Source organism: Micromys minutus (genome assembly GCF_963924665.1).
Source record: "Micromys minutus genome assembly, chromosome: 13".
Taxonomy (NCBI): Eukaryota; Metazoa; Chordata; class Mammalia; order Rodentia; family Muridae; genus Micromys; species Micromys minutus.
Window position 1 is genome coordinate 57,243,958 of NC_137982.1, and position 62,625 is coordinate 57,306,582.

General features: G+C 34.4%; 3 protein-coding genes and 2 pseudogenes across 5 annotated transcripts; all 5 read right to left on the bottom strand.

The window, feature by feature from the left end:
- Positions 1–1,227: 1,227 nt before the first annotated feature.
- Positions 1,228–2,169, bottom strand: LOC308428997 (olfactory receptor 8K3-like; the record flags this gene model as incomplete). Its single annotated transcript, XM_080927638.1, has 1 exon — positions 1,228–2,169. The coding sequence occupies one exon, from the start codon at positions 2,167–2,169 to the stop codon at positions 1,228–1,230; it is 942 nt and encodes a 313-aa protein (XP_080783764.1).
- A 7,580-nt stretch (positions 2,170–9,749) lies between these two features.
- LOC308429221 (arfaptin-1-like) lies at positions 9,750–12,233 on the bottom strand (annotated as a pseudogene). The gene is made up of 2 exons: positions 12,189–12,233; positions 9,750–10,776 (listed from the first exon to the last, which is right to left on the bottom strand). The product of its transcript is annotated as an arfaptin-1-like (transcript).
- A 640-nt stretch (positions 12,234–12,873) lies between these two features.
- LOC308428992 (olfactory receptor 8K3-like) lies at positions 12,874–13,815 on the bottom strand (the record flags this gene model as incomplete). Its single annotated transcript, XM_080927633.1, has 1 exon — positions 12,874–13,815. One exon carries the CDS (start codon positions 13,813–13,815, stop codon positions 12,874–12,876), a length of 942 nt encoding a protein of 313 aa, XP_080783759.1.
- Positions 13,816–21,682: 7,867 nt separating this feature from the next.
- LOC308429059 (olfactory receptor 8K3-like) lies at positions 21,683–22,597 on the bottom strand (annotated as a pseudogene). The gene has a single exon. The product of its transcript is annotated as an olfactory receptor 8K3-like (transcript).
- A 13,595-nt stretch (positions 22,598–36,192) lies between these two features.
- LOC308428998 (olfactory receptor 8K3-like) lies at positions 36,193–37,134 on the bottom strand (the record flags this gene model as incomplete). Its single annotated transcript, XM_080927639.1, has 1 exon — positions 36,193–37,134. The coding sequence occupies one exon, from the start codon at positions 37,132–37,134 to the stop codon at positions 36,193–36,195; it is 942 nt and encodes a 313-aa protein (XP_080783765.1).
- Positions 37,135–62,625: the final 25,491 nt, after the last annotated feature.

Below are 62,625 nucleotides of genomic sequence, written 5' to 3' on the forward strand. Positions count from 1 at the left end.
GCAATAAATAGGTTTCTCAGTAAAGGTTGCTAAAATGATTTTACTGAAAGAATGATATCATACTTAGGAAAGACACAAATAGAGCCACAATGAAAATATATTGCCAAATTGTAAATATTATATATTATATAATAGGTTTGTAGTAGAGTTCTGTAATGGATGTTGGGTATGCGAATGGTACACTAAAAGACATGGCAAGTTTATAGATGAATATTTAACCTACTACTCCCTTTAGATATAATATGTATCACAAAATATCATCACATGTGCTAGCTACAGTGAGGCTAAATTACCAAATAAAAAATGTAAAACCAAAAAAAGGAGAGAATGCAGTCTATGTATGAAACACTCAAAATCAACCTTAATGCAGACTAAAAACATACTTACCAAGAGGTTTATTAAAAAAAACTGAAAAACAAATAAACTATGAGTTTTGAATAAGCATCATTTTTGAATTTATATAAGTCAAAGCAATGTAGTACTCAGAAGTCAGTATGGATTCTAGTTCAAACTGGTGAAAAAGCATGATCAATGCTAAGAAAGAACTGGATTGCATTAGATAAATGCAGTAACTAGTAGATTCTCTTAAGTACAAACACACCATAGATTACACAAGATTAGATGGTGCATGAGTTTTTTGCTTATTGAAAATCCAATTATGTAGTGTGAGCATTTCATATATATATATATATAAAGTACACTGTTAAAAAGGAATGCAATAAGTGCCTGAACATATTTTCAGGAATGACCTCTCATAAGCAGTCTGTTGTCATAATCAAATTTGATCTGAAGACAACCCATATAATTGAATTGTAGCCTAAAATAGAAAGTCTACATTTATACAACATAAAAACAGATATAAACACACTATCAACCCAACATTTTTTCACTGAAATATTGATAAATGACACAAACAATTCAAAATTTCTTTGACTTCCCAGGTATCACACTGGAACACCAAACACACACTTGTGATCACTTGATCCTCAACCTGATACTACTCTCTGAAGAGTGTACTCAAGTCCTAATATTTAAATTATTCTTTTCCCCAGAAGGAAAACAAGAATATTGTTTTCTTCTCTAATATATTTGTAATAAAATGTTAAGATTAATATCCAGAATTAAAGCAGAAGAAATATACACTGAGCTGTATTCTTGTTTGCTAGAAGAAACCAAAGTAGGTTTACATTAGGAACCAGTTTTTATGACTACATTTGTAAAGAACCTTTAAGAAAAGTTGTTGACTATCTTTTTCCAGGATCTTCCTATGGCATCTTTTACATCTTTATTCCTCAAGCTATATATCAAGGGATTCAACATTGGGATAACAAGTGTGTAAAATATGGAAGACAATTTATCAGTCTCAAATGATTGATTGGACTTGGGCTGTACATACATAAATATTAAAGTCCCATAGAAGACAATGACTACAGTTAGGTGAGACCCACAGGTGGAGAAAGCCTTGCGTCTGCCGGCAGCAGAGTTCATCTTCAAAATGGCTATAAGAATCAACAGATAAGACACAATGACTACCAGAAGGGAGGAAATTAAATCAAATGTTGCAAAGAACCTAATTATCAGTTCAACCTCATGTGTCTTTGAACAGAGCAATGATATCAATGGGATACAATCACAGAAAAAATGATTGATGACATTGTAGCCACAAAAGGATAAAGTGAATAACCTTACTGTAACAATTAGAGATACAAATACACTGTAGATATATGGGAAGGCCACAAGCACCCAGCATATTCTTTGTGACATGATGACAGTGTAGAGTAGAGGCTTACAGATGGCCACATAGCGGTCATAGGACATTGCAGACAGAATGAAAAGTTCACAAGTAATAAAAAGAAGAAAGCAGGCTAACTGTGTAGCACAAAGATAATAAGAGACTGAATTATGCTCTGCAACAAAATTCACTAACATTTTTGGTCCTACGGCTGTAGAATATCCAAGGTCAGTAAAAGCCAGGTGTCTGAGAAAAAAGTACATGGGTGTTTGGAGCCTGGAGTCCACGTTGGTGAGAATGATTATGCCCAGATTACCCACTGCTGAGATCAGATAGATAATGAAGAGCAACCCAAAGAGTGGGACCTGCAGCTCAGGACGGTCAGTGATGCCTTTTAAAATGAATTCAGTCAGCACAGTGAGATTCTGTTTCGCCATACAGGTATGTTTTAAATTCTGTTCTGGATAGAAAGAATTCTGAAGTCAAAAACTAGAAACTGTCACCTATCTTTTTAAGTTTCACATATTGAAGTTTTGATATAGAACATTTGAAAATAAATACACATCTGATTCATGCACAGTGAATTATAAATGATGCAAAGGCAGTAATAGGGCTTTCTTTTTCACATAAGACATTTTAAAATTAAAGCTCAGTCAGTATCTCAGGATAACTCATTTGGAGGTGAAATGATTTTGGCACTGAATGATTTAAAAACTACTTACACTTAAAAACATTTCACTGCATCCAAATCCCAGTCAGAAGTGATATTTACTCTACTTTAATTAAGAATTCAGTGAAGCAACTACAGACAGAAAAAAAAAAAAAAACATAATGGTTCAACAAATGTTGGGGAATAGCAGAGATGGAATATCTCCAGAATAAGCCTGGTGCCTTTTTGCCTACGCAGAGAAGAGGGTTCTGTGTGGGTCTTGTTCTGCCCTAGGGAGTCGGCTTTTTCAGCCAACCATGTTTTTAAAAAACATTTGAATTGGGTCTCAGAGATTTTTACCCAGTCAGCACCCTATAATGAAATCAAAGATCTACTTCTATCTTAGTAAAAGCCTGTCTCCAAACAATGGCTTCTCTATACCTGGTTTGTCTTGAACCTGAACCTGGTTGATAAATATTTCAGGATTTTCTCCCACCCAAAGCCCAAATTCCACCTAATAAAGATCTGAGGGGGAAAATAATTTAATTAAGGAAGGAGAAAGGAAGGAAGGAAAGAAGAAAGGGAGTAACTTAGGACAGAAGGAAGGAAGGAAATGAAAAAGAGAGAAGAAAAAGGAATGAGATATATGATATGATAGGTAGGTAGAATAGATGGCATGATATAAATACAGACATAGAGAGTACAGATAAAATATTTTAAAAGTAAATATTATTAAACATTTTATGTTAGGTAAATAGATTATGAATAATTACTGTAATAATCATTTTTTATATTTTACCTGAAACAGTCAATAATTAAATGTCACAAAGTACACTAAACTTTTATGCAATGATTTTATACCAAATTCTAAAAATGCATCTCTAAACCATCATTTTGATGCATGATAACAAATTGCAAAACATTTTTAAATTTTGTATCTATATTAAAACTGTTACAACAGGGGACAGTTTAAACTCTCTGTATGAATAAACCGGAAGCAGTTCCATTCATGTATAGACAGTGTGCATGATATGTGATACCCAACATATCTGAGGATGCACTGCACAGGCAACATCCTATCATAACCCGGGCTGTGTTGAAAGCCATGAAGACTTCACCATGTTGAAAAGATGATGATGAAAGAATTCTGCTTTTCCATGGTACCCATATCTTTTTAATCAGGCTAAGGAAGAGCTCTACTACCAAATACCCTGATCAGCTTTTTCTGATAATCACCCACTAATGTATACCTGTTTTATCTTCTATTTCTCTTTAGAATTGTACTGTTTTTACTCCTTAATCCCCAATAAACTTGTAGGAAGGAGCTATATTTACATGACTATTTTTCTGTAGAAGGACTTTAATGTTATCACTGTGATACAGTGATGAATAAATGATTAAAAGGTAATTAGGACATAAATATTAAAAATTTCCAGTGCATTTCCTAATGAGTCTCATTGGCTGACCAAAGTGAGACAAACAAAATTTTGTATTTTGATTTGTTATTTTTGTAATATTTATAATTTTATTTCTATTTTAATGTTACATATAATTGTACAAATTTAATACAACTATTACAGTTCTATTATGGGCATTTTAATTGATGTATGCATTCAAACATAACAGATTTTATTTAATATGTTGTTGAGGATCCTAATAGAATGTGTGGATATTTAAGAAGTCTAAATGAAATTAGCCATTTAAGTTGGGTTTAGGCAATTAAGACATAAATGTCTTTGGAGAAAATAATAAAATATACTACAAATATATTAAGAATGTTTTATAAGACATTTCATGATGTCTTGTGGTGTTCAGGACTAGTATTGAAGAATATAATATTATAGAGAGTGAATAAAATACATCAGTTTTACATATATGTATATATGTGTATATATATATAGATAGATAGATAGATATAGATATAGATATATAAAGTGTGTGTGTACATCTGTGCACTTTGACACAAGAATTCCTTTCAAATACATTAAGGATGTAATACACACAAACAAAAAAGTATAAAAGCAAATAGAAATAGCTCAATAATTTTAGTAATGTAGAAATTAGACAATACATCACAGCTGTACACAAATGTTGTTAGAATAATATAATGAATCAGAAAACTTTGAACAAAAATAGTCAATAAAGTTTGTAGTCACCAACATATAATTTTGTGCTCCATTCAAATAAATAAGATGATAAAAGCTATATATATATATATATTCCAGAGATCAGGTAAAGTTACCTTCTATGAAATATTGTCTGTTTTATTGTGGTGACCTAATACCTATTCTCTTGTTCCCCATCTCCTCTAAATAACGTTCTAATAATATATAATTTCTGCTTATGTTGAAATACATCATATTATAGCACTAGATATCATTAGTACATGTGATTCCTAAACAGTTCAAATCTTAAGGAGAGGGTATAGTTATGAAATACTACAAATTAAAGTTTATATGGTGAGTCATATAAATATTTATATATTGTAAATAAGGAAAATGTGTTTCTTCTCATCATTTTTTAAATCTAATAAACAGGTTGCTTTAAAAACTTTCTTAACATTATAGAGTCACATTAATTATTTATTAATATACTTTGCAGATGTTACTCAGACTGTCCACAGCACAGTCATTTTGTCCATAAACATAGACGTGGTACTTAAAAGCCCCTTGAGATGCAAAATTTTAAAATATCTCATTGTGAAGAGAAAAGACTCTTTGTCTTTCAAGAAAATAATGTGAATATCTTTCATCTGTTCCTTTACACAAGTAAATGGTCTGAGCTATTTAAATATCTAATCATTTAGAAGTAAGTCAAATGAAAAATGTTATAGTTTTTCTCTCTAAAGTATTAACTTTTATTTACTCAACTTTAATTTTCACTTACTTCAGAAATCTGTAGATAAAATTATAGTTTGAAAATATAGAATTTTTTGGCACTGAAAACTGCTTTAGTATATCAGACATAAATTTGAATATTCAACCTCTAAATGTTAAATTCAATATTCAATTCCAGACAATATTCAAAAGTAAACATGAAAAAAGAAAGATTCTATGTTCTTGAAAACTTATGGTGCAGTAGGAATCACAAAAATGAACCAAAATGAGTTCTTACATTAGATGTCAGAGCCGGTGCACATGCGACCACTCCTGTAGATAATCGCAACACAAGGTATCTCATCAATCATTCCACATTTCCGTATGTGAATGAAACATTTCTCTTTATTTTCCCATGTATTTTCTAACACTATATTTTTTAGGAAAATTTATGGATTTCTATTTGATTATAGATATTTTCCCTATGGGGTTGCAAGGAACTTGTTGACTATCCCAAAAGTATTTGAATACTTAATGAATTGCCTGGAGGTTGAACAATAATTGGCATAAAGAACCTGTGTTTGACATTACATTTTTTTTTTGTTATAGGAACCACCAAAATTATACCTAGGTTTTTCTTTGAAAGTTTTAAAATGTATAGACAATGTGGATCACTGGGTAAATCCACTTGCCAGACAAGTGGAGTGTCTGGCAACCATGAAGACAACTCATGAAGACATGAGTTTAATACCAAGAACCCATGACAGAGACAATGTGCTTAAAAACATTCTTTAATCTCTCTTTTTCTTTCTCTTCTACACACACACACACACACACACACACACACACACACACACACACACACACAGTATTTGAAAAAGAGTTTGTGCATCAAATATATTTAGTCAGGCACACAGAGCTCCGATCTCTTTCTGCAAAGACTAGTTCAGTGAATCTTCAGAAACATTGTCAGCCAAGATTTTTCTTCAATTCACAGACTATGTCTCAGTTCATTATTCCAGTTTCCTTGCCTCATCTATCAAACATCACTTGCTTACTTCCTGACCTTTAACAAGAATTCTGTGCAGTCTTGTTGAAAAAAAAACAAATGCCACATGTACATTCCTTGTGATTCCTAACTTCTCTTTCCATTGAGATTTCCCACATTCTTTTTTTCAATTATTTTTATTGGACATTCTCTGTAATTACAGTTAAGGTGTTATGGCCTTTCCACCAATCCCATCTCCCTTCCCAACCCATAGCCTTCCTGAAGGTGCTCTCTCTCCCAACCTCCCTCTGCTACCTCAGCATTGCCTTACACTGGAAAAAAACAACCCTTTGCTGGACCAAAGTGAGACAGCAGACTCTGGAAAGGATGTAGAGAAAGAGGAACACTTCTCCACTGTTGATGATGTTGTAAACGGGTACAACCACCCTGGAAATTAGTCTCACAGTTCCTCAGAAAATTGGACATAGTACTACCTGAAGATTCAGCTATTCCACTCCTGGGCACATAGCTAAAATAAGCTCCAACATCTAACAAGGTCACATGTTAAACCATGTTCATAGCAGCTTTGTTTATAATATCCAGAAGCTGGAAAGAACCCAGATGTCCTTCAGCAGAGGAATGGATACAGAAATTGTGGTACATTTACACAATGGACTACTATGCAGGTATTAAAAACAATGAGTTCTTGAAATTCCTAGGCAAATGGATGGACTTGAACCTATCATCCTGAGTGAGATCTCCCACATTCTTTTCTAGGGTTTATCTATCCAAGGACTCTCCCTTACTTTCTCTATATAGCCAACTTCTGCAAATGAGCAGGTACAGTTCATGTCTCACATGCAAAAATAAGTTGAAGAAAAGAAGACATTTAAACAACTGGTTTTTGGAAAATTGAATGTTCACATTATGAATTATGAATGGTGAAATGAAATTATACCATTACTTATTACATTATAAGAAATTTATACACAAGTGGCATAATATCTGTAACGAGAAACACAGAAACAACCAGAAAAAAAATGGGCAGAACCTTACAAAATAGAGGTATATGACAGACTTCCTGCTTAGGAATCCATTTGGCCAGCAATTAAGATTTTAAAATTACAAATAAAAATTCATAATTAAGAAAATCTGAATAGCATATAAACATGAACTAATACTTGAAAAGGGATCCCATATAATGGAATAGCCATTTTTACCAGTTATGTATTTGACAAACACTTAATATTCAAAGTATATAAATGACTTCAAAATAACTTTCAAGCTAACCCAATTAAAAATACTTCTGGTTTCTTTAGCAATAGAGAGTTATCTTCAGTCTCTTAATGGATTCTAAGCTGCAAATCAACTGAATGTTCCATTTTTAAGTAGCTTTCATGGTGCTTTAAGTCACCAAAAAACTCCCAAAGGAGGAATGTAACAAAAAATCTTACACAAACGTCTGAACTGCAACAAAGATAATCATGACATTAAAACCTAAAGGGTACACGGATGGCATCAACAGTTCTGTAATCAGACTTAAATCCTGCTCATCAAGAATAAAATCATGTCTAGTTCTAGAAACCTAGCCAATTATCTAGATCTAGTAAAATCATACATAAAAGGAGGACCTACAACTAACATTTTCCTGAGCAAACATTGTCCATAATTATACTCTATGTATGTGGCTTTATACACACTAATATTTGTAATCCATACATTTTATTTAGAAAAAAATGTTATTTGCGATGAATGATGATCATTAGGAAAACCTGCAACAAATCTAGTTGCAGGATTCTAGACCTTAGTTCTAGTGGATAAACCTTCAAAACCATTTTTGCACTTAAGACTCAATCATAGAATATTGCATAAGAAAGGGCTGAAAGCTTTTATGAGCCACAGAATCCAGAGTTTTCTGTGAGATTGTGTGTCTTCTAATAATGTTCCACATTTTATCCTTAATTTTCATCAACATTACTGCACATACATGAGCGAAGCAAGAGCAGTGCCAGATATCTCTAAATGAACAGATCTTAATAATCTGAGGCCTCAACACCCTGTCTTTCTCTCATACACACATACACACACATTAAAACTAAACAAACAAAAATTCAAAGACAGCCAAGAAATGCTGAGAGCGGTAGAAAATATACATCCCCAAGGAGAAGCACACTAATTTGTATGTATGATCTTTGGTTAGTAGTTCAGTCTCTGATAGCCCCCAAGGATCAAGGTTAGTGGACTATGCTGTTCATCCCGTGAAGTTCCTTTGGGCTCTTCAATTCATCCTTCAACCCTTCCTTAGGAGTCACTCGGCTCCATCTAATGTTTGGCAGTGGGCAACCTGTTTTAGTCAGCTGCTGGGTAAAGCCTATCAGAGGACAGGCATATTAGGCTCCAGTGTGCAAGCATAACTGTGTATCAGGGATTGGTGCTTGTCAATGAAATATTTCAAAGAATAAACCAGTCATTGGTTGTCTCATCCCTTTCCCTGCATTTCTTGTGACTAGGTTGGTGTCCCTATGTCTCCAAAGTGGTCCCTGCCTGGATACAAAAGGTAGCCTTTCAGGTTTCATATCCCTACTGCTGTGACTCTCAGTTAAGATCACCCCCATTAATTTCTAGAAAGTTTGCCCTCTCTCCCAGATCTCTAGCATTACTGCATCTGAGAAGGCACGTATCTGTGATTTAAGGCTTCAATGATATAGTCACATATGGAAGCCAATGAACATGGCCTGAAAATTCTCTTCTATCAAAATAGACTTTATTCCCAAAATTGCCTTTTTAATCTACAAATTTCTACTCTAAAAACTAAGAATTTCCATTTCTATGTCCACATTTAAAAGAAAAAAACAAAACCAAACAAACCTACCCCTTTTATTCAGATTTCATTATAAATCAAATTTCTAACAAAACAGTAAATTTCTTAAGTTTAAACAGGTCATGAAAATTATGACAGTGTGATTCCAGGGCATTTGAAAACATCTGAACAACAACAACAAATCGAAACTAAATCACAGTGTTACAGATTAATTTTTAAAGTGTATCTGCAACACATTATGGGCCAATCTATCATTTATTTGAGCTTCCCTTGTGTAACACTGCAGGACACCATTAAAGTTACTCTGCAAAATAGCTTTCTTCTTTCTTTAAGATAACATACAAACATGAGCTTCTTAAGAATGTTGAATATATTCATATATAAAATATCTGACTGACATTGATACAAATCATGTAATTCTCCCTTGGAAAACTATAGCCGGCCATCATTTTTGGTACCAAAAAAGAGTTGAATTTTTAATCTTGTCAGTGCAAATCTATTTTAAATATTTCAAATACAGAAATACCCATCAAGTTTATAATTATAGAAATTATGTTTACATAAATATCACCTACTTTCTCATCAATTTTAACTGCTCAATCATGATAGTATGAAAAGCGGGAAATAAAAGCTACCTGTGCAAGAATGAATATAAGGTGGTCACCTCCACACCTTCCCAACAGTACTTAACACTTACTAGTGTATTATTTAACAAAACCCAGTTCCTTCTTTTCAAGTTGAGTTTATTGTTCTTCAAGCCAAGATGGGGCTTGCACTCCAGAAGAATTTGATTTGACATGGACCTGCTTAAGTGTCTGTTCAAGCTGCTTCTGATTCTCACCAAAGTAGGCAGCAATGGCACAGTGGAAAAGGACCGGTTGATTATATGATACTTTATTCTTATTTTCGTGAAAAATAATTCAATTTGAAAGCAACACCACTATGCATTTTATCATATGTTTCCTTTTGTCTTGGGAACAGATGCTGTGAATGCTCAACTTTTAGCAGTGTTTGCATCACATGGCCCAAGGTTCAGTTCTTCCAAATCAGTGTGATATGCATTGTAACATCACATTCATTTCTGACATTTTCATATTGTTTTATAGGCATTGGTGTGTATCTTCAATGTTTTATTCACCACGGTGTTCACACTAGCAATGAAAATTTAATGGCCCCAAGAAAAGTCTCTCCGTTTTAGCCAGCAGCTTCTGTGTATTTGTGTTATAGCCAAATTCTTTGTGGAGTTCTAGAGAATTCAAGTCAGATCAGCAAATGCATCACCAGTTTGCTTTTGGGTACGCACCTTCTGGGAAAGCTGCGTAGACAAGTGCTGAGCCAGTTTCAGAATGTTATTATATTTTTTCTTATTATCTCTTAATATATCAATCTTAGCTTCAAGTTCAAAGTCCACAATTCTTGAGCCACAGTTTCTCAAATATAATTTGGCAAGTACACTTGTATGTTTTGAGACTCCATTTTCTAATAAGATCTAAGTTCTTCATTGAGGGATTTTTAATTCCATCTGCTAGAATAACTGGTCTGCCTTTTTTTGTGTGTTCTTTGGCCACCTTGGGATGCTCCTGCTTCATCAACCTCCACTTTGGTACTGTCAATGCCATGAGATGTCATTTGTGTTTATGAGAGTCCAGATGGTAATGAATGTTTCAAATCCCTATTATAGCCATTCCCACAGGCTTCATAAACTTCTCATCACTAGTTATTGGAATTTCCACTGCAGTTTTTGGGAGACTCTTCAGCTACAGCAGACACCTGTCAGCAAGGAAGGTGGCTTGCCCAAGTCACAGCACACAGGAATCCTGTCTGCCCCAGGCAGAAGAGACATGAAGTGTGACTATGCACATTATTTTAAATAAAATAAAATACTTTGTGTCTGGATTTAACTGAAATGTTTCAACAAAGCCTTTGCTGTGGTTGGCTTAATCAATATATGGTAATAAATTTTGAGACAGTTTGAATCTTGATGACATGTTCTCTCTCTCTCTAGATTATGTACTTGGTACTACTTGAGTGCTCAGAGCAGCACAAACCTTGGTCCTAAGACACCCCTGGAAAACTTACTCTTGATTTTGGCTAGCCATGGCCAAAAAGTGTTTGAGATGTGTGTGTGTGTGGTGATGGTGGGGTTATCTTCTCTCTTAGGCAGCAAGGACAGATGATTTTAATTGTTGAAACCCTTCCCAGACCAATTTATTTTATGTAGTGATTGAATAAGAGTAACTGGAATGAGAAAGTCAGGGTCAATCTTGTTTCCAAGAACCCTGTACCCTTTGAAAAATGAAGGCTTAGCATTTTGGTGACATTATCTCTCTATGGTAGCATCTATGACCAACATCAATCAATATATTTGCATGACAATCTAGTAATATTTTGCACAAGACAACATACATTTTATTTTAGTAATATAATAAATTATATGTGTTAGTATTTGATTTACTATTCTTATAATTTTGTTAAATGATAATAGTAATAGTGATAATAAATGCTATTCTTTTTATAGTGTGAATTAAATAGCAATGTGTTTAATAATGCAAAACAATGGAAGACAGAGAGAGATTCAATGATGAATATCAAATGTTCTAAATACACAGGAAGCATGGCCATCAATGTGTACAATAGCACAAGCTCACTAGAAGTGAAGCACGGAGCATCTGATAGGATTGTCTTTGCTTTTTTTGTGTAATGCTACTGAATGACATGCTCTGAGAAAGACCTCTCTTTGTACATTGGTATGCAGAAAAATGTGAGGAAAACAGCCAAAAGATATCCCTACACTACAGTTCAAGACTGGTATTTTCGGCTAGTAAATATAAAATGTAGACCATCACAAAAAATTATTGTTTTTAACCTTTGACAGTAAAGGCAGTGATCACGCTGTAAACAAAAGTAGGCACTAAAGACAAAAAAACAAAACTGTAAGGAAAAGGATAATTCTGGATTATTCTATGGCAGAACACAGAAAATGTATTACAGTGAGTGTATTTGTTAATATGCACAAGAACACTGTATTAGACAAAACTAGTTACTAAACTGAAACTACCTGTTACCACAAACTAGTTGTATTATGTTAATACAGTCTTTTGAGCTATATTGGAAAGCAAACAAACATAAACTACAGCAGAAAAAATGAAAGCAAAAACAAACAACCTCAGACCCTCACACACCATAAGGACATTGAGTTCACGTTTATATACTAACGTTTTTCTCATATTCGTGTGACCATCAGTCTGATGACAGTATACCAGAACATGATTTGAAAACCATCTACAGGAACGTAAGTCTAAATGGAACTATTATAGTGAGTGAAAAGAAGTATATAAATAAATACACATAGATGCTGGATTATACCTTTTGGATTGCCCAACGAGCAAATCAGTTCCTCATATGGATCTAGTTATTTTCACTTGCAAATCGTATACATACTTTTCTTCATGCTTATTATGCACAGACATAAATATATTCTGTCACACTAGTTAAATACCTCTATTATTTTCCTATAATTCATCATTCCAATTAAGGGGAACCAAAGAGATGGCTCAATACGTTAAAAGCCTTGTGGTTGAGTCCTTTCTCAGGGCACACCCAACATGGTAGAAAGAGAAAAATGACTCTTGCAAGTTGTACTCTGGTCTTCATCCATTGAGAGACATGTACAAAAATATACAAATAACTTTTATAACAACAAAAGCATTTTGTAATGTATTGAGAGAATTATGAAAAGTTTTTGGACAATGGAGGACAATCTTTAATTATGCAATAGACTCATTTGCCCATGATATAGATTCAATCAGAAGACACAAGAAATATTAGTTAATTTCTGGTTAGTGGAAATTATCTTGTATGTAATAATTATGAGAGTATGCTGTATATCTTTCTCATTGCCCTTTGAAGTGCATACTTTACATCTTTGTTCCTCAAACTGTATATCATGGGGTTTAACATGGGTATAATCAGGGTATAAAAGATGGAAGCCACTTTATCAGTGTCAAAAGAGTGACTAGACTGAGGCTGCACATACATAAATATTAAAGTTCCATAGAAGACAGTGACCACTGTCAGGTGGGAGCCACAGGTGGAGAAAGCCTTGCGTCTGCCCTCAGCGGAGTTCATTCTGAGAATGGCTATGAGAATGAACAAGTAAGACACCAGGACCACCAGAAGGGAGGATATCAAATTAAAAGCTGCTAAGACCAAAATAATCATTTCAATTTCATGTGTGTTTGAACAGATCAAAGATAACAAGGGGAGGCTGTCACAGTAGAAATGGCTGATGACATTGTAGCCACAGAAAGACAAGGTGAAAATCTTTATGGTGACTAGAAGAGAAACAAAGGTGCAGTACAAGTAAGGGATGGCCACCAGCACCTGACACACCCTTTGCGACATGATGACAGTGTAGAGCAGAGGTTTACAGATGGCCACATAGCGGTCATAGGACATTGCAGAGAGAATGAACAGCTCACTAATTATAAACACAAGGAAAAAAGCTAGCTGTGTAGCACAAAGATTATAGGATATTATGTTCAGATCCACCACAAAATTAACCAACATCTTGGGTCCCACAGCTGTAGAATAACCAAGGTCTGTGATAGCCAAGTGTCTAATGAAAAAGTACATGGGTGTTTGCAGTCTGGAGTCCACTGTAGTTAGGATGATCATTCCCAAGTTGCCAAACATTGAGCTCATGTAGATGATCAGGAACAACCCAAACAATGGGGCCTGTAGTTCAGGGCGCTCAGTGATTCCCATCAGGATAAATTGAGTCACTGTTGTGAGGTTGTGTTTTTCCATTAGTTATTATTAGGAAATCTGTTCCAGACATAGACACAAGCATAGACTGAGTACACTACAGTAATATATAACAGCAAATAGCCAATATGTGACTAATTTGTGCACTTGTGAACTTGACACCAGCAAAGTTATATGCAGTGGCTTACATAATTATATTGTCACAGACTTTTATATATCTTTTACAACAATATGTACGTGTAGTTTTGATCTTTCCTAATATATATTCATGATATAACAGTAGCAATGCAGTCTCACCTATTATAAATAATGTTTGTATAAGCCTTGAAAGATATGCTTATGTGAATAAAATTGTATTAGTTCAATAAATTGATATATTTTATTTCTAAATATTTTTATTTATAAAGGTCAAATACTATCGAGTATTTTAACCTTAAAGTTTGGATCTATCTTGAAAGAATTACCTATCAAAAAGTATGAAAGGTGCCTTTCATGACAAAAAGCACATAATAACACATCTAAATAAAGTCAATAGGGTTAAATTTTCACTCTCTTAAACATTTCATGGAAACCTAAGTTTTCCCAGCTCTGAAGCAGTCCCTAACCTTGATGATGTTTTTAAATCTCTTTATATCTAAAGTGGGATAAATACTTTTTTCCTATTTAGTATTATAAATATTTTACTACAGAAACTCAAAACTCTTTGGTAAGCCCCTTCTATTTCTATTCTATCATTTCTATCAAGCCAACCCTTGGCCCTATTTAAGTCTGTTCTCTCACTAAATTGACATATTAAATAGCTATGCAAGAATATTCATAAGTCCAATAAAGTTCTTGAATTAACTTCTGGTGGGTTTGTAACCTACATGAGATGTTTTATTTCCTCAAACATTTGGATAAAATTAATACAAGTTATATTACTATAAAATGAATTCAAATATTAATTCAGCTTCTGGAGTCACTTTCACTAAACCTGAACTATTCTCAACAAATATCAGAAGCATTTGAACTCTGTAACTTCAGGAGTGAAATATCAAAGCAAAACAAGAGAATATGGGTCATTACACTGAAGGCTTCTGACATTCTCTTTGGATAAATGGGTGCTATATTTCAGAGGGAAAACAGAACCTAAAAATAAATTGTTTCTATTTTTATTGTTTTTTTTTTAATTAAAAATAGGGTATTTTTTTTGCTCATATAACATATCCTGATTACAAGTTTCCCTTCTCCTTCTCCCACTACCTCCTTCTTTGTCTGGAAAAACTTACTTTCTGTCTCTCAATAGAAAAGAATGTTTCTAATTGATAATAATACAATATAGTAAGATTTTAAAATGTTAACACAATGTAATTGAAAAAAATAAACAAGAAAAAAGTACAAGAGAAATCATAAGAAATAGCAACTCATTCATTCATATACTCAGGAATCCTATGATGATACTAAACATTTAAAATTATTTTTAAATTATTACTAAAGAATTAAAGTCACTAGCTCAATATTTGTAAAATTTTGAAAATAAATGGCTAAAATTTTACTGCTTCAAATTTTGCCATATATATATTTATGTTTTATGTACACATATATGTATATGTATTCATATATATTTATTTGTTCTCAGACACTTATATCTACACACACATGTAAAGTCTCATGATATTTCAGCATCATCCTCTCTTCCTCTCATTTTTGTCTTTCATGAGAACTTGCATAGTTTAAAAATTATAAACACCCACATATAAACATATACAAAATTAAATTTTTATAAGACAGTGTATACCTTATTGCTCATTGTCTCCATTTCTATATGTTCAAACACAATCTGAAATAGTTGGAATAAAAATGAAGTCCAATTATTGCTTGAACACCTTGTAGAAGTAGAAATCCAAGAAAGTTAATTGGGAAAATATCACTTACATATGATGACAAAGCCGCAGAAAACTCATCATTGCTGTAGATTCTGGTTGTATCCTGTCTATCATGTGACTGGTAAGGAGCCCTCTTTATTCTTATTTGTCTTTCTTAACAGAGCATTGTTGAGGACAATTTACGTTTTTTTCCTACCATTTGAGATTACCCCTCAGGAGATGTCACACAATTTGCAGATTAACCCTAATGCGTTTGAAATCTTAATGAAATGGCAGGAAGTTAGGCACTAATTGTTAGAAACAAAGAATATTCAGCTCTGACCATGTACACTTAGTAATTGCCATCATTCCAACCTTTGGATTTCATCCAAAACTAATGTTATCGGTATCATAAGATGTTAGTTTGTTAGTATTGGTGGTAAAAGAACATTTAAAAACCAGAGATATGGAACATACATTATCAGTAGACATATGACTGGATAAATTAGATAGAAATACAAATAAATATTATATCATTCATTCTTAGAAGAGAGCACTATGCAAAATCAAGGTTGGACATTTGGAATATGATGTTGAGTGAGATACACAAATACAATTGAAGAAATGAATAAAGATGGAGAATTTTTTAACTTTAAATAGGAGGGTAACATGGCGCTTGTTGTGTATAAGAAACAATAGGACACGTGTCTTGAGTAGTTTACATTCATTTTGTAAATTTAACATTAAAATAAAATGCCTAGTGCTTACTTGTGTCTGTGTTATTTATTGGTATAAAATGTATTATTAATATCTTTAGTATTTACACTCATTTTGTATTCATATATATTTCTATTATTGGGTTTAAATATCTGCATCTGACTTCTTCAGATGCTTGTTGTGTCTTTCAGAGGGCAGCCATGATAGGTCAGTTTTTGTGAGAATGCCATAACCTCAGTAATAGTGCCAGGCCTTGGTATCTCCTCTTGAGATGGATTGCAATGTGGGCCCTTACTGGACCTCCATTTTCTCCATTTTCATCTCTGCAGTTCTTTCAGACAGGAACTATAGTGGGTCAGAGATTTTGACTGTGGGGTGGTAACCGATCCCTTCTCTTGACACACTCTTTCTAGTAGGGGTGGGCTCTACATGTTATCTCTCCCGACTGAATGTAGGGCATTTCATCTAAGGTCCCTTCCTTGAAGTCCTGAGAGTATCTCACCTACCTGGTCTCTGATGTACTTTAGAGAGTCCTGCCAACTTCCTCTGAGGTTGCCTGTTTCCATTTTGTTTGCTGTCCCTTGGGGCTTTAAGTCCTATTTCCCCCCTATACATGATTATGTTCCCCTCGTCTCCTTCCTTTCCCACCCAGATCCCTCCCTCTCCTCTCCTGTGATTGTGTTCTTCTCCCTCCCAAGTATGATTAATGTGTCTTACTACCTGCTATTCTGCATCTCTCACCACTCATGCTGTTTAATCTCCTGTACAAAACCCAATTCACTTCAGATCGTGCATTTGCACTACACAGGCCTCTCCTTGTTAGTTTTGGAACTCAGAATCTTTTCTTCAGGTGTCAGTAGTTCATGGCCCCATTTAATGATCTACAACCAACTTCCTCATTACATGAGCTTGTCACAGAGTTCGTGTTTTCTGTGCATTCAATAAAATAAGACATGTCTTCTGTGACATTCTACTTCTCCTGGACATTGCAGTTGTTTCTTTTTGTTGTTGTAGTTGTTTCTATATCATTTTTATTGAATCCTACTTATAATTTGAGATATTAATATTTCAAAATTCTAAAAAATTCAAAACTTTTTGAAAAAATTCAAAAAAGCAGCATACTGGTCTCAAATGGCAAACACATTAAATTTCAATTAATTTAAAATTTTTAAGCTTTAATTATTTTACATTTAGTATCATTGTTTAATTTTTTTATAGTATTGACTTTATCCCCCTTCCATTTCCACCCTCTGACATTTCCACATCCCATACCTACAACCATCTCTATGAGGATGTCCACAGGAAGAACCTAAGGTGAATGGTAGCCAAGGAAGTGGGGAGGTTTGGTGGGTTGGAGTAGCCTGTGGACAACCTCATGGAGGCAGTCTCTTCGGATACACATAAAAATCACCTTTCACTTTTCTGATCTGTGGTGTCCATTTAGCTAGTCATCATCCTATTTATTCTAGTTTTCTATGGAGTGATCACATTGTCTGTGTTTATCCATGTTTTCTGCATCTCATTCATGCCTGGATTTTATGAAATTTTCTGTGATTTTTCTCTATATGGAACATTGTTCAGTGTCAATTGTTAGCACTTATAATGCACAGGGATACTTCCTTCTTGAACACAAGCAGAATTATTTTTTGTCTTCAGTATAGGACTATGACCATCTCTATTTTCCCCCTTTATCCTGTGGTTGATATTACTCATTTTCATGGCAAATTAAATATAAAACCCTATCATAATTCTAGTCTGTGTAATGTAGCTTTTATGTAATTCTAGATTTATAAACTAACAGTTTCTAGGAAAGTTCACCTATGTTATAGCTTTATAATCCTGTAACACCAAATAAATATTCTTCAGAAAATTTGAAAATAGGATAAGGAAAGATGGAACAGAAATGTTTTGGAGCGTTGATTGCTTTCTTGCAGAGAACTCACCTAGACTCCACTCTAGTAACTCCAGATCCAAGGGATCTGGTGAACTTCTCTCATCTCTCTGACTTTTACACTTGTATAGTACACAGTAACTTATGTGAGCAAGTATACATACATATAAAATAAGTCGATTATAAACCTTAAGTAAAAATAGTTATCTGTTTTGCATTACATGATTTCACTTAAATGTACTTTATTAATATATTTCAAACAGGGTAACATTATTTACCAGTAACAGGAAAATATTTATTTTAGTGAAAAGAAAATTGTCAAAACAAGGTAGGACTTTAAATTTTGAAAGCCAGGTCCTCTAAGCAACAAGTTATTTGAAATTCAAAGCTGTCACCAAAAACAAATCCAGTAGCTACTTAAGTGGATCCCAATCACAAGGGGGAACATATATATATATATATATATATATATATATGTGTGTGTGTGTGTGTGTGTGTGTGTGTGTGTGTGTGTATAAATTAAATATATATGTATAAATTATATATATATATATATATAAATGTGTGTGCATGTGTATATGTATATATCATATCTATGACATAAAATATTTTACAAAAGTGGGGCATAGTATGGTGTATGCTAGAGGATTAGCAACTTTGCTATGAGATTGTGTTGTGTTCTGGTAACATCCAAAACACTTGACATGCATAAAATCTCAACAACACAGCTGACTAAACAAGAGCTGAATAAAATTTACACCAAAGGGTATGATAAAGTGGGGGAGAGAAGCCCACAATGTGTTCATTTTACACAACAAATTCCATGCAACTATAGCTTCAGCTGCATATGCAGCAGAGGATAGCATTGTCTGGCATCAATGGGAGAAGAGGCCTTTGGTCCTGTGAAGGCACATTTTCCCTGTAGGTAAATCCTAAGGCACTGTGTTTCAGAGGATGATTGGGAGAGGGAGGACCTTCATGGAAACAAGTGGAGGGGAGGGGGGAATGGGAGTCGTGGAAAAGGGGTTAACATTTGAAATGTAAATACAGAAAATATCCAATAATTTTTTTTAAAAAAATAGAAGTTTTATAGGCATTAGCTCAGCTACACTGCTTTGTGCGATTGTGTTGCTTTGGCTGTGATCTGAGAATGGTGCCTTTATTTTATCTTTGTGGACCAAGATCTTACTTTCAAGACAACAACTATGCTTTTCATATTGTTTCAGCTTTTAACAGTGTTTTTATATTTTAAAGGCCCTGAACTCTGATTAGCTTTTAATTTTCCTCAAACTCCCCTAATTTCACACCTGTTTTTGTTCAAAGGGGTTTCTGATAAAGAACAGCTAAGAACACAGTCATAGAAAAACAAATTATGCGTTTTAACTATTTGTCTGAACCTCCCAGATGTTTTTTTTTTTTTTTTTTTTTCTCACAGAAGAGCATACCAATTGGTTATCTGTAGTGATAGTTTTGACAGCTTGGTTTCTTTAAAAAAATAAGTAAACAAAATAAAACAGGAAAAGAAAAAAATGCTTCTTTTATGCTTGTAGCATGATATATGGATTAGTTCTTACCAGGAAGAAATAATTCACTGCTCTAAAAGTGGACAAGGCTAGAGTTAGACCCACTGTATTCTAAAGAGATAATAAATGTACAATCCTGCTTCTCATTAGAGAGCTGTTCTCAAAGACAGAATATAAAGTAGCTGAAATTTATTCTGAATTTATTCTGAATAAAGTTACAAATAGGATATAACTGTTTGTATTTTATAATGGGATCATTTCCTTGCTTCTAGCGACCCAGAGTCAAGTGAACACAGAAGCATTTGATCACACCAGTATAACAAAATCTGAATTATTTCCAAGTTATGAAAACTTTAATTTTTTTGTCATTTTTAATACAAGGTACCCTAGTCAAATATTTAGGACATTGTTTTTTGCATGAGTAGGTGATAATACCTTTACTATTTTAACTTTCCCAGGAATTTCATATAACTTCAAAATATAAAAGGTCTTTTCCACACATGAAGTGTAAGACTCTTATTTGAGTAGAATTTACTATATTATTATGGGATGTATATGAATCTACACTAACAGAGGATAAATCTATCTTCTAATTTCCTGAGGTATTACTTGGCAATTATATCAGCTCTATGAGAAACCAAAGGGATTTTTCTATAATTGACTGTAACTGAATTGTCAAAAAATCATAAACTTCTGAAAAAATTAAAATGTTTGAATATTTGCAAAAAGTTAAAAGCAAATAAAGCAACTGCAAGATTACATATATGAATGTATGTATATATATATATATATGTATCTATATATATAGATACATATATATATATACATACACATTGACTTCATTCCAAGTTAGGAAATCTTGATATTAGGTTAAATCTGACTACATCAAAAAGAACAATATGCATGTCTTTTTCTCGCATAAGGACTTTAAAATGACGTCGGTTTTATTCTACAGTATAATATAACCAATCTCTTAATATTATCAAAGTTCTCAAAAGGTAATTTTATAAAGTTAATCATTGCAGTTTTTCTGAAGTTGGTTATATTAGCTGCAGGGAAATCAACACACACATTTATTAGTACAGTAGATTATATACCTAAAGATTAAGCTGCTATTCTTCTCATTTGTTAGTATTATATATCACTACCATCAATTCCTTACATCTATGTTTATCCCCTTTATAGAGCAGGTGATCACAACATACTTTGTTCATAATCATAACTAGGCATAATTTTTAAAACTTTACCTGTGTGTCTTATAAGGACGTTTTCATTGTAAGTTGGTTGAAATTAAGGATGAGTCAATTTATCAAAAGATATACCTTTATTTTGATATCCAAATATTGTAGGAGTACTGCATCATAAAAACATTTTGTCATGAAAAAAACCACACTATACTGGCCTTTTAAAAAATCTTTATTTTAAAATATAAATACTCATTCCCCAATATATACTCTGCAGAATTTAAGCTGACTTTTTAATATAAAGTTTTAGGATTTTGTTGATGGGATTTATCTTTTCAGAAACACATGGGGATAAATGAAGAATTCTGAAAGCTGTAAGTAACAGAATCTGAGAGTCTAATGCCTACTACATAAAGAATTTTTTTTAATTTTGAATTTCTTTGTGTCTCTCTAAATAAAAATTTAAACATTCCATTGCTTTTGGTGCTTTCCTGATTCTTGACAAAGTACCATGAGAAATGTAAATTAGGGGAAAGATAAATTATTTCAGCTTACTGTTCTGGTAGCCAGGGATAGAGTGTATCATAGTTTGAGGGAGTCCTGTCAGCAGGAGCAGAAAGAGAGTGTTGGTTAGGGAATATCCAAAGTCAAATGGCAACATCAATTACTGTTAGTGCTCAGCTCTTCCTCTCACATTTATTGAGTCCAGGACACGGTCTATAAAATATTGCCTCAAATCTTGCACATCTTTCATATCCTCTGTCCAGCATCTTTCACATCCTTGTTCCTCAAGCTGTAGATCAAGGGATTCAACATGGAGATAACCATGGTATAAGAGATGGATACCAACTTGTCTTTGTCAAAAGAGTGACTATAATTAGGCTGTAAATACATAGATATTAAAGTCCCATAGAAGACAATGACTAAGATCAGGTGTGATGGACAAGTTGCAAAAGCTTTGTGCCTGTCCTCAGTAGAGTTCATCCTCAGAATGTCTATGAGTATAAGGAGTTAAGACACAAGAACAACCAGAAGAGAAGAAATCAAATCAAAGATGGCAAATATTAATATTATCAACTGAAGTTAATGAGTGTTTGAAAAGAGCAAAGTTATCAAAGGGATGCAGTCACAGGAAAAAAAATGATTGATTACATTGTATCTGCAGAATGACAGTCTGAACATCTTTAAAGTAATTGTAAGGGACAGAAACAAACCATATAGATATGTGATGACCACCAGTAGCCACCATTTCTTCTGTGACATGATGACAGTGTAGAGCAATGGGTTACAGATGGCCACAGACCAGTCATAGGACATGGCTGACAGAATAAAGAGCTCACAAGTAATGAACAGAAGGAAACCAGCTATCTGTGTAGCACAAAGACAATGGGACATTGTATTTTCATTCACAACATAATTCTCTAACATTTAGGTCCTACAGCTGTAGAATATCCAAGATCAGTGATGGCCAAGTATGGGAAAGACGTACATTGGTGTTTACATTCTAGAGTCCACCATTGTGAGTATAATCATGCCCATATTTCCCATTAGTGAGATCAGATAGATGAAGAGAAACAGTCCAAACAATCGGGCCTTCAGCTCAGGACAATCAGTAATGCCTATCAGGATGAAATCTTTCATGACTGTGAGGTTCTGTTTTACCATGCAGTCATATGACTAAATGTATTCTGGCTAGAAACAGTTAAACCAATTGTTAATGTCGTTCATTTTCACCATAAGGTGATTTTTGTGATGCAATATTGCCATACACATCATGTACTGAAATTATAGTTATTTCAAAATGAATACATTATACCACACACACACACTCATAAACACTCAAAGTTATATAGCAAAATAGTGAACTATGGTTCCCATGTAAGGTTATTTCACTGATATAAAACATAGCTCAGTGGCTCAAGTTTGAGATGAACTAAAGTATGCAATGACTTCTTAGAATAAGAAAGCTTATATATGACCCACTCTATAAAACTTTTAGCTCTGATGATTGTATCAATAACTTTGTCTTCCCTAGTAAAAACTGTGATTAAGAAGATTAAATATCAGATGTAGAAGATATATATATATATATATATATATATATATATATCTTAGAAAAAAAGAGATGTAAAGATATAAATCTAGTGCCATTATTCTGTGAGAACAGTAAGTATTCTCAACTGCTGTATCATCTCCACATCCCTGTAACTGACCACTTTAAAAAGTAATAGAATGAGATATAGCTCAGTAGCATTCACCAATTCCTGGGTTACTTTCCTAGCATTTTCTAACATATGCAGTACATTCCTATAATTCTATCATTCTGGCAGTAGCAATAGTGAGGATAAGAACCTTGAGAACACAATCAACTATCAAGCAGGTCTGAGGCAATCCTGACTTCTAGGAGACCTTGTGCCAAAGAAAAGAAAGCCAGAAAAGCATAAAGTTCTCTAAATGTCTTATACCTGGCACTGGTATAGCTGAATGTGTGAATATTGTGGATGAATAGTGTGCGTCGCAAACATTTATTTTATTTGCCAATGGTAAAATGATGGTTAAGTGAAGAATGAGTTCAGTAGGTCATAACACATGCAAATTATTTCTTTCTCTCATGACTGAAATTAAACAAGGCAATTCAATATCTAGATCAATCATACCATTTTACTATATATGTACATATCTGTGAAATGTGTTCCATGTTAATTACACTTGGTTAAGTTCAGTGTACGTTTATGGTGGTTACCATGATATTGTCTTAGAGAAATGTTTCTAGTAATGAATCTAAAATATATAAGGTTAAACCATTAGATAACATATTTATTAACTGGAACCACAAACAGATGCTTCTTTGCATCATTTTTTCAGTTCAGTGTAACAAGGTTCATTACTCTGTCACTCAGCAATACCATCACTGAATATTTGTTATTCTAATACTTCCCATGGATTATTTCCATCAGATTTTCCTGTAAAATGACAATTTTATCATAACCATATAATGTTGTCTTTAATGCCATGTCACTTATACATATACACAATCGATAAGACCAAAACTTAGTTTTGTCTTAACAGATATAGAATGTCTTACTCATAGACTAAATAAGAGCATCAAGGTAGTGTATCAGTATTTCAAACACCTTAAAATTTAGAGGCATATGAAGTAATTTACTCATACTTTTCATTTCTGGATTATAAATTGTGGAGTTACTTTACTTATGTTTCCCCTCCTCTCTTATTTTAGAATGTATTAACCATAAAGTAAATTTATAAGTAAATATTTCCAATCAATTTAGTGTTGCAAATGTACAGATGAACGTGAAATTTCTAACACATAGAGAAAATTTGAGAAAAGGAGAGGGCCTGTCCCTACTGTTACTCGGATATGATGGTGAAGGAGTCACAGAAAATAAGCCAGAAATCGCCACCTACATGACAAAAGCAGAGCAAAGTGTGACTGTTTCTTGTGGGTTGTGATGGCATGGAACAACTCGAGTTGCATTCTACCTGTCTTACCTGGAGGAAAACATTGTTCTTCATACTCCCATGTGCTTCTTTTATTGCATTCCCTGTGATAATTTATGAATTAGTTTTACATTTTAGAAATAGTCCCCGTGGACTTATAAGCTATTGGTTAAGTATCCCTAAAGCATTGCCATGCATACAGAGTTACTTGAAGGTTGTTCACTAATTATTAGGGGAAACTTGTATATATCTTTAAATTATGTAGTAAGTAAAGGAATTATAAAACTTCTGGTTTTGATTTAAAATATTAATATTTTGATCTCACAGAGATATTACCATTCTAATATTCCCTATAGCTTTACTTTAAACAGTTAAATAGTTGAAACAAATTGTCATTGAGGAATGAGTGGACACAATGCATGTCCAATGTCCAATAAAACCAAGAAACTGAAAAACATGACAGTAAATTATAGAAACCGAAAACAAGAGTACTACCAAGTCCAAAGGTATCTAAAATACTTAAAATTGTAAATCTTGTAATGAGTGAGCAGAAAGTGGGAGTGGGGAAAATAAATTGCTAATAAAAACACAGAAGATCATTTTGGTAAAAGAAATAAATCATCAAAAGTTTGCTACAAATCTGTGTACTTTAACATCACATTGGAAATAGTGAATGTAAATGGAGTATATTAATTGTAGTAATATAAATTTACAAAAATACTGGAGTTATAGTACAAGCTGTTAGCTTTTATTTACTTATAGTTTAGGAGGGATCAAGAGGGAGATGAAGATAGATCTGTCTTCAGGTAATATAGTCTTTAGTAGCTCAAACTGTCCAGTGCAATCCTGAAACAGAGTTTTAGGCTCCCAGAAAGAAAGGGGATATAATCTTAAGGCTTTCTAAGTTAGAGGCATGTCCTGCATTTGCTTCCACTAATAAAAGGATAGTCTCTGTTGAGAAGTCTGTTGTAATTCTGGTAGGTCTGCCTTTATATGTTAGTTGACATTTTTCCCTTACTGCTTTTAATATTCTTTCTTTGTTTTGTGCATTTGGTGTTTTGATTATTATGTGATGGGAAAAATTTCTTAATGCTGGACATGTTTCTGTCTTGTTTACAGCCCTCTCTGCTTAAGATCTAGTGGGCAATGCTCTTCTAAGATTTTCATCTGAAACCCAGTTTAAGAAGCTTCTCATTTCCAAAAGTATATTTTTCTTACTTTCTGTTTATTTTAATTTCAAAAATGAGGGATATGGATTCATTATATATATATATATATATATATATATATATATATGTGTGTGTGTGTGTGTGTGTGTGTGTGTGTGTGTGTGTGTGTGTGTGTGCGCACGCATGTGTGTATGTGTGTATATGTGTATAAATATGTATTTATGACACACACACATAGTTTTATACATATAGTTACAGGATTAGTCATTTGGTACAGTATAACCAAACAAGGGCCTATTACTCAGAGAAGATTATTTTGTTTTCCACACTTCATCATTTCTTATTTGTTTGTTTTTAGTTTTTGTCTAGGCTTAAGGTTCTTTCAGCTCCCCCATTCCAATGTTAGCATGTTAGCTTGTTTATTGGTATTTGGTGATTTTTATTAATGTATTATTTTATTTTTATTTATTCTCATATCATATAATGAATGCCTACTTCAGCCTCCTTTCCCTCCACTTCTCCCAGTTACCTCAGCCTCCCTTCTCTCCACTCCCCCTAGTTCCCCTTCTCAGCCCAGTCTCCTGAGATGTACTGCTCCTCCGTTTCTTTTCAGAAAATAGGAAGCCTCCTAGTGACATGAATTGAATACATAACAAAATACATTAAGACTAGACACAAGTCCTCATATCAGGACTGGACAAGGAAGCCCGTTTAGAGGCCAAGAGTCCCAATTAAAAAAAAAAATCACAGACACTGCTACTGTTAGAAGTCCCACATAAATCTCATGTTGAACAACCACAGAATGTATGCAGAGGGCCTGCTGCAGGACCTTGGAGGAAGTGGTTGCTGCTTCATTCTTTGTGACTCCCTGTGAGTCCTGCTTAGTTGAATGTGAGGGCCATGTCCTCTTGGTATCATTGACTGCTCTGAATCTCACTATTCTTTCCCTCCCTCTCCTGTGAAGTTCTCTAAGTTCTTCCCAATGTTTTGGTATAGAGCTCTGCATCTGCTTCCATCATGTTCTGGAGGAAGCTGTCTCATGGCAATGGGCTAGGGACTATCTTAGAGTATAGGGAAATAGAGACTTGCAAATGACCCCTAAGGATTATTTAATTGACACTTTTTCCTAGTCTTTTTTGGTTCTATTCTAGGAGTCTGAGCCATCTAGCTTCCAGTTGTTGGCCATCCAAGAAATTTATGTCATGGGCTATGTCTCATAGCTTGGTTCTCAAGTTAGATTATTCATTGTTTGGTCCCTCCCACAAGTTCTGAGCCACCATTACTCCAGAATACCTTGATGGCAGGGCAAATGTGGGTCAAAGGTTTTCCCACACTAGGAGTTACAACAGATGGACAGTTCTGGCTCTACATCCTTTATTACTAGAAGTTCTTGCTAGAGTTACCCTAATATGTTCTAGGAAGTTTCTACTGCCCAAGGCTTTTACTGGGGTCCTTAGACACCCAACTGTTCTTCTCATCTCACCCTATGTGTTTTCCCTCTATCCCCTCCCTAATCTGAACCCTCCTGTTTCCAACCTCACCCACTCCGCATTTACCTATAAAATGTATTTGATCTCTCCTTCTTATAGAAACCCATGTATCCAGTCTGTAGTAATCCTTGTAACATAGCTTTCCTGGGTCTCTGGATTTTACTATGATTATTCTGTACTTAATGGCTAATTTTCACTTGTAAGTGAATACACACCATGTTTGTTTATCTGAGACTGAGTTGCCTTCTTAAGGATTTGTTTCTATTTTCCTGTAAATTTCACCATATCTTTTTTTTAAAAAATGAGTAATATTACACTGTGCAAAAACATATATTCACATGAAGAACATGTAGATTATTTCAGGTTGCTAGAAAATGATCTCATCATCAAAACTGTAAGAAAAACAATAATTAATAAATGAGACAATACAATTCCCATTTTATCTGTTTGGCCAATAAAGGTAGCTAGAAAGCTCTGGCTATTGATAGATATTTCTGCATTTGGAGTATAAGTCTCAGTACAGTTGGTGGGAAGACAAAGATAGATAAAGGTACAATAGAAAAAGGCATGCACTGAGTTTAAGATTGAAATATATCATTGAATTGATTAGCATATAACTTTTTGCTACTGAGCTCATTTCTTTTCTTACCAAAGATAGTGAACTAAGGCCACCCCCATTGAAATTTTTATTAAGGTAGTAGAGTTAGCATTGGAAGCATTTTAAATGAACACAAGTTAACAACATGAACATTCTTAGACATGAGCATTTTATGGATCAGAAGGAACAAAAGTTTGTGATTATGTAGTTGGATCATATAGTGGAAAGTTTAGCAAGAAGAGGAAATTTGAAGCATTTAATCAATGAAAACAGAGTTTAGATAAAGAAGCAACTGATTTTATCCATGGAAGCTTATATCTGACTGAGTTGCTAGAAACTAAGTTTAGAGGTCTGCCTTCCAGCTTTCAAGCTATAGTTAGCTTAGCTGTCAATGTAGTCAGAAATTTGGGGAATATATTATAATCTACCAGTCATGTCTCTATTGACAAATGACAGCGTTTAATAGTCAATAGTTTCCTGTGGCCTCTGTAGTCTTCAAGGCAACTTGGGCAGAGTCAGTCTAGCTTTCACATCAGAAGATGAAGAGACTTTTTCTCTGTGGAGTGGATACATGTACATGACTTACCTTGCTTTAGATAAATCATTTGACTCAGGATGCCCAGCTGTGTTTCTCAGTGGTTATCATATCACAATCTAGGCAGACTATCAAAGCTGTGCTCATGCCTTCTGAGACCTTGTGGGTCAAACTGTTAAAAGGCTTCTGGAGATTCTGTCTGTCATAAACTTAAATATATTAATAATTATCAGATTTCTGACAAGATTGGGGGCTATATCAATTGGCAATATCTGAATAGAGCACAGCATAATTTTATGGCAGTAGCAAAATTCATTATGTATCAAGACAAAATAAGAATGAAAATATTTTTCTTTCTTTTTTATTGGTTACATTTTATTTACATTTCAAATGTTACCACCTTTCATGGTTTTCCCTCCATACCCCTATCCCATCCTCCATCCCTGCTTCTATGAGGGTGTTCACCAACTTACCTACTCCCTCCCACATGCCTGCCCTGACATTCTCCTACACTGGGGCATCAAGTTTTGGCAGAACAAAGGGTTTCTCCTCCCACTGATGCCCAACAAGTCCACCCCCTGTTACATATGCACCTGCAGCCATAGGTCCATCCATGTGTACTCTTTGGAGAGTGGTTTAGTACCTGGAAGCTTTGGTTGGTTGGTGTTGTTCTTATGGGGCTTCAAATCACTTCAATTCCTTCAATTCAACCTGTGGACCCAGCTGTACCACTCCTGGGCATATACCCAAAAGATGTTTTAACATGCAACAAGAACACATGCTCTACTATGTTCATCGCAGTCTTATTTATAATAGACAGAAGCAGGAAAGAACTCAGATGTCCTTCAACAGAGGAATGGGTACAGACATATGGTATATTTACACAATAAAGTCCTAGTCAACTATTAAAAGCAGTGACTACATTAAATTGAAATTGAATAGATCTAGAAAATATCCTGAGTGAGGTAATCCAATCACAAACAATAACAAAAAAACATGTGGTATTCATTCACTGATAAGAGGATATTAATTCAACAGCTTGGGATATCCAAGATGCAATTCATAGACTACATGAAGCTCAAGAATGAAAATTTTAAGTAACTTTGACCAGTTGTATACATAAACATCTTCTCCCCTACCACATCGGCACATGTTCAACTGTGTTCATGTCAGCCTTCTTCAAATTCAGGCAACTGTGAGAATAAAAAATGTAAAGATTGTAAGAACCAGTGGAGATGAAAGTCACTAAAGAAATAACCTTTCTAGACTCAACAGGATTTGCGCACATATAAACTCAGAGAGTGTGGCAGCATACACAGGGATGCACAGATCTAACTCAGATTAACCATGTAGAGAAGGAAAGTGAAAACATGCTCCCAACCCTAACCAAAAAGCTATCTTCAACTGATAACCACTTACAAAGAAAAAATAAATATATCCAATGACATCTCAGTGGGCATATAAGCAATGTTAAGTGTGGGCCACATTTCCAGCTGTAGAAGCCAATATAAATTAAATTTAATAGTGTTTTTTGAATTATCTTTAATTCTTTTTTACAGTCCAGGCATTATTGCCCTGATTTCTCTGCCCTCCAGTAACTTCTCATTCCATTCCTCCTCCCCTGCCTTCAGGACACTTCTTGCTATTGCATTCCACCAGGCCACTCCCACCACTCCCTGGGGCCTCAAGTCTCTCAAGTGTTAAGTGCATCTTCTCTCACTAAGGCCAGACCAGGCAGTCCTCTGCTGTATATGTGTAGGGGACCTCATAGTAGTTCTGATGGTGGCTCAGTGTCTGAGAGATCTTGTGGATCTACGTTATTTGCGGCTGCTGGACATCCTAAGGAGTCTCTCACCTCCTTATCTTCATCCAGCTTTTTTTAACTCAGCCACAGGGTTCCCGACTTCATTGGGTTTAAGTGTCTGCTTCTGTCTCAGACAGTTGCTTTTTGGCCTCTCAGAGGGCAACTCTACTAGGCTCCTCTTTGTGACCAAACCATAGCATCAATAGTAATGTCAGGTCTTTGAGTTGGATCCCAAGGTGTTCCAGTCACTGGACTTCATTTTCTCTGTACCTTCTCCATTTTTGTCTTTGCAGTTTTTTGTAGACAGGAACAATTCTGCTTCAGTCTTTGACTATGGAATGGCAGCTCCATCTCTCTACTTGATGGCCTGTCTTGCTACTGGAGATGGACTGTGTAAGTTCCTTCTACTTCCCATTGTGTATTTCATCTAAGGTTTCTCCTTTTGACCCCTGAGAGTCTCTCACCTCCAGGTCTCTGGTATATTATAGAGGGTACCCCAACCTTCCACCTCCCTAGGTTGCACATTCCCATTCATTATGCTGGTCCCCAGGGCTTCACTCCTGTCTCCCCACATACATGATCATGTTCTCCTTTTACCCTCCTTGCACCTTCTCCCAACTATGTCACTCCCTTCTCACCCCACTGCCCTGTGATTGCCTTCTTGTCCCTCTCAAGTGGGATTGAACTATTCTCACTTGGTCCCTTCAGCTTCTTAACCTACTTGAGTTCTGTGAATTGTATTCTGGAAAATCTGTACCTTTTTTGGTTAATATTAATTTATTAGTGAGTACACAACATGTATGTATTTTGGGACTGAGTTACCTCACTTGGGATGATATTTTCTAGTTACATCTATTTGTTTGAAAAACTCATTATGTCTTAATTCTTAATAGCTGAATTAATTAATAATTAATATTAATTAATTAATAGCTGCAATGTACCACATTTTCTGTATTTATTGTTTCATTGTGAAACATCTGGGTTGTTTCCAGCTTCTGGCTGTCACAAATAAGTCTGCTATAAACATAGATCATGTGACCCTGTGGTAAGGTGGGGCATCTTTTGGGTATATGCCCAAGAGTGGGTTCTTAGGTAGATCTATTTCCAATTTTCTGAAGAAACTTCAGATTGATTTCCAGAGTAGTTGTACTTGTTTGCAATGCAACCAGCAACAGAGGCATGTTTCTTTTTCTCTGAATTCTTTGTTAACATGTCTTGTCACCTGAGTTCTTAATATTAGCCATTCTGGTTGGTGTAAGGTGGGATCTCAGGGCCATTTTCATTTGCATTTCCTGAATCAATTAGGACTTTAAACTTTTCTTTAAGTTCTTCTTGGCTATTCAAGATTCTTCTGTTGTGAATTCTTTAGTTCTATACACCATTTTTTGATTGGGTTGTTTAAATTTTCTAGAGGTTAGCTTCTTGAGTTCTTATTATATTTTGAATATTAGCCCCCTATCAGATGTAGTGAAGGTTTTATTTTTCCCAATGTGTAGGTTGCCAATTTTTCCTATTGACTATGTCCTTTGCCTGACAGAAACTTTGCAAGTTTTGTGAGGTCCTATTTATCAATTTCTGGTCCTAGGACTGAGCCATTGGAGTTCTATGTAAAAAATTTCCCTTTCCCCATGCCAATGAGTTTGAGGCTCTTTGCCACTCTTTCATGAAATAGAATTAGAGTATCTGGTTTTATGTGGAGGTTCTTTATCCATTTGGACTTGAGGTTTGTACCAGGTGCTAAATATGAACCTATTTTCATTTCTCTACATACAGACTGCCAGTTAGACCAGCACTATTAATTGAAGATAGTTTCTTTTTTCATTGCATATTATTGCTTCTTTGTTGAAGATCAATTGTCCATAAGTGTGTGGTTTTATTTCTAAGTCTTTAATTCTATTCCATTGATAAACCTGTCTCTGTACCAATACCCTGCAGTTTGTATCATTATTCCCTTTTCAGCATCTAATGAGATAATCTTGCATATTTTTAGTTTGCTTATATAGTGGATTATGTTAATAGATTTTCATATACTAAGCCAAATTTCCATCCCTGGAATGAAGCCTACATAATCTTGGTAAATAATGGTTTCAATGTGTTCTTGGATACGGTTTTCAATAATTTTGTTGTATATTTTTGTAATGGTATTCATAAGTGAAAGTTGTCTGAATTTCTCTTTCCTTGCTGAGTCTTTGTGTGGCTTAGGTATCAAAGTAATTGTGAATTACTAGAATGAATTAGGTAGTGTTCCTTCTGTTTCTAATTTATGGAGAAGCTTGATTATTGGTGGTATTAGATTTTTTTTTTTTTGACGGTCTGATAGAATTTTGCACTAAAGCCATATGACCCTGGGATGTGTTTGTTTCTTTTGGGAAGTTTTTAAAAGATTTATTTTATTTTCTTAGGGGAAATAGGCTTATTGAGATAGTTTAACTACTCTTGATTTAAGTTTGGTACATGGTCTCTAACTAGAATATCATCCATTTCATCTCGATTTTCCAGGTTTTTTTTTTTTTTTTAAGTATCTTTTTTTTTAAGTTGTAGCTGATGAAAATTTGAATTTTCTCAGTTTCTGTTATTAAGTCTCCCTTTTCATTTCTGATTTTGTTAATTTAGATCCTGTCTCTGTGCCCTTTAGTCTTGGGCTTTATCTACCTTCTTGATTTTCTCAAATAACCAGCTTTTGGTTCTGTTGGTTCTTTGCATTCTTCTCTTTGTTTCTATTTGGTTGATTTTGGCCCTCAGTTTTAATGTTTCATGTTTCATGGCGTTTACTCCTCTAGAGTGTGTTTGTTTCTTTTTGTTCTAGAGCTTTCAAGTATGCTGTTAATTTGCTACTGTAGGACTTATCCAGTTTCTTTAAGAGGATGCTTAGTATTATGAATTTTCCCTTGATTATTGAATTTATGCTTTCATCATGTCCCATAAGTTTAGTTATGCTATTATTATTATTATTATTATTATTATTATTATTATTATTATGGAATTCCAGGAAGTTTTTTAAAATTTTTTTTCATTACTTCTACTCCAAGTGATGATCTTCAGAATTATTTTTTTGATTTCTGAGGCAATGATGAAAAAGATGAAAGTAGGAAGCTTGAAAGCCTCAGGAAACATTATTTTATGTTGATGTAAATACACACATATGTAAACATATATTTGTATATGTATATGGACATTTAATGATAAATTATACCACTTGGAATATAGTGTTTTCCCTAAGAGTCCTGACTATCAAAATCTTTGGTGCTAAACCTAGGAATCTCTGAGTTAATGAATAGAAAAGAATGGCAAAACAATACAGGTTATTGCCATTGCCTTGGCTTCTTCCAAAAACTAAAACTTAATCACCTATTTCTTAAGACACCACATATGTTAAATATGGGAGTCTCAGCAACCAAGTGTTAATGATCTGGAAGTCACCACAGTGAGGACTGAATATTACAATATCTGAAAGCAGACTAAGATTTCTTGTGTGTAATAGTTTTTATTTTATATATAAATGACAGCAAAGCTGTACTCATAAATCCTCAATCACTTGATTGGCAAAATAAGCAATATATAACAGCAAAATTATTTGGCATGCCAAACCATGTGGTAAAAAATTTAAAGGACAGCACTCTACTCCATACATTGAGTGATAGTAAAAGACTCAGCAAGATATAAACATATAATGTGTGTGTGAACAATAATAATAAAGATCAAACACATGTTCTTCTCTTAGTCCCTTATCTTAGGGTTTTATTGTTGATAAGGGACAACATGACTAAATTAACTCTTAGAAAAATAAAACAGAAAAAAAAAAAAACATTTATTTGGAGCCGGCTCAAAATTTCAGAGATACAGGATATTGTCATCATAGTGGGAAGTAGTGTCCAGGCAGACATGGTATTAGAAGAGATAACAGTTGTACATTTTGATCCAAAGACTTTCAGAATGAGGTTGTCTTTGGCTGAAACCCAAGAGAAGGGTATGGGGTACACTGGCTAGATGAATGCATTTATATGATATCTCAAAACACTACTTCTGCAATGACACATGTATGCCAAAAAGGCTATACCTCCTACAATAACGCCATACCTCCTAATATTGCCACTTCCCATGAGCCAAACAAATTCAAATAACCACATCTCTTAATGTGAAGAATGGAAAACAAAATTTGAATGAAACTTTAATTTTCTGTTTAACTAGAGGGTCATGTATTGATGTTCACAAATTATTTCTAGATATTCAATTAAAATTTTGCTTATACTTTTCAAATATCATTTCCTTTAATATTTTTGGGATGTATTTCTGGAAATATCAGAAGATATATATCTGTTTAGATTTTTATTTAAAACAAAAGCATTTCTGAAGAATAGAAAAATCTCTTTTCTCTAATTTTTACCTGAATTCAGGAGTGTAACTGCCTTAATCTGGCTTGGGGGTAGTGGGAGGGGAATTATTTTCTAAAATAATTTTTCACTTTAAAATCCAATTCAGAATAATTTTCTATATTTAACGACTGATTAAATGAATTATCAATGCCACACTGCTTATGTAAAAAAGCTAAGACCATAGATATCTTACAACAAGCATTCTCATCATTGCTATGGGATTTATAATTTCACTGAAAACATTAAAGTTTCTGAATCACTATTTTGTAAAATATAAATTTTTCTCAACTCAAATTTCTCATATGTTGGGCCATAAAATTCTGATGTTAAATTTAAACTTCTGATATTGACAAATAAGTACAAACATATAATAACTCTACTGGCTTATTTTGTGTCAACTTGACACAAGCTGGAGTTATCACAGAGAAAGGAGCCTCAGTTGAGGAAATGCCTCCATGAGATCTAACTGTAAGGCATTTTCTCAACTAGTGATCAAGGGGGGAAACCCTGACCCATTGTGGGTGGTGCCATCCCTGGGCTGGTAGACCTGGGTTCTATAAGAAAGCAGGCTGAGCAAGCCAGGGGAAGCAAGCCAGTAAGTAACATCCCTCCATGGCCTCTGAATCAGCTCCTGCTTCCTGACCTGCTTGAGTTCCAGTCCTGACTTCTTTGGTGATAAACAGAAATGTGGAAGTGTAAGCTGAATAAACCCTAACCTCCCCAGTTTTCTTCTTGGTCATGATGTTTTGTACAGGAATAGAAAACCTGTCTAAGACAATAACCAATTGACTATGTATTTATTATTTTATTTATTTACATTTTAAATAATATCCTCCTTCCAAGTTTCTTCCTTTACAAACCCCCATCCCACCCACCTCCTCACTTACCCCGTGAGGATGTTCCTTTATCCACTCACACACTCCTTCCTCTTGCAAGAGTGCCTCCTCAGCTCTCTAACATCTACCTGTGCTGGGCAATCAAGCCTACATAAGAACAATGACCTTCCATATTATTGATGCCAGATGAGGCCATTCTCTGATATATCTGTAAATGGAGCCATGGGTCTTTCCATGTATATTCTTTGGTGGGCAGTTTAGTCCCTGGAAGCTCTGGGTGGTCAGATAAATTGATGTTGTTCTTTCTATGGGGTTGCAATTCCCTTCAGTTCCTTCCGTCCTTCCCCCAGTTCTTCCATTGGAGACCCAGGGCTTAGTCATATGGTTGGCTATATTTGCATCTGTTAGTCAGGTGCTGGCAGAGCCTCTCAGGGGGCAGCATACCTGACTGCTGTCAGCTAGCACTTAAGTAAGATTTTGTGTGTTTGAAATTTCAAAAAGAATGACTATCCATTAGGCAGAACATGTACAGAAACACAAATGTAGCAGGGGACAGAGGATGGGATAGGTGGTTTCAAGAAGGGAAAGTGGGAAAAGGATAACATTTGAAATGTAATAAATAAAATATCCAATAAAAATGAAAAAGAGAGAAAAGAAAGACAAAACTGTTTAGATGGAAAATAACACTTAAAATAACACACAATATTTTATTCCTCAGTGAAATACAGTATACATCTCTAGATTCTAGTTTTAAAACATTGAGACTTTAAACCTATATGAATTTGTCTATAATTAGTTATTACCAAACACCGCATCTTCTCAAGGAAGGCAATGTCTTTTCATAAAAATTTAGAGGTATTTTTGATACGTGGCAATTTAAATCTTCACCAAAAGCACCAATATTTAAGTACATAGTCATGTCTGCTTGTTGTACCTTCTTATTAGAGATGGTTCATATTTCCCTCTAAAATGTAGGATTTATATTGCATGAAACTTCTAAGGAAATATTTTACAAATATTTCTCCAAGTCCTGCGTAGGGCAAATTTTACATCCTTGTTCCTCAAACTATAGATCAAAGGATTCAGCATGGGGATCACCATGGTGTAAAAAATGGAAGACACCTTATCGGTGTCAGTGGTATGACTGGACTGAGGCTGCACATACATAAATATTAAAGTCCCATAGAATACTGTCACCACTGTCAGGTGGGAACCACATGTTGAGAAAGCCTTGTACCTGCCCTCTGCAGAGTTCATCCTGAGGACGGCTGTGAGAATAAAAACATAGGACACCAGAACAATAAGGAGAGACACAATCAAATCAACAGCTGCAAAGATCATAACAAGAAATGCAATTTCCTTGGCATGGGAACAGAGTAGAGACAGCAAAGGAATACAGTCACAGTAGAAATGATTAATTATATTGTAGCCACAGAAAGGGGAAGTGAAGATATTCACTGTGATAAGAAGAGATACAAATGTGCAGTAGACATAAGGCATGGCCATAAGAACCCAACATACTTTTTGAGACATGAGAACAGTGTAGAGCAGAGGCTTACAGATGGCCACATAGCGGTCATAAGACATTGCAGACAGAATGAATAGCTCACTACCAATGAACACCAGAAAGAAAGCTAGCTGTGTTGCACAAAGATTAAATGATATTGTATTTTGATCTACAACAAAATTTTCCAACATTTTGGGTCCCACGGCTGTAGAATATCCAAGATCAGTAATAGCCAGGTTTCTGAGAAAGAAGTACATGGGTGTTTGCAGGCGTGAGTCCACTGTGGTGAGAACAATGATTCCCAAGTTACCTACCATCGAAGTCATGTATATGGCAAGGAAAAGGCCAAATAATGGGGCCTGCAAATCAGAGCGGGCACTGATACCCACTAGAATGAATTCAGTCATTACTGTGAGATTGTGTTCCTTCATTCTCCTGTATCAAAACAAACAGGCAAGCAAACATACACAAAGCAGTGAATAGCTTTCAAACACTTTGTATATAAAATCATTATTCAATACCATTAGTATATGATGTATCAAAATTCTTCATGTACATGTCTTTGAGTTTATGTGTACATGTGCTTGAAAATATACACTTTATAGTTTTTGTTAAAAAGATATATACCACTGCAGATTCATGTACATATAGGTGATTGTATCAAAAGTTTAACGCATAATAGTATTATACTTATGATATTTATAGTCTACAGTGAAAATGGCTTTCATTAACATGTAAGATCAAAATGGTATATAAGGCATTAAATATTAAATTGTGTACAAAAATTCAATCTGAATTATCAATAGATGTTTTTTGAAAAATTGAGATGGACAAATATAATAGATATATATTATATATCTGGATAGAATGAATAATAAAAAAGTTATATATATATATATATATATATATATATATATATATATATATATATGTTTGTGTGTGTGTCTGTGTGTGTGTCCAAATACATTTACAGGTCAAAAATAAAAGAATATTTGAATATTAAAAATGTATGTGTAAAACTGTATTTATATGTCAATGTGAATGAAGAGAAATATTACTGAATTTTATCTCTACACAGTGAATTGCAGGCAACTAATGACTGCCAAGGGGTGTCAATCCCATTATTGGTTATTCAACCAAATGTACTTTCTTCTGAAACTATATATACATAAACAGCAAATATTGACCCATCTAGCTGTATTTATATAGTTGTGTATGTGTGAGTGTATGTATGTAAGAGTTTTTGTGTATGTATATAAAAATATTATTAAAAAGATGTCATAAGTTTGACAGTGACGGGTTATGGCAGGGGATAAAGGGAAAGGCAAAGGAAAGGTCTAAAAAAATATAGAATTTTTAAAGAAGAAATGTTATTATATTTTAATTAATTACTAGTTAATTGCCATTTTAAGTTCACAGCTTCTATATATTTCTCTCATATAAAGACAATTAATAGCTAATTTAATAATGTGGAATATTTAATATTTAGATAAATTAGAAATTCTATTGGAAAATTTGAAAGATGCATAGTATTCTAAGAATTAAAAGATTGTCATTATTTTGGAGGAGATAGAGGGAGAGTAGACATTTGATGGAGACAAAATAAGTAAATGTGGGAGAGGGTGGTTGGGAGAGAGAGCACCATTATGGAGGCAATGGGAGGGGGAGGGGAAATGAAATTAGGGGAAGGGGATAACATCTGAAATGTAAATACAAAGAATATTTAATAAAAATAAGTTAATGTGGAGTTAAGTGTAATCAGATCTTATTATATGTACATTAAAATTTTCACCATCTGACATACTTTCTACAATCATTATATAGTAATATATTATATTTTTAAATATCTAATGGTCAAGAGTGATGTGTGTGTTGCAGTCACATCCCCTTGGAGCTGGTGGAATAAAGATGAAGAGTTTGAGATAATACTTAGCTACTTAAAGCCTAGGATATAAGAAAATGGGTCTTTAAATAATTTTAATTAATAAAAAAATTAAATTTCTATATAAACTTTACAAGTAGAGATATTCATCCAAAAAGTGTAAAAATGACAGAGATTAGAGTGCTGTACTTTTCAATTATGGGCCACATGGATTAGGAAAATTTCATTACATAAAATTAATACATAAAATGGTCCACAATTTACCTAAAACATTATACAGCTTTGTGCAGTACCTGGACTGAAGGCATCTACTTATAGACAAACAGGCTTATACCTTCAAAGCTTATTCCTAATAGACATAAATAGTGCATTTCCACTACTGCCAACCTTCTCTATCATTTCTTATTTTAATTCAGTAGTTTAAAATTTAACTGCATGTATGTTTCTGAGACTTATTTTTCTGTATATGTGTGAAGGGCTACATTTACATATGTGCACTCTGTACATACCTGGAGGCCATACAAGAACATTTAACTGGAGCTACATAAAATTGTCTGTCACCCTGAGTGCTCAGAACCAAGCCTGGGACTGTGTAAAAGCAATAGGTGCTCTTAACTGCCGAGTCCTCTCTCCAATCCTTCATCTACATTTCTATTGTAAATACAGAATAAAATTGTTGATACAAATAAGAAAAAGCCCTCTATACTCTTTTATAAAACAAATTTTTTTCCTGTTATTGGGAAGGAATAAGTGTCTAAAATATGCCAATTATTCGATGATTCTTGGAAGTCACTTTCAAAGATAACATATAAAATATGTATTTTTAATTTTAAGTTGTGTTGTTTTTATATATGTGTAAGTTTTTCTGTGTGAGTTTTTGCATCTCTCTCTCTCTCTCTCTGTGTGTGTGTGTGTCTCTGTGTGTGTGTGTGTGTGTGTGTGTGTATGCGTACGCTTTGTCAGATTTTAATGATAAATATTAGTCGAACAGATAGTTAATGTTGACCATCAGCATGAATTCTGTCATCATTTTGAACTTGTTACTAAATGTGGCTTTTCTCATAGTGGCTTGACCAAAAAACAAATGGTCATTTTGATTCAATGTATATTTTCATAATATTTCAGAGTAAGTTATCTTTACATAAATTATCCTAAATATTATTGATGCTAATTAGAATTTTATGTTCACTAAAATTGCTTAATTTTTGTGCAGCAAATTATCAGAATTTTGTAGTGAAAGATCCTAGGGGAATAATGGGAAATCTTAACAAATTAGTAAAAATGAGAGAACACTGGATTTGGTGTCACACAAATAAGGCGAATAAATGTTTTTAATACTTGTAAGAGTGATATTTTAAAAGAAGAACAAATTACATTCAGTAATTCTTCTTATAATTTCAGTGCATTATTGTAATGATAAATATAACATATTAAATGTGTTTATATATCTTAAATGTTATATGTATACATGTGCTCATATTCATTTATATAACATTCAAGTATATAAATGTCAAAGTTATTTTTGGAATCCTCAGTCCAATATAACTGACAAAGTATCTATAAGTTTTGTAGGACATTATTCTGAAAAAGTTCTGGGTACAGCTAATAGTGCACAGATTACTAAGAGTAACATGATGTCAGAACAATACATCAATGTAAACAGCTATTATTTCAGGCTAAAAATTATAACCACCAATATCCTTAATTCTTAATGACATATTTCACAGACAAAACTGGAAGGACACCTGTATCTGTAAATACAATCACACAATTTTCCATAATTATGCCTGCAACTAGCGGATATTAATTGCATTTTATAAGAAACAGTGTACATGAATATTACTACCAGGAAAAGATTCTTTCTACTATTCAACTCTGGCCCCATCTATGCATCTTCCTTACAGATGAAGACATATCAAATCCTAACACTGTGGAATTGCCTTAAATTAATGCAGACTTTACATTGTCTAGGTCTGGCTTTTGGCTCTTATTGCAGTTGTATTGTAATAATGAAACACAACACTCTCAGCTGCATATAATACACATCTATGGCCTGCTCTGTAAAAGGAGATAACAATATCTTATCCCAGCTATACTTAAATTCAATGGAAAATATTCTTGTTTCATATTTTACTGTTCACACAGAAAGCTAATGTTTATCTTTTAACACTACAACAAAGAAAAATTAGTTTCCACAGTGAAATACATGGCATTGTGCCATTACTACAAACTAGAATATTTAAAAATCTTTTGATACTGAAAATGTGTTTGTATTTAAGAAAATTATCAATGAGTCTCACACAAATCTTTATTTACAGAATGAATGAGAAGCAACATAGACCTACAATTTTTAAAGACCTAGGTGTTTACAAGGGTGTTGAAAGCATTCACTTTCCAAATTTCTCTTTAACAGAAAAACAAACACCTAAACTCCCAACATGTAACTATGTTTTTAAGTCAATGTGGCTTCTTCACTTCTGCCACATTTTTTATATAATGTGATATGCAGACACAAATGGTTTGTCATTTTTTTCATAATGGGTGTGAGAATGTTTCCTGTTAACTTAATAGTAGATATAGAAAATAAAGATGAAGAATAGAGCAGATGGGTCTGACTACTGCTGCGTATCTTGGTAAAAAGGAATCAGAAATGAGCACTTATATTACCCAGTATGGACACAGCAGCAGGCCACCATTACCACTGATATCAGACACAAACAGAATCTCAGGGAAAAATAGTTCTGTTACCTGGAAAGAGTCTTCTCTTCTAATTATTTGATTTGTTCCTCAACATGGAATTTTTAAGATAATTTATACATTCTAAACTTCAGAAACTTCCCCCTAAGGAATTACTGAGCAATTTGTTGTTTACACTGGAGTATTTCATATGGTCCAATAACTGTCAGGGACAACAACTTCATTCTCTCTCTCTCTATGTTTCCTGTGAAAATTGGGCATAAGGATCTACTGCCATATCTCTGAAAAAAAAAAAAAAGAAAGAAAACCTTACCATTGATAAAACACTTACTGATATCAGTGTAGGAGAACTTAGACTGACACATCCACATATGTCACATTAGGAAAAGGATGAGCTGCCATTATCAGCACATAGAAGCTGTCACTGCAAGGAATTCCAAAGATATAAATAGATGATTTCTTAATTCCTAATAATAATTATATACTTTTTTGATTTATACTATTATTGAGTAATTTCAAAAAGTGCTGCAAATGGGACACTGCAAGCCTTCACGAGTCATGATTTATTGGCACTAACACAGAAAGCAGGGGTGTAGCCGACTTATGATCAAACATTCATTTCAGGGAAACTGTAAAACCATTATCTAGTAACTGAAGGTCATACCAGTGAATGAATAATTATTGTAGGTTCAAGGACAGAAACTAATAAGAAACTAGGCAGATGTTTTGCTTCCTAACTGAGACATTGGAATTATTGATTTAGACTCTCTATAAAACTATAGAGCTAAGGAAAATACTAAATGTTTAGTTAGATAACAGTTCTTTCTTTATTAATTTATTTATTTTAAAAATATTATCATATTTTTGGTTGTGAGCCTAGCCTTTAATGGATGCGCAATGGATGCATCTAGAGAATATCATCCTGAGTGAGATAACCCAGTCACAAAAGAACAGATATAATGTGCAGTCACTGATAATTGGATACTAACCCCAGAAAGCTGGGAACACCCCAGAAACAACTCACAGACTATATGAAGTTCAAGAAAAAGAAAAAAAAAAGCTTTATGGGTCTAGTATCCAATTACTAGTGACTTCATATCATCTGTGTTCTTTTGTGACTGGGTTATCTCATTTAGGATGAGAGTCTCTAGTTTCATCCACTTGCCTAACAATTTCATAAGGTCATTGTTTCTAATAGGTGAGTAGTACACCATTGTGCAAATGTCCCATATTTCTGTATCCATTCCTCTGTTGAAGGACATCTGGGGTCTTTCCAGCTTCTGGCTACTATAAATAAGGCCGCTATGAACATGGTAGAGTATGTTTCCTTATTATATGTTGGAACATCTTTGTGGTGAATGCCCAGAAGTGGGATATCTGGCTCTTCAGTTAGTACTTAAGGAAAATGTGAAAATATTTTTTCACTCCTCATTAGTTTCTGATTTGAATTTATGTTTAAACAGATTTTGTACTTTTGAAATAAGATGCTTGCAATACCATGTGATCGAATCTCCTGAACAAGTACAGAACTAGGAATGATGATGATAGAGAGATGAGATGGGACAAAGAGGAGAGCAGAGCAGAACAGAGTAGAGAGAGCACACAGGCTTCTTCTCAGTATGAAGCTGGTTACTTCTTAAGATCAAGGCTACTCCTGACTGATAAGGATAGGGCTTTTCTCTTACAGACATGGAGTTTCTTCATTTATTAATAAAAAGTAGAAGCTTTTTCTTTCTCTATGCAATAAATACTGCAGCTTATTTTTCATGTAGAATGACTGAGTTCTTTCTGCACTAGTGCTTTGTCTTTAGCTCCACCCATCAATGTATGCACATGTAAGTAAAGAGGTGTCTCTGTCTCTGTCTCATTGTCTCTCTCTCTCTCTTACTTGCACTCATTGTGTGTGTGTGTGTCTGTGTGTGTGTGTGTGCAAGTTGATGACACAGATGACTGAGTCTGGCCAAAGTCTATATGCATGTAAATGTGTGTATAAATATACGTGTGTTTCTGTGCATATGTGATTGTACAAAAATTTTTTTTCTTTCTGCAAGCATTTCTTTCTTTTCCTGGTTTAGTAAAATTTAATTGCTTCAAACATTTCTCTTGCCAAAGAGAATAAAGTGTTCTGGGCAAAAGATTAAGAAACCTTAGCAATAAATTCTCTACTAAATTCTCCACTGCAGTACAACATATGTTAATTACCAGAGAATTATAAAGTAAATAAGAGATAAGTTTTCTAGTGCTTAATCAAGCACAGAGAATTATAAAGTAAATTTATAAAATAAGTGTTACATTTCCCAGTGCTTTTGAAGCACAGAGAAGTATAAAATAAATTGATCAAATGAACAAGAATTAAGTCTTCTAGTGCTCATTCAAACACAGAGAATTTTGAAGTAAAAAATAAGAGAAATAATGACTTAAGTTTCCTTAGTGTTTAATAGTGGATATTAATCTTCCAAGGCATAGCAAGCATGGCCAATGCATATAAATCTGCCATTTCACTAGAAATGAGACATGGAGCAACTGGTATGATTATTATTACATACCTCATGTAATGTTACTAAACAACATACTTGGAGAAAAGACTTCTGCACATGGGCACACCGAGCAAATGTAAGGAAAACAGCCAAAAGATGTTCCATTCTACAATTTTAATGCAGAGTATGTGTTTGTTAGTTATATGTATTTTTTAATATCTGCTTGTCAATGTAACAAAAAGACCATTGCAAAATGAAAGTTTCTTCTTATTTTGAAAGAAAAGACAGGTATTACCTAATAGAAAATAGGCACTGAGTGCGCAAAAATCATTAAAAAACAGCATACGTCTAGAACATAGACTATTCGAAGTAATATGCTGACTGAACAGGTGTAATATGAATAAATCAACATAGTTACTGGGAAACATCTCTTGTAATAAAAACACTACAAAGAGGAAAACATCCAGTTATTTTCACATCAGAAAGCATATATACTGTTTTGTTTGTTTGTTTGTTTTTTGCTTCTGGTGAATACACACTGATCTACTAGATAAATTCCTCTAATAATATCTACAGTTTATCTCTCTTATAAAGGAGATCCAAAGAGAAGGCTCAGAAGCTTGAAGAGCTTGAACACTGTTGAATTCTATCCTTGGGACTGACATGGTAGAAGGAGAGAAACAATTCTTGGAAGTTGTCTTTTGGTCTTCCAGATGAGACATGTATTTGTATATACACATACAAATAAATTTTAAAAGGTAAAGACATTTTTACAAAAATATTTATTACATTTTGAAATATCTTAGTACAAGAAAAAGCAATCTTCAAATATTTGAGCTCATTTGTGCAGAATATATATTCTGAAAAATAGGCATAAATTATATTGAACCAATTCTGGTTGGTAGAACTCTTGCACATATAATATTTATAAGATTACGGTGTATGTCTTTCTCACTGTCTTTTGAAGGCATTTTGATATCTTTGTTTCTCAAAGTTTATATAAATGGATTTAACATGGTGAGGATCATGCTATAAGTGATGGAAGTTATTTATTACTGTCAAAGGAGTAATAGGACTGGTGCTGTCAGAAGAGAAATACAGGTGAAGAAAGAATTTTGTTTCCATTCAGCAGAGTTCATCCTCAGAATGTTTATGAGGAAGAGCAGGTAAAAACACACAGGACCAGCAGAAGAAAGGATATCAAAATAAAAGCTAAAACGACAGCATGGTCATTCCAATTTCATGAGTGTATGAGAAGCTAAAAGATCACTAGGGGGGGGGGGCTGTCGCAGTAGAAATGACTGATGGCATTATAGCCACAAAGGACAAAGTGAAAATCTTTGGTACTTAGAAGAAAAACAAATGTGCCATAAAAACAGGAGTGTCACCAGCATATGCAACACCCATTTTGATATGATGACAGAGTAGAACAGAGACTTACAGATGACAGCATATTGATCATAGAATATTGTGGACAGAATATAAATTCACTAATTATATTTCTAGACAAGTTACCAATTCTGACAATAATGGAGGAGTGTTCCTCTGGCACTATATCCTCTCCAGGTGTGTGCTGTTGCTTGAGGTTTGTTCTTAGACAATATGATTTGTGTGAGATGGAATTTTATTTTCATTTCCCTGATGACTAAGGATGTTGAACATTTCTTTATGGGTTTCTTAGCCACTAGAGATTTCATTTTTGAGAATTATTTATTGAGCTCTGTACCCCAATTTCATTCATTTATTTTTTTAATAGAATAATGCTGTCTTACTGGCTTGGTCTCTGCTTTCTGTCATCTGTCATTCTTCTTATTATTATTTTTTCTTTTTCTTTTTTTACACTCTAGATTTTATTCCCCTCCGGTTCCATGTACCAGCTGTTCTACTTCTATACCTCCTCCCCGTCTCCCACCTCCTATCTCAACAAGGAAGTCCCGAACATCCCCACCATTGCCAGATCTCCCTGGGGCCTCAAGTCTCTTTAGGGTTAGGAGTATCTACACTGACTGAACCCAGAATCAGCAGTCCTCTGCTGTATATTGTTGTGGGTCTTATATCAGCTTCTGTGTGATGCCTATTTGATGAGGCTATGTTTGACAGATATAGGGGTCCAGGTTAATTGAGACTACTGGTCCTCTTACAGATGCTGCCTCTTCCTCAGCTTCTTGCAGCTTTTCCCTAATTCATCCAGGGAGTAAGCAGCTTCTGTTAATTGGTTGAGTGCAATTATCTGCTGGGGTGCAGAGACATCTCAGCCCAGTGTGCCAAAATTGTGACACCCCTCCCCCCACTTGGTTCAGGGAACACAGGCCTGGTGCAAGGGAGAGGCAAGAACCAATCACTGACAACAAGAACACATATAAACACAGTCAACAAGATGGCAAGAGAAAAGCAAAGAACGTACCCCAGGAAAACCAGGACAACCTGGCAACACCAGAACCCAGCTCTCCCATCACATCAAACAGCAGAATGCCAAACACTCCAGAAAAAAGAGTCAGACCAAAATCATACCTCAAGACGATGATAGAGATCTTTATACAAGAACAGAAGAAAAAGCGTAACGATTTAGAAGCTTTTAAAGAAGAAACAAGAAAAACACTCAAAGAACTCAAAAGAACTAGAGGAAAACAGTACCAAAGAGATGAAGGAATGGAAGAAGGAATTTAAAACGGAAATTGACACAATAAAGAAAACACTAAAAGAGACAACCCTAGAGGTAGAAAATCTAAAAAAGAAATCAGGAGTCACGAATGCAAGCATTTCAAACAGACTACAGGAGATGGAAGAGAGAATATAGGGAACTGGAGACAACATTGTAAACATAGACAAAACAGTCAGAGAAGATGCAAAAAACCAAAAAGCTCCTAACCCAAAATTGTCCAGGAGATCCAGAACACAATGTGAAGCCCAAACCTAAGAATAATAGGAATAGAAGAGGGTGAAGAATATCAACTAAGAGGTACAGTAAAAAATCTTCAACAAAATCATAGAAGAAAACATTCCTACTATTAAAAATGAGATGACCATGAGCATAAAACAAGCCTACAGAAATCCAAAAGGTTGGACCAGAAAAGAAATTCCTCCCGACACTTAATAATCAAAACACCAAGTGCCCAAAGCAAAGAAAGAATACTAAAAGCAGTAATGGAAAAAGGTCATGTAATATATAAAGGCAGACCAATCAGAATCACACCCGATTTCACAACAGAGATAATTAAAGCTAGAAGAGACTGGATAGACATCATGCAGACCCTAAGAGAGCACAGGTGCCAGCCTAAGCTGCTATACCCAGCAAAACTCTCAATCACCATAGATTGAGAGACAAAGATATTCCAAGAATAAACTAAATTTATACAATATCTGACCACAAACACAACACTACAATGAATTATAGGTGGAAAACCCAAAAGAACGAGGGGAACTACATCCCAATAAAAACAAGAAAACTCCTAAGCAAGAAAAGCAAAAGAAAGACATACAGACACAATTAAACCTCCAAATGCAAAAATAGAAGGAAACAGCAACCACTATTCCTTGATATTTGTTAACATAAATGGACTCAACTCCCCAATAAAGAGACATAGGCTATCAGACTGGATACATAAACAAAACCCAGCATTTTGCTGCATACAGGAAACTCATCTCAGAGACAAAGACAGGCACTATTTCAGAGTAAAATGTTGTAGAAAAAACTTCAAGCAAATGGCCCCAAGAAGCAACCTGGAGTGGCCATTCTAATATCAAATAAAGTAGATTTTCAACCAAAAGTTATCAAAAAATATAAGAAAGGACACTTTTTACTCATTACCGGGGAAATCTGTCAGGAGGATCTCTCAATCCTTAACATATATGCTCCAAATACAAAAGTATCCATATTCATAAAAGAAACCCTACTAAAGCTCAAAAAATACATTGCGCCCCACACAAAAATAGTGGAAGACCTCAATACCTCACTCTCACCAATGGACAGATCATGGAAACAAAAACTGAACAAGGAAATTGTAAAACTAACACAGGTTTAGTTATTCCAACTGGAATTAATAGATATCTACAGAATATATCATCCTTAAACACAAGAATACAAGTTCTTCTCAGCACGTCATGGCACCTTCTTGAAAATTGACCACATAATTAGTCAAAAAAGCAGCCTTAATAGATATAAAAAGATGAAAATACTCCCTTGCATCCTTTCAGATCACCATGATCTAAGGCTGATCTTTAATAAAAACAAAGACAACAAAAAGCCCGTATACACATGGAATCAAAACAATGCTCTATTAAATGATAGCAGGGTCAAAGAAGAAATAAAGAATGAAATTAAGAATTTTCTAGAATTCAATGAAAATGAAAACACAACATACCTAAACTTATGGGATGCAATGAAAGCAGTACTGAGAGGAAAACTTATAGCTTGGAGTGCTTCAAAAAAGAAACTGGAGATAGCATATACCAGCAACTTGACAGCACAGATGAAACTCTAGAATAAAAAGAAGCAGATACACCCAAAAGAGTAGGCGGAAAGAAATAATCAAACTCAGGGCAGAAATACACCAAATAGATACAAAAAGAACCACTGAAAGAATCAATGAAACCAAGAGTTGTTACATTGAGAAAATTAAAAGATTGACAAACCCTTAGCCAGACTAACTAGAAAGTAAAGAGAAAATATCCAAATTAACAAAATCACAAAGAAAGTAGAGAAATAACGACTGAAACTGAGGTAATTCTAGAAATCATCAGATCCTACTAGAAAAGCCTATACTCAACAAGGCTGGAAAATCTGGAGTAAATGAATGAATTCCTAGACAGATAATAGATACTAAAGTTAAACCAGGACCAAGTAAACCATTTAAATAATCCCATAACACCTGAAGAAATAGAAGCAGTGTCATCAAAAGCCTCCAAACCAAAAATCCCAGGTCCAGACAGGTTCAGTGCAGAATTTTATCAGACATTTATTGCGGATATAACACCAATACTCTCCAAACTATTCCAGAAGATAGAATCAGATGGAAAACTACCTAACTCATTTTTTGAGGCTACAATAACCATCGTTCCTAAACCATACAAATAACCTACAAGGAAAGAGAACTTCAGAACAATCTCACTTATGAACACTGATGCAAAAATACTCAACAAAATCCTTGCAAACTGAATCAAAGAACACATTGAAATGATCATTCACCATGATCAAGTAGGCTTCATCCCTGGGATGCAGCATGGTTTAATATATGGAAACCCATCAATGTAATCCAACAGATAAAAAACTCAAAACAACACCACATGGTCCTATCACTAGATGCTGAGAAAGCATTTGACAAAAGTCAACACTGCTTTATGTTAAAACTCTTGGAAAAAATAGGTATCCATGGCCCATACCTAAACATAATAAAAGTAATATACAGCAAACCAACAGACAATATCAAACTTAATGGTGGGAAAGTTGAATAAATGCCACTAAAATCCAGGACTCAACAAGGCTGCCCACTCTCCCCCTACCATTTCAACATAGTACTGAAAGTCCTGACTGGAGCAATTAGACAGCAAAAAGAAATCAAAGGGATACAAATTGGAAAGGAAGAAGTAAAAACATCACTATTTGCAGATGACATGATAGTGTATTTAAGTGACCCCACAAATTCCACCAGATAACTCTTACAGCTGATAAACAGTACAGCAAAGTGGCTGGATATAAAATTAACTCAAACAAATCAGTAGCCTTCCTCTACTCAATGGACAAATATGTGGAGAAAGAAATTATGGAAAAGATACCCTTCACAATAGTCAAAAAATATGAGATAACTTGGTGTGATTCTACCTAAGCAAGTGAAGGACCTGTATGACAAGAACATCAAACCTCTAAAGAAGGAAATCGAGGAAGATCTCAGAAAATGAAAAAATCTCCCATACTCATGAATTGGATGGATCAACAATATAAAAATGGCCATAATACTAAAAGCAATCTACAGATTCAATGCAATCCCCATCAAAATACCAACTCAATTCTTCATTGAGTTGGAAATAGAAATGTGTAATTTCATCTGGAATAACAAAAGACCTAGAATAGTGAAATCCATCCTCAACAACAAGAAAACATCTGAGAGAATCACTATCCCTGACCTCAAGCTATATGACAAGGCAAGTGTGCTAAAAACTTCATGTTAATGGTGCAGAAATAGGCATGTGAATCAATGGAATAGAATAGAAGATTCAGAAATAAGCCCTCACATATATGGTCACATGATTTTTGACAAAGGAACTGTAAATATTCAATGGAAAAAGAACAGCCTATTCAACAAATGGTGTTTGTCCAATTGGGACTCAGCATGCAGAAGAATGAAAATAGACCTTTTCTTATCTCCTTCTACAAAGTTCAAGTTCAAGTGGATCAAAGATCTTCACATTAAACAAGGTATACTGAAACTATTAGATGAGAAAGTAGGGAAAACCTTAGAAAACATAAGCACAGGAGAAAATTTCCTGAACAGAACACCAACGGCGCATGCTCTAAAGTCAAAGATTGACAAAAGGGAGTTAATGAGATTGCAAATTTCTGTAAGGCTAAGGACACTGTCAAGAAAACAAAATAGCAGCCAACAGAGTTAGAGAAGAAGATCTTTACCAACCGCCACATCAGATAGAGGCCTAATATCCAAAGTATACAAAGAATTCAAGATGCTAGCAGACACCAGAGAATCAAATAACCCTATTTAAAAATGGGGTACAGAGCTAAACAAAAAGTTCTCAATTGAGGAATATTGAATTTCTGAGAAGCATCTAAGCAAGTGCTTGACATCATTAGCCACAAAGGAAATTCAAATCTAAACAACTCTGTGATTCCACCTCATGCCAGTTATATTTGCCAAGATAAAAAATTCAGATGACAGCAGATGCTGGCAAGGAAGCAGAGAAAGAGTAACACTTTTACACTGTTGGTGGGATTGTAAACTGGTACAACCACTCTGGAAATCAGTCTGGCGATTCCTTAGAAAATTGGACATAGTACTACCTGAAGACACATTAATCCACTTCTGGGCATTTACCCCAGAGATGTTCCAACATACAACACAGACAGATGCACCACAATATTTATAACATCTCTATTTATAATAGCCAGAAGCTGGAAAGAACCCAGATGTCCTTCAGTACCTGAATGGATACAGAAATTGTGGTACATTTACACAATGGTTTACTACTCAGCTATCAGAAACAATGACCTTATGAAATTCTTAAGAAAATGGATGCATCTAGAGAAAATCATCCTGAGTGAGATAACCCAGTCATAAAAGAACAGACATAATATGCAGTCACTGATAATTGGATACTAACCGCAGAAACCTCTGAACACCCCAGAAACAACTCACAGGCTGTGTGAAGTTCAAGAAAAAAAAAAGAATGAAAAGAAAAAACCATTATGTTTACTCCTTATACACCAAGAAACTTTGACTAATTCCAGGTTACATCCTGTTTTACATGTACTTTATGCTTATTGTAACTAGTAAGATCTTAATGCACACACTATCAAACCTTTAAAAAAAAGAAAAGAGCCAAGCTGTGACAAAAGTGTATCAGTGTACTTTTATGAAAATATTCTTTAAATTTTTACATTTATCTTTGTTTTTTAAATAAAGTTCTTCAATAAAAATGATTTATTAACCAGCCAGATACTATCATAAAGCATTTTTACATATATTTTATAACTATTCTAGAAGTTTTAATTCAATGCAAAAATTAATTATACTTGGTAGAGATGTGACATGAAAAGTGCCTCTATAGGCTCATGTGTTTGAATGCTTAATCCCTGCAAATTGGCTTTACTTGAGGAGGATTGAGTGTGATAGTCTTGCTGGAATAGGTGTGATATGTATGGAGAAAGTGTGTCAATGAAAGTGTAATTTGAAATTTCGAAAAACCAACCCAGGCCCAGTGTAATTGTTTTCCTGAAACCTGACTCAGGGCTTGACTTAGAATGTGGAATTACTTCACCAGCATCTTGCTTGAGTGTTTGCACACATGTGTCCTGCTATAATTATAGCAGACTCTGAAATTTCAAGTAAGCCAAATGGAAGCCTTCTTTTTGAGAGTCGTAGTCATTGTGTCTTTGCATAGCAATAGAACACTGATTATGACAGATAGGTAATGTGGAGTTTATATATTTTCAGTCTGATAAACAGTAAGATAAAGGTGTTAAGAAGAAAAATAAGAAAGAAGGGAGTTAAAATAAAGGGAGAAAGGAAGAATAAGTCTATAAGAAGTAACCAATCACCTTCAATCATTTCAAGGTTCTTTTAAATTAACAAGGTGTAGAAATAGGAACCAGATAGAAATTACACCAAGGAATGTAAAATGAAATGACAAGGATGTGGTTTAAAATAGCCTGTGTGAAAGTTTGAGTCTGACCTAAGAAATATAAGATAAATGAAATGTATTCAGTTCTATAATATTGGTTTTTATAGCTAGATAATATGCACAGAAGTAACTTTTCATGGGTCTTTCAGAGGTATGAAAGAGTACACAGCATAGTAACATTAATTTCATATAACCAGTCATGAGTCCTGGAAAAAAATGACCTTTGAAAATGGCAGCAGAAAGATGGGGTTCTATTGTAATATTGTTGAATCATGTAAAATTTGATATAAATGAATGGAACAGAATTCTGGAGTTTGATGTGTAAGGAAACCTATAGAATATAACTTTTCATTAGAGTAAATAATAAAATAAAAAATTTTAATACCAGTTTTCTGAAGCATATTTTTTCCATTTTGGTTTAGTCTTGCAATAAGTTATTAATTTGTCCCTTGCCCCTTTCTCCCTCCAAACTTTACCATATACTAATCCTTCCTTTTTTTTCACATTGAAGCTCTTTAATTTATTAATTGTTGTGACACATAAATTTGTTTATGGAATTTCAATAATTTCTAAATACAAATTTCAAAGTCTATGGAATAAAACACACACACACACACACACACACACACACACACACACACACACATATATATATATATATATATATATATATATATATATATATATATATATTCTTTTTTCAGAGCTGACTTGCACAGACTATTCTAGTCTATAATATGACTACTTATATGATTAATATTTCTAATCATCAATGTAAACAATCTACCTGGATATAGATAGAGTTGAGGGTCCTGAGTGTCTTCCACCACAGGGAAATCAGGCTCTGAGACATCCATGTGCCTCTGGAAACTGTGAAAAAATGAGAATGGAGTTAGGAGTCTGCATGCTGGATCTAGTGTAGGGCCAGGGGGATAAAGCGGGAGCTCCAGCTGGTCCTAATATGATTTTCCTTGGCTTGGCAGTTGGCTTGAGCTAGGTGTTGGTTTGCTGGAAGTGCAGATAGGCCTTTTATGGGAGATGAGACCTAAGCTCTGTAGGCAAAGGCCATCATTATGGCTCCCTATGGGGACACAGATGAAGAGACAGTCCATATTTTTAAGACACTTACTGTCATGGTGGAAAGTAGACATATAAAACCATACCCCACCTTTCAGAGTGAGCCAGAGATTAAGTATCATTTGCAGGGAGGAATGTCTTAGAAGGTAAGCTTATTGACTAAGTCTTCTAGGCATCTAACTACTTCATTAAAATGGGGAACTCTGTTTTGATCATGCATTAAAAAGCAGGTCACCTTTTTAACTTCATTTACATGTGGGGAGCTTGGGACATTACCCTTACATGAATGAAGGCCACAAATAGATGGATGGTTGGTAGAGTCAGGGTTCTAGTGCCCAGGAGTAGGTGAAGTTCTTAGAGTCCCTCTGAGTCTCATAGGCTTCTACCCTTCTTCCCCTTAGTTCAAACAGGAACCATGATACCTTGTATGCCCCACTTAATGATTTTTGTTTATTTGTTTGTTTGTTTGTTTGTTTGGCTTTTTTTCCCTTTGGAAATGGACCTATGAAAAAATCTTCATTCAGGAAATCTGACACACCCAAGATCACAGATGATGCCACATCTGCCCTGTCACTCAGCTTAACTGGAAACATCTCAAACCTAGGGAGGCATGAACTCCAACTCACACAGAGGCACCCATTCCTTCTAGTCTGCATTTGTGCCTGGAGTAGACAGAGGGCTCTGGATTTCCAGCCACACCAGCAACACCCAGAGAAAGTTCCTGACTCCCAGTAACTCTGACACACCAGGATCTCAGGATCACAACAGCTCTGACACACCCAGAATCAGAGAATCTCAGTATCACAGACTGATGTAGGGCTTTGGGTCCCCATATTTGTTACAACAACCATAGAAAACTTGACTTCCAGGATCTCTGCCACACTCAGGACCTTAGAAAGAATAGGGTCCAGTCAGAGATAGTGAAGCCACTTAGCACTAAAAGTAACCAGAGGGTGAGAGGCAAGCTCAAGACCATATGAAACAGAAACCAATGCTACTTTTCAACATCAGAACCCAGTGCTCCCACCATAGAAATCCCGGATGCCAAACATACATAAAAAGCAAGATTCAGATCTAAACTCCAATCTCATAAAAATGATGGAAGACTTAATAAAGATATAAATATCTCCATTAAATAAATACAGGTTAACACAGGTAAACAAGTAGAAACCATTAAATAGAGAACACAAAAATCTCTCAAAGAAACACAAGAAAATATACCCTAATAAATAAAGGAATTAAAAAAAAAAAAACTGTCCAGGATCTAAAAATGGAATTAGAACCATTAAAACAAGCTTAAAGTGAGACAACTCTGGAGATGGAAAACCTAGGAAAGAGATCAGTGGTCACTGATGTAAACATTATCATGAGAACAAAAGAGATAGAAGAGAGAATCTTAGGCACAGAAGATACCACAGAAAGCATTGAAACACTACCCCTCCCCCAAAATATAAAAAGCAAAAAGCTCCCAATTGAAAACATTCAAGAAATCCAGGAAACAATGAAAATTCTAAAGCTAATAAAAAATAGGTATAGAAAGCTAATGAAAATAGGTATATTATTATCAAATAAAATTAAAAGAAGAGAGCCATATAAACACTTCTAACAACAAAAATAACAGGAAACAACACTCCTGGGTACTTAATATCACTCAACATCAGTGGACTGAAGTACCTAATAAAAAGACACAGACTAAAGATTGGACACATAAAGAAGAATGAGAATTCTGTTGTTTATGGGAAACACAACTCAATGACAAAGTTAACACCACTTCAATGTAACAGGCTTGGAAAATATCCAAGCAAATGGTCTCAAGAAACAAATTGGAATAGGCATTCTAATATCCAATGAAGTAGACTTTCAAACAAAAGTTATGAAAAAAAGATAGAGAGGCACACTACATAATCATCAAAGGTAAACTACCCCCCTTTTATTGGATTTTTTTTTAAATTTACATTTCAGATGTTATCTCTTTCCCAAAATCCTATCTCCCGCCACCCCATTGCTCCATGAAGGTGCTTCCACTTTGAACCACACTCTCTCATCTCAGAACCTTGGCAGTTTCCTAAACTGGGAAAACAATCCTCCCATTGATGTCAGAAGATGCTATCCTCTGCATCATATGTACCTTGGGACATTGGTCTTTCCATGTGAACTCATTTGTTGGTGTTTTAGTCCCTGGAATCTGTGGTGGGTTTGTAAAGTCAACAATTTTATTCTTCCCATTGGGGTTGCACACCTTTCAGCTCCTTCAGCCCTTTCTCTAGATTCTTAATTGGGGTCCTTTTGTTCAGTTTGACAGTTAGCTGCAAACATCCTCCTCTGTATCAGTATGGTTCTGGCAGAACCTCTGAGGAGGCATCCATATCAGGTTCTTGCCAGGAATCACTACTTGGCATCAACAATAGTTCTTGGATTTATTGGGCCCATATGGGGTATGTCCCCAGGTGAGGAAGTCTCTGGATGATCTTCTCTCCTATCCCTGATCCTCTACTTGTCCCTTTATTTCTTCCCATTAATGTTTCCTTCTAAGAAAGGCTGAGGTATCTATTTTCTGGCTTTCCTTCTCTTTGAGCTTCCTAAGTTTTGTGGATGGTTCCTTGGGTATTCCAAGGATTTTTGGGCAAGTATCCACTTATAAATGAATATATACTGTGTGGGTTCTTTTGTTACTGAGTTACTTCACTCAGGATGATAGCTTCAAGTTCCATCCATTTGCCTAGAAATTTGATGAAGCCATGGTTTTTGATAGCTGAGTAGTAATTCATTGAGTCAATACCATGCAGTTTTTATCACAATTGATCTGTACTATATCTTGAAGTCAGGTGGTGATTCTCCTGGAAGTTTTATTGTATATTCTCTGTATTTACATTTCAAATGTTATACCCTTCCCTACCACTCCTCTCCCTTCTCACCTCGACTTGTTTCCATGAAGATGCTTCATTTTCCAATCACCCTTTCCACCTGAATGCCTTGGCTGATGATGATGTTGCTCTTCCTATGATGGTGCAAATATTTCAACTATTTCAGTCCTTTCTCTATCTTTTTCATTGGTGTCCCTGTGTTCAGTCACATGTTTAGTTGTAAGCATCCTCCACTTTCTATATGTACCACAATTTCTGAATCAATACCTCTGTTGAGGGACATCTGGGTTCTTTCCAACTTCTGGCTATTATAAATAATGCTTCTATGAACACTGTTGAGCATGTGTTCTTGTTAGATATTGGAGCTACATTTTGGTATATGCCTAGGAAAGGCATAGCTAGGTCCTCAGGTAGTACAATGGCCAATTTTCTGAGGAACTGCCAGACTGATTTCCAGAGTTGTTGCACCAGTTTACCATATCATCAACAAAGGAACTCCTACAGTTGATAAGCAAGTTCAGGCAAGTGGCTGGATATAAAATCTCAAACAAATTATTAGCTTTCCTCTACTCCAAGTATGAACTGTTTAAGAAATTAAGGAAATGACACCATTCACAATAGTTGCAAATAATATAAAATATCTTGGAGTGACTCTAACCAAGCAAGTGAAATTTCTGTGTAAAAAGCACTGCAATTGTCAGAAGAAAGAAATTCAATGAAGTCCTCAGAAGATGGAAATATCTTCCATGTGCATCAATTAGAAAGATTACATAGTAATATAGGACATCATACCAAATGCAATCTACAGATTCAATGCAATACCTAACAGAATTCCAGTTCAATGTTTCACAGAGAAAAAAGAATAATTCTCAAATTAATCTGTAATAACAACAACAAAACAAAAACAGGATAGCAAAACAATTCTCAAAACAAATGAACTTCTGGGAGAATCACCATTTCTGAACTCATGCTACACTACAGAGTAATAGTGATAAAATAAACCAACCAACCAACCAACTAAATAAACAAACAAACAAAAATAACTGAATGGTATTTGTATAGGAACAGTTATGTAGATAAATGAAATAGAACTGTTGATTGAGAAATGAACCCACACACCTATTGTCACTATATTTTGACAAGAAAGCCTAAACCATTCAGTGGATAAAAGAACATTCATCCAATGGTTCTGGTTCAGCTGGCAATTTTTATTTCTTTGTACAAAGCTCAAGTAAAAGAGGATTAAAGGTCTCCACATAAAACAAGATATGCTGACTCTAATAGAAGATAAAGTGTGGAAGCTCCTTGAACATACTGGAACAGGGGACAATTTCCTATATGGAACATGAATGGCTCATGTTCTAAGATAAAGAATTGACAAATTCATCCTCATAAATCTGAAAAGCTTCTGTATAGCCAAGGACACCATTATTAAGGCAAAATGGCAAACTATTAATTGGGAAAAGATCTTTATCAACCCTACATCCAATAGAAGATTTATATCCAAAATATAAAAATGAACTCAAGAATTAGAATCCAGACAATCAAATATTTCTATTAAAAGTAGAATATAGAGTTAAACAATGATTTCTCAACTGAGGAATCACGAATGGTCAAGAAGCACCAAAAGAAATGTTCATCATCTTTACTCATCAGGGAAATGTAAATCAAAATTACTCTGAGGTTCCACTCACACCATTTAGAATGGCTAAGGTCAAAAACTTAAGTGACATAAGATAGTGGCAAGGATGTAGAGAATGAGTAACACTCCTCTATTGGTAGTGAGAATGCAAGCTGGTACAGCCACTGTGGAAATCAATCTTGTGATTCTTCAGAAAATGAGACAAAGTACTTCCTGAAGACGCAGCTATACCACTCCTGGATACATACCCAAAAGATGTTTCAACATATAATAAGGACATATGCCCCACAATGTTTATAGCACCCTTATTTATAATAGCCAGAAGCTGGAAACAACACAGATGTCCTTTAATAGAGGAATGGATATAGAAATTGTGCTAAATTTACACAATGGAAAATTACTTAGCTTTTAAAAACAATGACTTCATGAAATTCATAGTTAAATGGCTGGAACTAGAAAATATCATACTGAGTGAGGTAACTTGGTCACAAAAGAACACATAATATGTACTCACTTAGAAGTGGATGTTAGCAAATATAAAGCTCTGAAAACCCATGGTACAACTCACAGACCATATGAAACCCATGAATAACGATCAAAGTGTGAATACATCCAATTTTACTCAGAACAGAGAAGAAAATAATCATGGGGTGTAAAGGGGAGAGGAGAGGGAGGGAGGAAAGATTCAGGATCAAGTGTGGAAGGCATGCAGTTGAGAAGTACAGAGGATCAGGAAATTTAAAGGAGATGCATAGTGGTGGGAGATTTGGAACTGGGGGCTGCCACTAGAAAGCGTCAGATGCCAGGGACTCAAGAGGTTCCCAGGACCCAACAGAGATGATATTAGCCAAAATACCCAAGGGGAGAGAGAGAGTGAGAGAGAGAGAGAGAGAGAGAGAGAGAGAGAGAGAGAGAGAGAGAGAGAGAGAGAGGCTACAGAGACTATCTACTGGATAGGCATGATCACAGGTTGAGGGATGGGGTCACCCATCCATCTCCAAAATATTAATACAGATTGTTTCTGTCAAAAGGAAATGCAGAGACAAAGAATAAAACAGAGACTGAAGGAAAGGCAGTCCATTGATTTCCTCACCTAAGTATCCATCCCATCTGCAGACAGCTAACTCTGTTGCTATTGCTGTTGCCTAGAAGCACTTGTTGGAAGGGCTAGTATTGCTGTCCCCTGAGAAGCTTTGCCAAAGCCTGACCAAAACAAATGTGGATGCATGCAGCCAATCATCAGACTGAGTGAGCCGACTTCAGTGGAGGACTTAGGGGATGAACTGAAGGAACTGATAGGGTTAGAAAACACACATGGAGACAATAATATCAACCAAACAAACCCCAAAGATAACAGGGATTAAACCACCAGCCAAAGAATACACATGGAGGAGCCCGTGGCTGCAGCTGTGTATATAGTGAAGGGTGACCTTATTTGGAATCAATGGGAGCGGAGCACTTGCCCTTGTGGAAACTTGATGTGGCCCTGTGGAAACTTTATGACCCTGTGTAGGGGAATGCTAGGTCCCTGAGGAGGGAGGTGGGAGGTGGATGGAAAAGAACCCTCATAGAAACATGGGGGACTTGGGAAGGAGATATTGGGTTAAACTGGAAAGTGAGACAACATTTGAAACATAAATAAAGAAATAATAAAATAAAAAATGCTGACAATAAATATTCTTGTATTTCACTGGGCAACAGTACCTGTATAATGGCTCTTTCATCTCTCCTCCCATGATTTCTCATTTTAATTCCAATAGCTTATCTCTTCTACTGTCATTTTCATATGCTTATATTCAATTCTCATACTATCTTAAAAGACGATATGCTACAACCATGTAAGTAAGATATTTTAATGATGGTGAATTCCAGGTGTATTACAGTATATTCCACATGGTTGTGAACTCCACATCATATAAGTAGAATTAGATATGTAACACTGACTTTATTTGTGCTGTGTCAAATAAAATTAAGTTTAAACAAAGAATTTTTTCAGCATAGCCATTGTCAGGACTTAGTTCATTTTCTTAAGATCATTCCCTTGTTTAATTTTTTTTTTCAAGAAGTTTCTGTCCCAGTGAAGAATAATGGATTCTCCCAGGGGCTTCCCGGAGACCTTTAAGTTCTGGAGGATGCTGTTTGTTCACATGCATTATGACTTGTCTGTTACCTAACTGACCAAACAGCTCACTTTTGTAAGTAACAGTAGGGTTTTGCTTTATTTATAAATTGTTTTAAAAGATACAATAGACTCCAAGTTTGACTACATGACTGAATACTTAAGATATGAAATATCCTATTAAACACAGTAGTGAGGCAAATTGAACCAATAACTTCTAAGAAGAAAAATGGAAAAGGATGAAGAATTCTTCACATAGTTTGAAAATAAGTCCTAAGTTTGTTTTAATGTTTTTGATGATGTAAGTTAATTACAGTAGAAAGTTAACTTTTAGTGGGTTTTTATGGGTAGACTTTTTTTCTGAATCATTTTCTTTAAATTTGATTTTAGACATAGTTATTAAAATGTTATTATATTTATTTTACTGACCATGCATTTAAAATAATTTTATCCATTTCATTTTTCACTGTGCACATTATATAAATGCAGTATCTTTCATTTAATATGCCAAATATAAATGTTTTCATCTTTTATTTCTATGAAGTTATATTTTTAGATATGACAGTAAACAAGATATAGAATGCTCATGGAGAAGAATGCAGCATGCTGGCATGAAATTAAAATATTGAATGTTCCTTTACATAGCAGGTAATGATCTGGAAGTGTATATTGTAAATCTATTTGAACTACACTTTTTTATAACTCAATATTATAACACTTATTTCATAAGTTACTATGAAAACCAAATGAGTTATAATCATGTGTAACTCATTACCATTGCCCTTTTTAACATGTGCACTTTTACTATAATTTGCTACTTTGTCTTAATATTTCCAATATTATTGTTTTAATATTGCCAATAATATTGCCTCATTCAATTATGACGATTGAGAAATTTGTTTTAAACATATACTTTTGGTTAAACATATCATAGTTTAAATTTTGCATGCATAAATACATTTTGCATTTAGCATTTATATTAAATAAAATCATATAAAACACTTTTTGAATTATTATACAAAATTTCTAATAATATATTCCCAGTCCAGAAAAGTAGTTTCAGAGATAGATTTGCTTTTTCTTATACAATAATGAAGTCAGTTATTTTATTTGATTTCAAAAGAAAATATTATAATATATGTTTTTCCTGTTTGCGTCTCATTAATTTTTCAATGTATGATTAGATCAGTAACTTAATGCTTTTAACATTCTGTTACATGAATAAATTTTCTGACTTAGTTTATACACGCATAGCTTGTACATTATTAAAATGTTTATTTAGGTAAATATATCATAATAAATTTGTAAAATTCTCTTCAGTTATCTGTGTGTATGTGGTTAACGAAATCAAGTCTGATAATCACAATTTTCATTAGAATTTTTCGAAGCTCACAGTCTGTCAATGAAGTTTCTTAGAGAGCTTAATATCAGGATTTACGCTGAGCCCCATTCTTAGTCCTCTATAATTGCTTCATCTTGTTTCTTACAATAAGAAATAAAATCATAGAATTTCAGGATGTGTGACATTTCCTTGCTGAATAGCAATCAAGATGAACTTTGCTATGTTTTTTATGGGACTATAAATAATTTAAAACTCTATTTTCATATTAATTATTTTTACTGTGTTTACTTTTATTATATTACTTCCTTTTGTCGTTGCCCTCTTTAGTAAACATATCTGAATAAATTCTATTCTCAACTTTGACAGATAATGAGAAGGGAGACAAGAGAGATAACAGACAATTATTAAATGTATTTTTTGAGTCTACATATTTGTATTTTATAGATTTATGTCATTAACTGATGAAATTGTTTTATAGGGTATTAATTAAAATAATTATCAAAATAAAACCACATACTAAAATATTTCCATTTATTTTTATTATTTAAATTAATATTTCCAGAAAATAAATTTGTTTATATTTTTATATTTTACTCTAAAATTATCTGTGAAGTGTTAAAACTTTTTATTCAGTATGCACACATGTATAAACATAATCTATATACTAGAACAAAATATTCACATAGACGTTGAAGACCCTCTGGAACATTGAATTACATAACTTCCTTCTTGTTTTAAATTTATTTAAAAGGTTTTTTTCATTTATTGATTTTAATGATCAATTTAATTTGTCAGGTATTACCATGATTAAAGTTATCAATGCATATGTTTAGATAACTGAGTGACTCCTGAATTCATATGTACAAACTTTAGCATTTTTTGCACTCCTGGCCTCTGACATGGAGAAAAAATGTTACTGTGCAGCAATGATCCTATCAGTACCTAATGGGTTCAGTGAATTGTGTTTTGAGGAGGTTTACAGTAAAGATACAAGTGATTTTAAAACTACCTTCTTTTAATAAAACATTACTATAATTTTCACATTAAACTTAACCTATGATAGAAGTATAGATTATCATGTTAAAATCAGAAATATTAAATAAAACTGTTCTATGCACTGACTAGTTAAGGAGAAATACAAGTTTGTCCTTTTTGTTTTAACAAACTAAAAATGAACTAAATTCTGCCTATGTTCATGAGTCTTTGAAAATAGAAATTGCTAAATAAGTGGATACGGGACAGTAGTAATATCGATGAAAATGCAAAAAATCAAAGGGAAAAGGAATTTACCTGGAACACTACAAGGAAAAGATTCCAGGTAATTAATGCATTGCTGGAGAAGGATAGTTAGCTTCTTCCAGGGATAAGACTGCTAAGGTTGTCCAGTGCAAAGTGGTCATTCCTGAGAGCATATCCACACAAAAACAAAAAATGGTCCCAGAGATTTAATAACTGTGTTTTAATAATTGTGTA